General features: G+C 43.7%; 2 protein-coding genes across 19 annotated transcripts in view; one reads left to right on the top strand and one right to left on the bottom strand.

Moving 5' to 3' along the window:
• LOC138846461 (zinc finger protein 570) overlaps positions 1–31,366 on the bottom strand; it is a 35,912-nt gene extending 4,546 nt beyond the window's left edge. The window contains exons 1-6 of one of the 5 annotated variants that reach the window (XR_016224772.1): positions 31,198–31,366; positions 30,009–30,222; positions 27,004–27,130; positions 26,201–26,296; positions 8,275–8,409; positions 1,833–1,991 (exon numbers count right to left, since the gene is read on the bottom strand). Coding sequence is in view for 2 of the 5 variants with exons in the window: in XM_070062407.2 (XP_069918508.2) it covers positions 1,833–1,991; positions 8,099–8,409; positions 26,201–26,296; positions 27,004–27,130; positions 30,009–30,041 (726 nt within the window). In the remaining 3 variants the exon portion in view is untranslated. Of the gene's footprint in view, positions 1–1,832; positions 1,992–7,917; positions 8,410–26,200; positions 26,297–27,003; positions 27,131–30,008; positions 30,223–31,197 lie in introns of those variants that run through there. The other 4 variants (XR_016224774.1, XR_016224773.1, XM_070062407.2 and 1 more) reach the window with 4 other exon arrangements.
• Positions 31,367–38,007: 6,641 nt separating this feature from the next.
• On the top strand, positions 38,008–70,848 carry LOC100345491 (uncharacterized). 14 transcript variants are annotated; one of them, XM_070062286.2, is made up of 7 exons: positions 38,049–38,229; positions 38,602–38,655; positions 50,559–50,714; positions 55,603–55,660; positions 58,829–58,913; positions 59,588–59,683; positions 67,612–70,718. In XM_070062286.2, exons 4-7 carry the CDS (start codon positions 55,646–55,648, stop codon positions 69,423–69,425), a joined length of 2,010 nt encoding a protein of 669 aa, XP_069918387.2. In that variant the 5' UTR covers positions 38,049–38,229; positions 38,602–38,655; positions 50,559–50,714; positions 55,603–55,645; the 3' UTR covers positions 69,426–70,718. The 14 variants fall into 14 exon arrangements, with proteins under 14 accessions (XP_069918388.2, XP_069918383.2, XP_069918387.2 ...); XM_008257198.5 differs by having other exon boundaries at positions 58,787–58,913; XM_017342417.4 differs by having other exon boundaries at positions 58,712–58,913.
• The last annotated feature ends 665 nt before the right edge of the window (positions 70,849–71,513 follow it).

Here is a 71,513-nt window from a genome sequence, read left to right as displayed (position 1 = left end):
AAGAAAACAAATGAGGGGCCCATGCTTTGGCATAGTAAAACCACTACCTGCAGTGCGGGCATCCTATATTGGTGCCGGTTCGAGCCCTGGCTGCTCCACTTCCAATCCAGCTCTCTGCTATGGCCTGGGAACACCGTAGAAGATCGGCCAAGTCCCTGGACCCCTGCACCTGGCGTGGGAGACCAGGAGGAAGCTCCTGGTTCCTGGCTTCGGATCGGCACAGCTCTGGTTGTCGCGGCCAACTGGGCAGTGTACCAGGGAGTAGAAGACCTCCTCTCTCTCTCTCTGCCTCTCCTCTCTGCGTAACTCTGACTTTCAAATAAATAAATCACTCTTTAAAAAAAAGAAAACAAATGAAAGTGGATTCGGGCAGTGACAGCCACTGAATGGAGAGAGCATGAAGTGAAACACTCACAGCAGTGCCACGAAGGAGGGGTCATCCTAGCATGGCTTGCAAGTGGCGCTCTCTCCCATGTTAAACCCACGTGAAGGTAACAGCACACCTGTTCTTCAAAACAAGTGACCCCGAATCTATTCACAGTGTCCTGTTTAACCACCTCTCCACAAAAGGACAGGGAGAAAGCGCTCACCTCCTGGGTAAATGCTCACTGTGAGGAGGCCATCATGCTTTCCCAAACAAGACTGCACTTAAAGGACCACTGACCCCGTTCCATCCCTCCAGTAAGTCACTGCTATGGAAAAATAACAAATTGGTCACTAAGGACATTTGTGGGCACGAGGGAAGGAATTCAGATGAGGTCTTGTCTCCCTCCTAACGAGTGTTCATGTCCTTCCCCTCCATGCTATTACCGAAGTTCACACTTGGAACATGGCTGACCCAAGAGAAAATCAGACCACAGCAATGGTGGCTGAGGCTGCACGAAAGCAAAGAAGCCCTGATGTGGAGCACAGAGCAGAAACAATCCCAAGTCAGTCAAATCCCAAGTCAGTCAAAGCCATGAGCAACCAAAGAGGGAGGCACTGGCCCAGAACCGAAAACCCCAGGTCCTCTTTGCCAAGGTCCGTATACCTGCCCTGGCTCCCACCGCCAGGAAGACGGCCCTAACACCTGGATCTGGATGGCATCTATCCCAAGGCCCCACTTGGACCTACACAAGCACCACCCCCTGCCACCATCAGCCTGAGTCTCATGCAACCCAAAAACCTAACACAAGGCAACAACCATGAACGTTAAAATACTCTAATCACATTCATCATTCTAAGCTCCTGAAATATTTTTAACAATTATCTGGTAGACAGAGCACTCCCACCCAATGATTCACTCCCCAAGGCCCACAACAGCTGGGGGGGAGAGGGTGAAGGCTATGAGCTAGGAACTCAATCCAGGTCTCTCAGGTGGGTAACAGGGACCTAATTACTGGAGCTATCTATCATCTGGTGCTTCCCAGGGTCTGTGTATTAGCAGGAAGCTAGAATCAGGAACCGAATGCAAACACTCTAACATGGTGGTGTTTCAACTACCTGGCCAAACACCCACCCCTACATCCTGATTAGTGTTTCAAGATAGGATAATTAAAGGCTGGTGCTGGTTCCAGTTCCGGCTGCTCCACTTCCAGTCTGGTTCCCTGCTAATGAGCCTGCGAAAGCAAAGGAAGATGGTCTGAGTCCTTGGGTCCCTGCACCCACGTGGGAGATCCAGATGGAACTCCTGACTCCTGGCTTCGGCCTGGCCCAGTCCTGGTCATTAAGGCCATTTGGGGGTTGACCTAGAGGATGGAAGATCTATCTGTCCCTCTAACTTTTCCTTTCAACTAAATAAATCGTTAAACAATAATAAAGATACAATAAATAAAGTGCATTCAGATACATACCTGTCCTTCTTCCAACATTAATGGTTTTATTTCTGTATCTTTACACATGCTGTTATAGAAGTCATTCATGGCGCTATTTAGTTTTTGATAGTCGACTTCATGATCCAAAAAGGGACTACATCCTTTTATAATAACCCAGAAGCAATCTGGATCTTCAACCTGCAGAATTTTTAGAAGATTATAAAATAATGCATGATTTCTTTTAAAACCAAATAAACCTCAGAACCATGTAACTTTCTAATTTAAGTGATCTATCATTTTTGACAACTACCTTTCTCTTAAATGGTCATACCAAAGAGCCAAAGATAAAATTTAAAACATGTAATCAATAATATGCAATTCTCAATTATGTAGTACAACTCAAAAAGCAATCAGTTCTATTTGGTCTCCTGTAGCTTAAAAATATAAATATTAAACATATTCTTCTTATTAAAATACCTATTAAAACATCCATATATACAAAAGGTTCAGAACATTTTTAGTATTCTTTTTGTGTAAGAAAAATAAGTATGAATATATATACAGCCTGCTCATATTTTTTTAAATGACAGCAGATGAACCAAAACAAATACAGATTACCTCGTACAGGAGAAAAGAATGGAGTGGAAAGAATAAGGATGAAACTTAGACTTCTCTGAATGGGTCTTATCTACTATTGTTATTAGAAACCAAGATTTTTATTGTTAGGGGAAAGAATTATAAAATGGAAAATTAAATTTTTTAAAAGATTTTATTTGTTTGAGAGGTAGAGTTACAGAGAGAGGGAGAGACAGAGAAAAAGGTCTTTCATCCGCTAGTTCGCTTCCAAAATGCCCACAATGGCCAGAGCTGGGCAGATCCAAGACCAGGAGCCAGGAGCTCCTTCTGGGACTCCCATGCAGGTGCAGGGGCCCAAATACTTGGGCCATGTTTTACTGCTTTTCCAGGCCATACAATAGAGCTGGATAGAAGAGGAGTAGCTAAGACATGAACTGGCGCCCATAAGGGATGCCGGCACCACAGGCAAAGGCTTAGCCTATTATTCCACAGCACCAGCCCCCCAAAATTAAGTTTGATTGACAACATCACTAAGAACTCATGATTTGGGGCCGATGCTGTGGTGCAGTGGGTTAAAGCCCTGGCCTGAAGCGCCAGCATTCCATATGGGTGCCGGTTCGAGTCCCGGCTGCTCCACTTCCGATCCAGCTCTCTGCTGTGGCCTGTCAAAAAAAAAAAAATCGTGAGTTTTTTTTTTTTAATTTAATTTTATTTATTTGAAAGAGTTACAGAGAGAGGTAGCAGTAGAAGATGGCCCAAGTCCTTGGGCCCCTGCACCCACGTGGGAGACCTGGAGGAAGCTCCTGGCTTCGGATTGGCACAGCTCCGGCCGTTGCAGCCATCTGGGGAATGAACCAGCAGATGGAAGATCTCTCTTTCTGTCTCTACCTCTCTCTGTAACTCTTTCAAATAAATAAAATTAAATTTTAAAAAAGAACTCACGATTTTTTTCTTTTGACAGGCAGAGTTAGTGATAGAGAAAGGTCTTCCTTCTGTTGGCTCACCCCCCAAATGGCCGCTACAGCCAGCATGCTGCACCAATCTGAAGCCAGGAGCCAGGTGCTTCCTCCTGGTCTCCCATGCAGGTGCAGGGCCCAAGGACATAGGCCATCCTCCACTGCCTTCCCGGGCCACAGCAGAGAGCTAGACTGGAAGAGGAGCAACCGGGACAGAATCCAGCGCCCCAACTGGGACTAGAACCTGGGGTGCCGGCGCCACAGGCGGAGGATTAGCTAAGTGAACCATGGCACCGGCCAGAACTCATGATTTTTCAGAGGTTTTTCCTAACTCTGTCTACTGAAAAGGTATGGAAGCAGAAACACCCAGAGATATGGAGTCTAAGTTACCAGTGGCAGGAATAGAAGAGTTCACCTTAGTAATCGTATTATTTTTCTGAATGTTTGACTATTCTGATAATAAATAACTGGAAAATGAATAGCAGTCATTCTGGCAAGGGCAAAATAGTGTATAAGTTACACACACAGCACAATTATGAACCCTGAAAAAACACAAAATAAATGAAGAGCTAGCAAAAGCAACAGACACTGGAGAGCTGACCCTCGAAAGAAGGAACTTCACTGGGCACTTCCCAGAACACCTCCCAGTTGTACAGAGTGGCAACAACTCAACACAAAGTCACACTGTGGCTCGGGGAATCAGAGCTGTCGGTGCCAGTGAGGATTAGGGGGAGAAATTCTGAAATAGAGCCATAGAGGGAGCCCTGATGTCTGCACATCAACACCCCTCCCACCCTTGCCAAGTCCTGAACGGCAATGGGGGAGACAGCAAGGAGTACTGAGTAAGTGAGCAGTGCAGGGCTCAGAGGAGCACGCAGTTACAGCTGCTGCCCCTAGAAACAGCACTCCGGGCATGTGGCTCCATTCAGTCCTTCGCACTCAGAGACAACCAGATTCCAGCTTCCAGCAGCACAAGGCCACAACCCTGGGATGACTGCAATTATTCATTAAAGTGCTCACTTGAGTGGTGAGCATGTGGCCTAACAGTCATGACACTCACTGAATCCCCCCGCCAGAGTGCTAAAGATTCAATATTCAGTTCCAGCTCCTGACTCCAGCTTCCTGCTAATGCAGAGCCTGGGAGGCAGCAGTGATGGCCCAACTGGGTTCCTGCTACCCATGCAGGAGACCTGGAATGGGTTCCCTACTGCCAGCTTTGGCTTCAGTCCAGTCCTGGCCATGGCAGGCGTTTGGGAAGTATATCAGTAGATAAGAGCTATTTCTCTCCCCCGCCCCCTGTTACTCTTAAATAAAATGGATAAATAAATAAGCAAGCCTGCCTGCCTGCCTGCCAGCCTGAGAAAGCTCCACAATGCCAGAAGAACTGACTGTTCAGGCTATCATCTGAGGCAGGCCCCAACCTTCCGTTCTTAGAGACTTCACTCAAAAAAGCTTACAAATCTGTAAGTGTGTCCCTGCTCAGTAGCCACTCCTATGAGGCCAGGGCCGCCATGCCAGTTTCTGCAAGAAGACAGCGTGCTAACTTCCATAACTTCCAGCTAGCACACACAGCTGGGATCACCGCATTTACCCTGAATGACCTCTTCTCACTCTTCCCTTGAGCTGTGCCAACCCCAGCCCTCCCTTTAAAACACCCAGGCACCTCCGCACCACTGGTGATGGAGCTCAGCTCTCCTCAGGAGGTACTGAATAAAATCTGTTTTCACTGCTTTAACTAGTCTCTGGCCAAGTCAAAACTGTGCTTCTTAGTGAAATAATAAAGAAAGGACATGGATTGTAAGATTGGAATGGAAAAGATAAAACGGTTTAGGTAAGCTGCAAAAGGTGTGTGGAAGTCTTAAATGCTTATAAAATTTTCTTGTTAGCTACAAAAGTTATCAATCTGTTTTTTTTTTTTTTTGACGTAAGATTAAAATCTGATCCTCTGTAAAAGCAATGAGGTTGATGAAATACATAAGTGTTAATAGATATTTGGGAAAATAGTCTTTTTGTATCCTACTGAGATAATCTTTGTCTCATTAAGTTCTACTTGTTTAAAAACAGCTGAGTTTTAAAAGTTTTAAAGTTTTAAAAGTCTGTTTAAATATGGACTTGTTTTACATGTCAAGCATAGAAAGCCAAGACACTGTGGCAAAAAATGTTTTACATGAAGGATCTCCGTGAGGCCCCAGTGAAAAGAAGCAGCCATCAAAAGAGGATGTACTTTTCTCTAAAGGGAGGAGAGAACTTCCACTTTGCTTATGGCCTTGTCCAAATACTGAGAGTTGTGGACTCAAAAGGCTTCCTTAGTCTAGGCAGCTCATGTCAAGAGCCTCGGGGGGTCACTGACATCATAGATTTAAAAAAATTAACACTCTTAAGATTTCTTTATTTGAAAGTCAGAGTTAGAGAGAGAGGTCTTCCATCTGCTGGTTCACTCTCCAATTGGCCGCAATGGCTGGAGCTGTGCCAATCTGAAGCCAGGAGCCAGCGCCCATATGAGATGTCCGCACTTCAGGCCAGGGCGTTAACCCTTTGCACCACAGCTAGCCCCATTAATTTTTTTTTCCTCTTTTCTTTTTTTTTTCTTCCGACAGGCAGAGTGGACAGTGAGAGAGAGAGAGAGAGAGAGAGAGAAAGGTCTTCCTTTTTGCTGTTGGTTCAACCTCCAATGGCTGCTGTGGCTGGCGCACCGTGCTGATCCGATGGCAGGAGCCAGGTACTTATGTGCAGATTGTATGTCTATATAAAAATTATTAAAAACGGTTTTGATTGCTTATGGATAAAAAACACTCATATAATGCCGGCGCCGCGGCTCACTAGGCTAATCCTCCGCCTAGCGGCGCTGGCACACCGGGTTCTAGTCCCGGTTGGGGTGCCGGATTCTGTCCCGGTTGCCCCTCTTCCAGGACAGCTCTCTGCTGTGGCCAGGGAGTGCAGTGGAGGATGGCCCAGGTGCTTGGGCCCTGCACCCCATGGGAGACCAGGAAAAGCACCTGGCTCCTGGCTCCTGCCATCGGATCAGCGCGGTGCGCCGGCCGCAGCGCGCCGACCGCGGCGGCCGTTGGAGGGTGAACCAACGGCAAAGGAAGACCTTTCTCTCTGTCTCTCTCTCTCACTGTCCACTCTGCCTGTCAAAAAAAAAAAAAACACTCATATAATACTGCTAAATTAACACAAATTACCTTTCTGGTGCACCTGACTTAAATAAATATGATAAATAGGCTGTTCTCAATTTGTTGGTACAGAAAAACTAAAAAAAAATTTTTTTAAGTCATTGACATGTTTGCATTTGGGTCTGCTGGTCAAACAAGTTGCACTTGTGTTAGGTATTTGCAACCATAAAGGTATACTATTTATCTAAAAACAATATAGTTAGAGGTATAATACAGTGCTCATTGCTCCCTAAAGTCCAATTTAAAGTTGTTCTTTGGCAAATTAATAACAAAATTTATAGACAAATTAGGTAAATGATCTTCATGTTTTGATCGTACTTAAAGAACATAGCTCTCCTCATGGGCATTGCATTGTTTCAAAAAAAAAAAAAAAAAAACTGTCAAAACATGCCTGTGACTACAGACTTCTAGCTCAGCCACCAAAGATTAAGGACAGAACTCAACAACCCCTTAACTGACATCCTAGAGGATGCCTCTGTGGTCTGCTTTAGCAGGAGGAATGTAAAGATAGGTGTCAAGCCAACTAATAGCTACTTTACATAGTGTTCTGCCATCAAAGAGACCCAGTGAGGCCAGTCTACCCCAAATGGCATCAGGCTTCAATTTGGAAAGCCAGGAGATGGGGCAAACAGCCATCCTGAAAAAAAGCCAGCCTCTACCAAATTCTGTCAAGAGCTGGGTGAATGGAATTGCCTTGGGGCTGAAGGGATCCCAGGTTAGAACCACAGATCCTACTGGCTCCAAGCTCAAAGAGCCCTTTACTCTGCCAGCTTCCAAGATAACTACTGCCATTGAGGGCAAGGCCTCGGGTCAGGACAGGCAGGACTGCAATCTTCCTTTCAGAAGTGCCGCCTGTTCTGTACTACCCTCCTGTTCAAGCCAGCTCTTCTCCCAGGCCGCCTAGGTAATGGAGTCAACAGGGCGTCTTCCCTCATGAGGTTCACACCTTTCTTATGATGTCTCTTCCACTATCCCATGTAAAGACAGAGAGAGGTTGGGCCTCATACGTACCTGGCCAGGCCTACATGCCTCTCTCTGTGAGAAAACCTGCTCCTGGTTTAGAGAACACATTTCCTAGGTACTCTAATAATGATTCAATCTTTTTGTTTTAGATCCTGTTGTATCTAATTTGCTTGTTAGACCTGCAAATTCCAGACTTAGAAAGCCACAAAGTGGGGAAAAAGTCCTCTATTTTAAAAAAGACTTCTCGGGGCTGGCGCTATGGTGCAGCGGGTTAACACCCTGGCCTGAAGTGCTGGCATCCCAGATGGGCGCTGGTTCGAGTCCCAGCTGCTCCACTTCCGATCCAGCTCTCTGCTATGGCCTGGGAAAGCAATAGAAGATGGCCCAAGCCCTTGGGCCCCTGTACCCACGTGGGAGACCAGGAAGAAGCTCCTGGCTCCTGGCTTCGGATCGGCGTAGCTTTGGCCATTGTGGCAAATTGGGGAGTGAAACAACGGAAGGAATACCTTTATCTCTGTCTTTCCCTCTCACTGTCATTACACTTCAAAAGTTTCTTCTCGGCATAGACAGTCTTGGGCTTAATGGTCATCACAGTCTTTTTAAAGCTTTTCTTATGCGTGTTATATTTACGTACTTTCTCCTCTTTGGGGATTATTTGTTGTGTACGAAGCAGTGTGTTTTGAGGGAAACTTTCCCAAGATTTTTTATATTCCTGTTGTCTTGCATCAACAAGACCTTCTTCATAAGTGATTGTCTCTTCCTTTAAACCTGCCTTCTGGTTTCCTGATTGCCTCTCAAAGTGGTCCTTACATTTCAATTCTTCTCTCAAACTGGAGTACTCAAAGCCATAACTTGGAAGTTTATCCGTTATCTTCCTGGATGATTGTTCATCAGAAAGACTCTGCTTTGGGATTAATTCTTCAATCTCACACATAGACTCCCAGCCTGAAAAGTAATAATAAGACAAAAAAAAAGTCTCCTCATTGTATACAAGAAAAGTACATTTATGAAAGTACATTTGTAAAGTGAAGTCTGTGAATTTATAGGAAAAAAAGAGCCATAAAAACAACAGTGTTTTAGTTCTTAATGTGCCAAAATAGAAACTTGAAATAGGTCACACAGAAAATTGAAGAGGAATGATTAGAATTTGAGACAATCAGTAAAAGGAGATATCAGGACAAGAATAAATTAAGGATATGATTGGACTTGGTTATAATTTTGTGTGTATTATTAATACATATGCTGAAATTATCTCCATTCTTATAGCTACTTCATTAAAAATTATACACTGAACAAATATTTCCCTTGTACTAGTCACTATTCTATATGCTTTCAATATCATAAACAAAGATTCTTACCTTCATGGACTTTATTTTCTTAGAGAGAACTAAATGATAAGTAAATTTTATTGTATGTTGGAAGTTACTAAGTGCCACAGCAAAGAAAAAAAAAAGTAAGGCAAGTAATATTAGGAATGCTGGTGAAGTCCAAGGGAGGAATCATTAATAAGTTAACATTTAAATACAGATTTGAAGAAAGTCAAGAATGCAGTCAGAGTTCTGGGAAGAGAGCATCTGGGTAGAAGCTGCTTTAAAGGCCCCAAAGTAGAAGGCGTGTCTGGTATGTTTGAGGAATAGTAAGAACAGTGTGGCTGGGGAGGACTGAGTGACAGGCGATGAAGACAGGTGGTAAAGGGTAAGCAGAGGACGTTTGTGGGCCCTTTAAGGAATTTCACTTTTGTGCTCAGTGTGATGGAGAAATACTGAAGTGTTTTAAGTAGAGGAGTGAGATCTGGTTGAAAATACTGGAAGGTGACAGCAAGCAGAGACTTAAGGACACCTGTTATTATAGTAATCCAAGTGAGAGACAACAGTGGTTTAGACCAGGGAGATATCAGCAGAGGTATAGTGAGGTAGACAGATCCAAGGTGTATTTTACAGGTAGACCCAAGATAGACTGGATATGGAATGTGAAAGGAAGAGATGAAGCAATTGTGCCTTCAAGGTTTATGGTCTGAGCCATGGAAGAACAGAACAGCCATCAACAATGATAGGGAGAGGCCGGCGCTGTGGCGTAGAGGGTAGGGCCACCACCTGCAATGTCGGTATCCCATATGGGCAGCAGTTCGAGTTCCAGCTGCTCCACTTCTGATCCAGCTCTCTGCTATGGCCTGGGAAAGCAGTGGAGGATGGTCCAGGTCCTTGGGCCTCTGCACCCATGTGGGAGACCCAAAGGAAGCTCCTGGCTCCTGCCTTCAGATCGGCACAGCTCCGGCCATTGCGGTCAATTGGGGAGTGAACCAGCGGATGGAAGACGTCTCTTTCTCTCTCTCAGCCTCTCCTTTTCTCTCTATGTAACTCGGACTTTCAAATAAAATAAATAATTATTTTAAAAAATGATAGGGAATGCCATGGGTACAGCAGGTTTGGACAAGAAGGCATGGAAGATATAGTTCAATTTCGATCATATTAAATTTAAGGTGTCCTCTCAAAATGGAGTCATTAATTAGGCAGCTAGAAAAAAAGACACTGGAGTTTAAGAGACAGGTCAGGACTAGAGATTTAAAATTGAGAGCGGCCAGCACATAATTGCTATTTAAAGAAACTGTATTACAAAGGGAATGAGTGTAGATAAACAGAAGTTAAAGGAGCAAGGTTTGAATATTAGATCACTCCTATATTTGAGATACCTGGCAAAAAAGAAGAAACCAGTGAAAGAGATCTGGGAGCAAAGGGAAACAAAAAATAAGTCAGGGCTGAGAACATTAACACTACCAGGTATTAAAAGTTGTAATAAAATCCAACTAGTTTCATCATTATTATGAAAAAAGTAAAATATATTACTATGAAAACATAAGATATTGAAATATAATAGGCAAGAATGTCACCAAAATACAGCAGAGAGCTGGCCTGGAAGAGGGGCAACCGGGACAGAATCCGGCGCCCCGACCGGGACTAGAACCTGGTGTGCCGGCACTGAATAATTTAAAATCATAACAATATTTGTAGTTGTTTGGCAAAACTCTACAAATGAATTAGATAAATAAAAGGTACATACTAGAATGTATGAGCTATGGGGACACTACATTTTTATCTAATAAGAATGCATTATTTTTTAATTTTAGAGTCAATTTTGAAAAGCAGTAGAAAAAAAGCATAAAGATAGACAATGTCAGGAAGATATCCTTAATATTGACAGCAAGTACCACCAAGAGGCACAGTGCCCTAAAAATACTTGCAAGCTTTACAAATGAGCAAAACCTTTTAAATTCTAATGAGGGATTCCCCCCAGAAAAGTGTGTATAAGGATAAAGAGGTGCCACTTGCTTTTGAATATAAAGAATTAACAATTTATATTCCATTAAATTCTTCTATTATTTCCACTCAGTTATGATCACAGCTTCATCATGATTTTTTTAAAGATATATTTATTTGAAAGACAGATTCACAAAAAGAGGTAGACAAAGGTCTTGCATCCACTGGTTCACTCCCCAAAAGACCGTAACGGTCAGACCGTAACCTGATCTGAAGCCAGGAGCTGGAAGCCTCCTCTGGGTCCCCTATGTGGGCACAGAGGCAAAAAGGACCTAGACCATCCTCTACTGCTTTCCCAGGCCATAGCAGAGAGCTGGATAGGAAGAGGAGCAGCCAGGGCTTGAACTGGCACCCATATGGGATGCTGGCACTGCAGGCTGGGGCTTTAACCCATTGTGCCACAGCACCATCCCTTCATCATGACTTTTAAAAGAATTATGCATATATCAGAGATAAATGTTTTTACTTACACTATAAAAAAATGTAATTTTGCTGTTTAAAAAAAAAAAGAACTATGCAATAGGGAGTTTGGCAGCCTTTGTCTTTAGTTCCCAGGAGATAGCCTGCATACCCTGGAGTGTCTGTTTTTCATAGTGGGCTACTCAGGCCACACCTGGTAACTTATACTAATGGGGGCCCTAGTGATAGGCCCCTATATAGTTTTTGCTGATGAGATGACTGAGCCAAGCTAGAAAGATCAACCAACTAATTGAGGGGCTCAGTGTCTGAGTCACTGTGATAACAGATCAATGCATGGGAAAGGAAGGCGTGCTAGAGAATGAGCCATGTGGCTAAGAAGCCAATCATTGATATATAACGGAACCTCAATAAAACCTCTGGGCACTGAAGTTCGGGAGAATGACCCTGAACCACATTTCTTTAGGTATTTTTTTTAAAGATTTATTTTTATTTATTTGAAAGACAGAGTTACAGAGAGGTAGAGGTAGAGACAGAGAGAGTGAGGTCTTCCATCCACTGGTTCACTCCCCATATGGCTGCAATGGCCAGAACTGCGCCAATCCAAAGCCAGGAGTCAGGAGCTTCTTCCGGGTATCCCACGTGGGTTCAGGGGCCCAAGGACTTGGGCCATCTTCTACGGCTTTCCCAGGCCATGGCAGAGAGCTGGATCGGAAGAGGAGCAGCTGAGACTAGAACCGGCGCCCATATGGGATGCCAGTGCTTCAGGCTAGGGCTTTAACCTGCTGCACCACAGTGCCGGCCCCATTTCTTTAGGTATTAATAATTCTTTATGTATTCTGATGACCAGAGGCCCCTGAGAATAACAGAAGCTTTGTGGTTGTGACCCTCCCAGGCTTAGCCCTCAGTGTCTTTCTTTTCACATGATTTGTATCCTTTTGCTATACAAAAAAAATATATATATATATATATATATATATATTTATATCGTAATATAGTGCTTCTGTGAGATTTAGAAGGTAATTCTAGTGAATCACCAAATCTGAGGGTAGGAAGAAATGATGGGTACTCTGGGGACCCCCAAATTTGTGGCTGGTATCTGAAGAAAGTGATTTGTGGAACACTGCTCTCTCAAATTTCAGTTTAGCAAAGTCATTGCAAGAACTATTTTTTAAATCTTGAAGTATATTAAAAATAAAAATGTTTCCATAGATACTTGTTAGGCCATAGAGTAATTATATGTGAGTCCTCACAAACAAATTTTTAAAGTTTAGAAAGTTTGAAATCACATAATTATATAGTAAGTATCTTGTTTGATCATAGTGAAATGAAACTGAAAAATCTACAAATATAATTAAATTAAATAACATAGGACCAATGGATAAAATAAATCACAAGGTAGGTTGGCATTGTAGCATAATGGTTTAAGCCGCTGCCTGAAATATCAGTATCCCATAAGACAACCAGTTGAAGCCCCATTTGCTCTGCTTCCAAACCAGCTCCCTGCTGATGCATCTGGGAAAACATTGGAAGATGGCCTAAGTGCTTAGGCCCCCTGCCACCAATGTGGGAGACATACATGGAGTTGCAGACACCTGGCTTCCTTCTGGTCTAGTCCTGGCCCAACCCTGGTAGCCATTTGGTGAGTGGACCAACGGACAGAAGATCTCTTTCTCTCTCTCTCTGTAATTCTGCCTTTCAAATAAATAAATATTCTCTTAAGAAGGGAAATTAGAAAATATGTTAAAGTGAATGAAAATAAAAACACATCACATAAAACTTATGGGTGAGTTGTGGTTTTTTTTGGGGGGGTGTACTGTTTAGCCTACTGGCTATGATGTAGTTAAGATGCCCATGTTGGCTGGCACCGTGGCTCATTTGGTTAATCCTCCGCCTGAGGCGCTGGCATCCCATATGGGCGCTGGGTTCTAGTCCCAGTTGCTCCTCTTCTAGTCCAGCTCTCTATTGTGGCCCAAGAGGACAGTGGAGGATGGCCCAAGTGCTTGGGCCCCTGCACCCGCATGGGAGACCAGGAGGTAGCACCTGGCTCCTGGCTTCAGATCGGCACAGCGCCAGCCATTGCGGCCATTTGGGGAGTGAACCAGCAGAGGGAGGACCTTTCTCTGTCTCTCTCTCTCACTGTCTATAACTCTACCTGTCAAAAAAAAAAAAAAAATGCTCATGTCACCCACAATGAAGTGCCTGGGTTTGATTCTTGGTTCCAGCTCCTGACCCCAACTTCCTATTAATGAAGACCCTGGGTGGCAGCAGTGATGGATAAAGTCAATGGGTTCTTGCCACCCAAGTGGGAGACCTGGATTGAGTTCCCAGCTCCCGACATTAGCCTGGCTGAATCCTTGCTGTTGTGGGCATTTGGGTAGTGGAACAGTAGGTAGGAGCATGCATTCTTTCTCTTTAACTCTCAAATAATTTTTAAAAACACTTATGGGATGTAAAGAAAATTTATATTAAAAATCTCAAAGCAGAGGCCGGTGCTGTGGCGCAGCGGGTTAAAGCCCTGCCCTGCAGCGCTGGCATTCCACATGGTCACCAGTTCTACTCCTGGCTGCACCTCTTCTGATCCAGCTCTCTGCTATGGCCTGGAAAAACAGCAATGGCCCAAGTCCTCGGGCTCCTGCACCCAAATGGGAGACCCAGAGGAAGCTCCTGGCTCCTAGCTTCAGATCAGCCCAGCTTTGCCAGTTTGGCCATTTGGGGATTGAACAAGTGAATGGGAAGACCTTTCTGTCTCTTCTTCTCTCTGTCTGTAACTCAACTCTATCTCTCAAACAAATAAATAAAATCTTAAAAGAAAAAAAAATTAACAGGGGGCTGGCGCTGTGGCATAGCAGATTAAGCCACCACCTGCTGTGCTAGCATTCCCAAATAGGCACTGGTTCGAGTCCCAGTTACTCCACTTCCAATCCAGCTCTCTGCTATGGCCTGGGAAAGCAGAAGATGGCCCAAGTCCTTGGGCCCCTGCACCCGCATGGGAAACTTGAAAGAAGCTCCTGGGTCCTGGCTTCGGAAGGGCTCAGTTCCAGCCATTGCAGCCATTTGGGAAGAGAACCAGTGGATAGAGACCTCTCTTTCTCTCTCTCTCTCTCTTTCTGCCTCTGCCTCTGCCTCTTTGTAACTCTACCTTTCAAATAAATAAATAAATCTTTAAAAAAATTAACAGATGGGGAAAAATAAACAAGAAAACATTTTTAAAAAGTACAATTTATAAAGGAAATAAGAGGGTAGAAATAAACCCAACTCTGTAATTTAACTGGCCACCATTATTTAGTTAAAAGATAAATATTGCCGACACCGTGGCTCAATAGGCTAATCCTCCGCCTTGCGGCGCCGGCACACCAGGTTCTAGTCCTGGTCACCCCTCTTTCAGGCCAGCTCTGTGCTGTGGCCGGGGAGTGCAGTGGAGGATGGCCCAAGTGCTTGGGTCCTGCACCCCATGGGAGACCAGGAGAAGTACCTGGCTCCTGCCTTCGGATCAGCACGATGTGCCGGCTGCAGCACACTGGCCGCGGCGGCCATTGGAGGGTGAACCAACGGCAAAAGGAAGACCTTTCTCTCTGTCTCTCTCTCTCTCCCTGTCTACTCTGCCTTTCAAAAATTAAAAAAAAAAAAAAAAAAAAGATAAATATTATGGGGCAAGAATCTGGCCACAAAGTAATGTGTAGATTGTAATAGTGATTACAATGCCTGTACCCCATACCAGAGTGCCTGGGTTCACTGGTTCTAGCTCTTGACTCCAGCTTCCTGCTAATGCAGATCCTGGGGAGACAACAGTAATAGCTCCCAGTTTCAGCCTGGCCCAGTTCCTGGCTGTTGCAGGCTTTTGGGGGAGTGAACCAGAGAACAGGAGTGCTAGTTCTCCCCTGTCCCACACTCAATAAAAATAAAGACTGGACTAACAACTGTTTGCCTATATGGTGCTTTTTTTTTTTTTAAGATTTATTTTTTTATTTGAAAGGCAGAGTTACAGAGAGGTAGAGGCAGAGAGAGAGAAAGAGAGGGAAAGAGAGAGAGGGAGAACCTTCCATTCGTTGGTTCACTCCCCAGATGGCCACGATGGCCACAATGGCAGGAGCTGCACCAATCTGAAGCCAAGAGCCAGGAGCTTCTTCTGGGTCTCTCATGCAGGTGCAGGGGCCCAAGCACTTAGACCATCTTGTACTGCTTTTCCAGGCCATAGCAGAGAGCTGGATCGGAAGTGGAGCAGCCAGGAACCAGCGCCCATATGGGATGCCAGCACTGCAGGCAATGGCTTTACTTACTACGCCATAGTGCCAGCCTGCCTATATAGTGTTTATAAGAGAAATACACAAAGGTTAAGACTAAATGGGGGGCTGGTGCTGTGGCACAGTGGGTAATGCCCCCAGCCACCTGCATCCAATAGGCACTGGTTCAAGTCCTAGCAGCTCTACTTCCAATCCAGTTCCCTGCTAATGCGCCTGGGAAAACAGTGGAAGATGACCCAAGTGCTTGGGCCCCTGCACCCATTTGGGAGATCCAGCTTCAGATCTGCCCAGCTCTGGCCATTGTGACCATTTAGGGAGTGAAACAGTAGATGGAATATCTATCTCTCTCCCTCTCTCTCTAGCTCTCTTTTTTTCTAACTCTTCCTTTCAAATAAATAGATAAATCTTTAAAAGAAGACTAAATGGGTAGAAAAAACTATACCAAGTAAATATTAACAAAAGGCTGATTTAGCTTTAAGAAATATTAAGCAATATCAAATAATCACTGGATAAGGATAACAATGTAAGAATTCACCAGAAAGATAAAACAATTCTAAAAACATGTCAAAATAAAATATCTTCAAATTATAAAGAGGTAGCTGTCAAAATTACAAGAAGAGGCCAGCGCCACGGCTCACTAGGCTAATCCTCCGCCTAGCAGCACCGGCACACCGGGTTCTAGTCCCGGTTGGAGCGCCGGATTCTGTCCCAGTTGCCCCTCTTCCAGGCCAGCTCTCTGCTGTGGCCCGGGAGTGCAGTGGAGGATGGCCCAAGTGCTTGGGCCCTGCACCCCATGGGAGACCAGGAAAAGCACCTGGCTCCTGCCATCGGATCAGCGCGGTGCGCCGGCCGCAGTGCGCCGGCCGCGGTGGCCGTTGGAGGGTGAACCAATGGCAAAAGGAAGACCTTTCTCTCTGTCTCTCTCTCTCACTGTCCCCTCTGCCTGTCCAAAAAAAAAAAAAAAATTACAAGAAGAAAATGTACATATTTACCATCAGGGTAATTTTTCCTATGTCTCTCAGTAACTGATTGTTCAGAGATTTTTTAAAAAAAAATGAGTGGGCCGGCGCCGCGGCTCACTAGGCTAATCCTCCGCCTAGCGGCGCCGGCACACCAGGTTCTAGTCCCGGTTGGGGCGCCGGATTCTGTCCCGGTTGCCCCTCTTCCAGGCCAGCTCTCTGCTGTGGCCCGGGAGTGCAGTGGAGGATGGCCCAAGTGCTTGGGCCCTGCACCCCATGGGAGACCAGGAAAAGCACCTGGCTCCTGGCTCCTGCCATCGGATCAGCGCGGTGCGCCGGCCGCAGCACGCCAGCCGCGGCGGCCATTGGAGGGTGAACCAACGGCAAAGGAAGACCTTTCTCTCTGTCTCTCTCTCTCTCACTATCCACTCTGCCTATCAAAAAAATAAAAAAATAAAAAAAAATTAAAAAATCAATGAGTAAAAATTTGACTAGTACATCTACAGCTTAATCCAATGAGCATATATCAGATATTGTACTTAACAACCATAAAACAAATTATTTTCTTTTTTTCCTTTTTGCATTGCGCTGATCCAAAGCCAGGAGCCAGGTGCTTTTCCTGGTCTCCCATGTGGGTGCAGGGCCCAAAGACTTGGGCCATTCTCTACTGCACTCCCGGGCCATAGCAGAGAGCTGGCCTGGAAGAGGGGCAACCGGGACAGAATCCGGTGCCCCGACCGGAACTAGAACCCGGTGTGCCGACGCCGCTAGGCGGAAGATTAGCCTATTGAGCCACAGCGCCGGCCCAAAAACATATTATTTTCAAGGACACTTAGAATATTTACCAAAATTAGCCCCAAGATATACATAAATAAAGTCTAAAAGGTTTCAAAGAATGTACATTAAACAGACCAAATTCTCTATCCACAATCCAACTAAACTGATACCAAACAAAAAATCTTAAATTTAGAATTTCCAAATAATTCACAGATCAAGAATAAATCAATGCAAATTAGAAAATGCTTAGATATGCACAAAAACAAAAAATGTCATATAACAAAATACCTGGGATATATTACTAATATACCCCTAAATCTCTATTATAGAAATGAGAAGTCTCAAAAGCAAGGAACTGTTTAACTTTGACAGTTAAAAAAAGAAAGATTACGATAAAGAAATGTAAGTAGAATAAAACAATAAAGTAGATGAATACATGAAAATTTAAAAAAGATAAATTATAGATTAATGAAGTGTAAATGTCTGAAAACACACACACACAAATCAGATAACCTCTTGGAAAGACTTTTTCAAGGATGAAAAGGTCACAATGACCTATACTACCAACTTTGTTACTTATTCACTGGAGAGGCAGAAAGATGCAAAACAGATCAAGAGAGACAGACAGCTCCTACCCACTGGTTCATTCCCCAAATGTCCACAGCAGCCAGGACTGGGCCAGATCCAAGTTGGGAAATGGGAACTCAGTTTGAGTCTACTACATGGGTGGCAGGAACCCAACTACCCAATTACTCGAGTCACCACCTGCTGCCTCCTTGGAGTACAGCATTAGCAGGAAGCTGGAACTGGAAACAGAGCCAGGACTTGAACTTAGGCACTCCAATACAGAGTATGGGCATCTTAATGGGTGTCCTAACTGCTAGACAAAACACACTCATCCCCTCCCAACTTCAGATGAAAGAAAATGATGGACAATTTCATCCAATAAATTTGAATATTTACATCAAAACTATAACTCTTTAGGGGGAATCAAGTCATAGTTGACTATGGGAGAAATAGGAAACCTAAACTCTTTCAGACAGGACTTGATCTCAGGCCCTCCAGGGTGGGATGTAGACTTCTTAACGCCACATCCTAACCTCCAGTCAAAATTCCTGTTCCTTACCAACTTTATGTCAGGGAAAATGATGAAAATCTTCATCTAATAAATATGAATACTTACATGAAGACTGTAAAATAGTTTTTAAAATTTTATTTTTTCTCACTTTATTTGAAAGGCAAAGAGAGACAGATTTTCCATCTGCTGGCTCATTCCCCATTTTGATTCACTCCATGCTGAAGCCAGGAGCCTAGAATTCAATCTAGGTCTCCCATGTGAGTGACAGGGTGACTAGAGTGCAAATTAGCAGGAAACTGGAATTGGAAGTAGAGCCAGGTTGCAAACCAGGTACTCCAGTATGGGATGCAGGCATCCCGAGCAGCATCCTACCACTATGCCAAAGCTGCCCTGAAAACTATAAATTCTTAGGAAAAAAAAATGCCACAGGGCTGGTTCCATGGCACAGTAAGTTAATCCTCCGCCTGCGGTGCCGGAATCCCATATGGGCACCGGTTCTAGTCCTGGCTGCTCCTCTTCCAATCCAGCTCTCTGCTGTGGCCTGGGAAAGCAGTAGAAAATGGCCCAAATCCTTGGGCCCCTGCATCCGCATGGGAGACTTGGAAGAGGCTCCAGGCTTCGGATCAGCGCAGCTCTGGCCGTTGCGGCCATTTGGGGAGTGCACCAACGGAAGGAAGACCTTTCTCTCTGCCTCTTCCTCTCACTGTCTGTAACTCTACCTCTCAAATAAATAAATAAAAATCTTAAAAAACAAACAAACAAACAAACAAACAAAAAAAGAGGCTGGCGCCGTGGCTCACTAGGCTAATCCTCCGCCTTGCGGCGCCGGCACACCGGGTTCTAGTCCCGGTCAGGGCGCTGGATTCTGTCCCAGTTGCCCCTCTTCCAGGCCAGCTCTCTGCTGTGGCCAGGGAGTGCAGTGGAGGATGGCCCAAGTCCTTGGGCCCTGCACCCCATGGGAGACCAGGAGAAGCACCTGGCTCCTGCCATCGGATCAGCGTGGTGATTGGAGGGTGAACCAACGGCAAAAGGAAGACCTTTCTCTCTGTTTCTCTCTCTCACTGTCCACTCTGCCTGTCAAAAAATAAAAAAATAAAAAAATAAAATAAAAAGAAATGTCATAGTTGATTAGAGGAGAAATAGAAAACCTAGGATCTTACATCCTAACAAATTGGAACTATTAGTTTAAATTCTTTTCACACACACAAAAAAATCTCAGACTAAGATGAACAAAGTTCTACCAAAAGTTCAAAAAGCAAGTAATTTTGATTTAAAACAAATTCTTCTAGAACAAAAAAGAAGAACACTAACAACAGAATTTACAATAGCACAACTTTGATTCCAAAATCTGACAAGAGTAGCTGAAGGACATTGAAGCTAACCTCAATAATAAAAACACAAAGACTTTGAAAAATTTTAAAATAACAACTACAATAAATGGAAAAGATATAAAGATGGATGATCTCAGAAATGTAACACTGCGGGGCTGGCACTGTGTTAACAGGCTAAGCCATCACCTGCAATGCTGGCATCCCATCTGAATGCGGGTTCAAATCCCAGCTGCTCTAATTCCCATCCAGCTCCTTTCCAATGCACCTGGGAAATCAGCAGAAGATGGGGTACTCGGGGGCCCTGCAACCCTGTGGGAAACTGGAAAAAGCTCCTGGCTTCTGGTTCCTGGCCTCTGTCTGGCCCATCCCTTGTTGTTGCAGCCATTTGGGGAGGAAACCAATTCATGGGAGATCTCTCTCTCTATCTCTCTTTCTCTATAACCCTTCCAAATAAATAAAATAAATCATAAAAAAGTGGGCCACAAAGTAATATGCAGAGCCAAATAGTACCATTTATTAAAAAAATTACTTCAATATTGAAAATATAACATGTAATTCACCACATTAACAGATGAAATACCATTTAATCATCTACAAATGCTGGAAAATGGTTACTAAAATTCAAAATTGGGGCCAGCATTGTGGCATAGCAGGTTAAGCCTCCACCTGCGACACCAGCATTCTCTATGGGAGCCAGTTTGAGATCTACCTTCTCTATTTCTGATCCATCTCCCTGGGTGTGGATGGGAAAGCAGCAGAAGATGCCCCAAGTGTTTGGCCCCTGCACCCATGTGGGACACCTGGAAGAAGCTCTGGGCACCTAGCTTGGGCCATTTTGGGGAGTGAACCAGTAAATGGAAGATCTCTCTCTTCCTCTCTCTGCAACTCTGCCTTTCAAATAAAAAAAAAAAAATCTAAAAAAAAAGTTCAAAAGACTTCCACAAGCAAAGCTAGCAAACAGGAATAAAGGATATTTAACAAAAAGTTTTAGAATCAAGAACATTAATAAAAAAATATTAAAAGTACTCTCACAGAGATCAAAATTGAACACAAATGCTTGCTATCACTATTTTAATTAATACCACACTAGAGATACAATAAAGGGCAATAGAAAAAAGAAATTAAAGAACTTAAAATAAAGAAAATGCCATACTCACATATACATCTTCCCATACAGAAAATTAAAAGAAATGTAAAAACTACTTGCATGAACAGGGGAGACAGACAAAATTGCTAGATATAAGGTCAATGTATAAAATTAATTTCATGGGGCTGGCACTGTGGCACAGTAGGTTAAGCTTCTGCCTGCAGTGCTGGCATCCCACATGGGCGCTGGTTCGAGTTCTGGCTGCTCCACTTCTTTTTTTGGTGTTTTTTTTAAAGATTTATTTATTTATTTGAAAATCAGAGTTACACGGAGAGAGAAGGAGAGGCAGAGAGAGAGACAGAGAGAGAGAGAGGTCTTCTATCCGCTGGTTCACTCCCCAGATGGCCACCAACACCTGGAGCGATGCTGATCCAAAAGCAGGAGCTAGGAGCTTCCTCCAAGTCTCCCACGTAGGTGCAGGGCCCCAAGGACTTGGGCCATCTTGTACTGCTTTCCTAGGCCATAGCACAGAGCTGGATCGGAAGTGGAGCAGTCAGGATTCAAACCAGCACACATATGGGATGCTGGCGTTGCAGGTGGCAGCTTTACCCGCTATACCACAGTGCGCGCCCCTCACTGTTCCACTTTTGATTCAGCTCTCTGCTAATGGCCTGGGAAAGCAGTGGGTGATGGCCCAAGTCCTTGAGCCCCTGCACCCACGTGGGAGACCCAGAAGAAGCTTCTGGCTCTTGGTTTTCAATTAGCCCAGCTCTGGCTGTTGTGGCCATTTGGGGAGGGAACCATCGGATGGAAGACCTTTCTCTTTCTTTCTTTCTCTCTCTCTCTCTCTCTCTCTCTCTGTAACTCTGCCTCTCACATAAATAAAATCTTTTTAAAAAATTAGTTTTGGGGCCAGAGTTGTGGTGCAGCAGGTTAACACACTGGCCTGAAGTGCCAGCATCCCATATGGGCACCAGATTGAGACCCAGCTGCTCCTCTTCCGATACAGTTCTCTGCTATAGCCTAGGAAAGCAGTAGAGGATGACCCGAGTCCTTGGGCCCTGCACCAGTGTGGGAGACCCAAAAGAAGCTCCTGTCTCCTGGCTTCAGATCAGCGCAGCTCTGGCCATTGCGGCCAATTAGGGAGTGAACCATCAGATGGAAGACCTCTCTCTCTCTCTCTCTGCCTCTCCTTTCTGTGTAACTTTGACTTTCAAATAAATAAATAAATATTTTTAAAAAATTAGTTTCATTTCCACATATGAGCACACAAATATAAAAAACAGATAACATTTAACATAGCAACAAATTAATACATCTTGGAATTAATCTAACAGAAGATGTACATGGCCTTTATGGAGAAAATTAAAAAATATTGAAAGAAATGAAAAAGTCTAAATAAATGGAGAGCTATCCCATGTTTACTAATGGAAAAATTTTGAAAACTAATTATATTATACATAAAACTTGAATCAAAAGTCAACATCTCTTTGTTATTTATTAATAGAAATTGACAAGTTGGCCCTACACTTTATTCAGACAGCCAAAAGGCAAAAGGGAAATTCTGAAGAACATAAACAAAGTGTAGGAATTTTCCTTAACAGATATTCAGTTTTAAAGCATTTTTATTAGACAACGTAGCTGGCGCCGCGGCTCACTAGGCTAATCCTCCGCCTGCAGCGTTGGCACCCCGGGTTCTAGCCCCGATTGGGGCGGCAGATTCTGTCCCGGTTGCTCCTCTTCCAGTCCAGCTCTCTGTTGTGGCCCAGGTCCTTGGGCCCTGCACCCACATGGGAGACCAGGAGGAGGCACCTGGCTCCTGGCTTTGGATCGGGATCGGATTGGGGGTGAACCAACGGAAGGAAGACCTTTCTCTCTGTCTCCCTCTCTCTCTCTCTCACTTTCTAACTCTGCCTGTCAAAAAAATAAATAAATAAAAAAAGACAATGTGGTTCTGATGTAAGGAAATGAGATCAATAGAACAGAATAAAGCTCAAAAGCAGACCTATAGAGACTAAAAATTAAGATATTAGGGGGTAACATTCAGAACAACAGGTAAAGAGAGATAATTTATTCAAGAAATACGTTTGACATTTTGTTTTTTACCTAAGGCACAAATTAAATTCTTATACCAAATAATTTTCAAAAATCCATTCCAATTGGACCTAAATAGAGAAGGGAAATATTTAGAAAAGGCTTTTGATCTCAGAACAAAGAGTCTCAAAATATAAAAAATATAAATTAAAAAAATATATATATAAAAGACAACTTCCCCCTAAATGAGAAAGACTCAACCAGGCATGTCTCAAAAGAAAAACTACAAGTGGTCACTATAAATGTGAAAAGAATCTCTAGAGTAATCAAGGAAAATAATATACTAAAGTATATGCATATAATATTTCCCACCCACCAAGATGGCAAAAAAATTTGGTAATTTTTCAATTCCAGGTGTGGAGCAATGGGAACTCTCACATACAGCTGTTAGAAATATGAATTAGTATAAGCACTTTGGAAGCTTAAATAGCCCTATCCAGTAAATTCCTTGGTAATTTTTCTAACTGAGCACCAGCATATATGAATCAGCAGTCATGTATAATAAGGTTCACAGTGAAGACGCTGAGGTGTAGCAGGTTATGTCACACTTGGGATGCCTGCATCCCATGTCAGAGTGCCTGGGATCAAGTCTTAACTCCAGCTTCCAATTCAGCTTACTACTAATGTACCTGGGAGGCAGCAGCTGATGGCCCAAGTACTTGGGTCCCTGCTATGTGGGAGACCTGGATGGAGGCCTAAGCTCCCGGCTCCAGTCTGGCCCACCCCTGGCTAGTGTTGACATTTGGGGAGTCAACCAGCAGAGGGAGGATCTCTCTCTCTCCCTCTCTACTGCACTTTCAAATAAACAAATCTTAAAAAAAAAAAAAAAAAAAAGAGAGCGAGAGAGAGAGATGAAAAGAAAAGCCACAGATTAGGAGAAAATATATAAAATATCAAGATTTATAGCAGTAATATTTATAACAGCAAAAACCTTAATTCAAATGATCATCAAAGGATAAATTGTAGTTTATACAATGGAAGATATTATATTTCACCAGTGAACCAGGACTATAGAAATCAGCATGGATGAAATCTCACAAATATAATTTTGAGTTGGGAAGAAAGTCACAGGACTACATATGCAATATATTTCCATACGTAAAAAGTTGAGGATACATGTACAGAAAAAGAACAGCTAAGAAGTGATAAGCAAAACTTCAGGGTAACAGATACCCCAATGAAGGGAGAGGATGAGCCATGGTAGGGGCATCAGATGTCATTAGGCAGGGGCCCTCAAGCATCTGAAATGACATGGACAATTTTCTGTATCTACATGAAGTTTTGTTCTATTATTACTTAAACTACATATATACGCTAATATATATTGATGGATATGATTTATTTAATAATAAATAATATATAAAACTTCATAATATATCCTTTGACACTAAAGTTTCACATCAAATTTTTTCCTGTGAAATCTGAACAAAGACAAAAAAGATTGGGCAGAGGTGGCGGGGGTAAGCTGGGGAGTTGTGTTAACAGAAATACATACAATTATCGGGTATCAGGCCTTCATTTACCTTTTTTTTAAAGATTTTATTTTTGGGGCTGGCGCTACAGCATAGTGAATAAAGCCGCTGCCTGCAGTGCTGGTATCCCATATGGGCATTGGTTCGAGTCCTGGCTGCTCTGCTTCTGATCCAGCTTCTTGCTGATGCGCCTTGTAAGACAGCGGAGGATGGCCCAAGTCCTTGATTCCCTGCACCCATGTGGGAGACCTGGGTGAAGCTCCTGGCTCCTGGCTTTGCCCTGGCCCAGCTTCGACCACTGTGGCCACTTGGGGAGTGAACCAGCAGATGGAAGATTCTCTGTCTGCCTCTGCCTCTACCTCTCTGTAACTCTGTCTTTCAAATAAATAATAATAATAATAATCTTATTTTTTATTTATTTGAAAAGAGGAGAGAGAGATCTTCCATCCTCTGGTTCACTCCCCAAATTGCTGCAATGACCAGGGCTGGGCCAGTCCGAATTCAGGAACCAGGAACTTTTCCTGGGAGTCCCACGAGTATGCAGGGGCCCAAGGACTTAGGCCACCTTCTACTGCTTTCCCAGGCACATTAGCAAGGAGCTGGACTGGAAGTGGAGCAGCTGGGTCTCAAACCAGGGCCCATATGGGATGCCGGCATCACAGGTGGAAACTTAACTTGCTACACCACAATGCTGGACCCCTTCCATTTACCTTAATGCCTCCTGTATCTATGTAAAAATCCTTCCCACATCAAAAAGCCACACTCTTACTCTCTTTTCCCTCAGATTTTTTGTAGCTGCTGTTTAAAGACCATCATCCTCCAAGAAATCCTGCCTCTTAGCTTTTCCTTTGAGCTTCTTTTACATCAGCTTTCTCTTCAGATATACCATAGTACAGCTATGTCATATCCCTACTATTAGCCTATCAACTGTTTGATTAACTGTAAACTGTATGTAAAATACCCCAGCACCTTGCAAGTACGTTTTTTTTTTTTTTTCCTCCTGATAGGCAGAGTGGATAGTGAGAGAGAGACAGAGAGAAAGGTCTTCCTTTGCCGTTGGTTCACTCTCCAATGGCCGCCGCAGCCGGTTCGCTGCAGCCGGTGCGCTGCAGCCGGTTCATCGCGCTGATCCGAAGCCAGGAGCCAGGTGTTTCTCCTGGTCTCCCATGCGGTGCAGGGCCCAAGCACCTGGGCCATCCTCCACTGCACTCCCTGGCCACAGCAGAGAGCTGGCCTGGAAGAGGGGCAACCGGGACAGAATCCGGCGCCCCAACCGGGACTAGAACCCAGTGTGCCGGCGCCGCAAGGCGGAGGATTAGCCTAGTGAGCCACGGCGCCAGCCTAAGTACGTTGTTTAAATTGCAAATTTAGTAATGCTGTTTAAAGGAACGAATAAACTTGACCTTTCAGAGAAATAATGTGGCTTTTGGAAGCTTACTGTTTCTATAATTGCTGCTGTTGCTTTTACTACTACTAGCAGCTAACAGCGAGAGAGTTCTTAGCATGAGATGAGATGAAATTATTTAAAACACTCAAAGCATAACCTCACTTTACAGTGACAACACAGAACCACAGGGAAGTTAAGTAACTTTTCTGAAAGTCACTGCATGTAAATATCAGGCAAGGTTTGAGCCTAGTTCTTCATTTACAGCCTTCTATAGAGCTCCAAAGTTCATCAGATTAGGAAAAGATTTTTTAAAATGGGAAGAGGCTTATGAAACTGAGAGGAAACACAACTCAGAGAATAGATAAATGAGCTATTAGAATGGAGAGGACAAAGTATGAAAACTGAGACAATTAAAAATAGCAAATAGGAAAAAAATCCTAAAAGGTCAAGTTATTATTAAAACCTAGAACATTTGAGCAGAAATTCCACTAATGAAGAGTGAAAGGGCAATACCTTTGAGTCAAGCTGAGCTGTCACCTGCAAAGGTTTTGGCCTGCCTAGTTCCTCTTCACTCACCTGAGCACAAGCCTTTCGTCAGCTCTCTCTTCACCATCCAGGGCTCTTTTCCTTGTTCCAACAATAATATCACACTTGGCTTAGAAAAGCAAAGTCCTGCACATATGAAAAGAAACACAACTGGATCATGCTATGGCTATCGTAAAACACACAACCGACCTACTGATCATGGCAGGGAGTAGGGGTGGGGAGCTTACACTAAGCCAAAGGAAAATTTATCAGGGACATGTATTAGAAGGATGGGAAAGCTAATGTGTTAGGCATAATTCAATAACAGAACTGTCCATTACCAACTCCAAAGTTACTAACTCAACTACTTGGCACAGAGAGCACACATTCAGCCAGGCATTGCAGATACTATCAAAAAATTCACACTAGTGGCCGGCGCCTCGGCTCACTAGGCTAATCCTCCGCCTAGCGGCGCCGGCACACGGGGTTCTAGTCCCGGTCGGGGCGCCGGATTCTGTCCCGGTTGTCCCTCTTCCAGGCCAGCCCTCTGCTGTGGCCAGGGAGTGCAGTGGAGGATGGCCCAGGTGCTTGGGCCCTGCACCCCATGGGAGACCAGGAAAAGCACCTGGATCCTGGCTCCTGCCATCGGATCAGCGCGGTGCGCCGGCCACAGCGCACCGGCCGCGGCGGCCATTGGAGGGTGAACCAACGGCAAAGGAAGACCTTTCTCTGTGTCTCTCTCTCTCACTGTCCACTCTGCCTGTCAAAAAAAAAAAAAAAAAAAATTCACACTAGTGTAGCAAGGAGTCCCTTATGAGGAGAAATTCAATTTTGCAAGGGGAAGCTATCCTTACCCAGAGATACCAAGACGCTGTAGTTCTCCAGCATCACATTACTGTATAGGTGCCTTTGAGAAGAATCTAGACAGTCCCACTCCTCTTGGGAAAAGTCTACAGCCACATCTCCAAAGGTCACCAACTCCTGAAATAAAATAAATGAAATAACCTCTGCTCTTACCATCCCACCTCATTTAGTCTACCCCACTACACTGGCTTCTCCCTAATATCTGCAAATACGTCAACCATTTTCTCACTCAGGGCCTTTGTACTCCTCAGATCATTCCATATGAAAACAGCAATGTTCCTACTCTGTTTCATGATTCCACTAATCCTGTTTTATTTTTCTCCACAGCTTTTTAATTATTTTGCTTATTTATTGTCTGTCTCCCCCCACTCCCAGTAAAAATGTAGGTGTGATGAGGGCAGAATACATTTTTGCTTTGGTCCTGCTATATCCCCAATTAAATAGTAATTGGCATGATCAGAAATGCAAATACTTGTTGAATAAACTGAATTAATGAATGAATGGTTTGAAAATTTCAAGAAGCTATAAGAGGATCAAAAATGCACTGTAGGGGCCGGTGCTATGGCACAGCGGGTAGATCTGCCACCTACAGTGCCAGCATCCCACATGGGCGCCGGTTCTAGTCCCAGCTGCTCCTCTTCCCATCCAGCTCTCTGCTATGGCCTGGGAAAGCAGTAGAAGATGGCCCAAGTCCTTGGGCCCCTGCACCTGTGTGGGAGACACAGAAGGAGCTCCTGGCTCCTGGCTTCAGATGGGCGCAGTTCCGGCCGTTACGGCCAATTGGGGAGTGAACCAACGGATGGAAGACCTCTCTCTCTCACTCTCTCTCTCTCTCTCTGCCTAACTCTGACTTTCAAATAAATAAACTGTACCCACTTTAAAATGAGCAAGCAGAACACATTAACCAAAAATTTAAAAAGGTATATAACAGGGTTATCAGTCCCACTGACACATGTTACAAATAAAAGCACTCCTTAATAATTGTAACTGCCCTCCCACCCTCTACCAATGACACCAGAAATTGCTTGCTATACCTCTGAAAATTGTGCTAGACTAGGCAGAGCAAATATTCAATTGCATTAAACTTCAAAAACTTTAACAGAGAGCTACAGTGGCTTCTAGGTGCAAAGATTCCTTCCTCTGAAGCCCGGTCATTGGGTGTCGGGGGGAGGGTTGGGGGGAAGTCTTATTTCCCAAAATGTTTGTACCACAGCACCTGGAAGTGAGAGGTGAGGCAGGTAACCTCTTTGCTCCTCCTATCTGTTTCCAGACCATTTCCTCCCCCAACCTCACTAAAAACAACTAATTTTAAATCTTACGAAATCAGAGGAAATTTCTCCTTAGTTTAGTTATCTACAGTTAATCAAAGACAGGAATTCTGTCATGGCTTGAACACTTCAGCACCAGGCTACTGCCACTGTCTCCAGTGCTATTCCTATCATAATCTGATCACTTCCATATCCATATAAGAAACACCCCAACAACCTGGCCTCTTAATTCTCCGACACCCACTCTCCTCCAATAATCTTGTCCTCCACTCCTCCACGGTTAGGACGCAGACCTGGTCACTACCAGTAAGTTCCAAATTCTCCATAATCCCAGTTATTTCCACCTTTTTTATTTCAATTTTCTCTCTGATACTCTCAATCAGGAAAATTTTTTTGACCTTACAAGAACATAACGATTCACTGGTTTCACTGTTCCTCGTGCCCACATACCTTCACTTCCTAGCACAACCATTTGTTGTAAGTACCCCCCGCGTATGCCTTCAACTTCCCCACCCCCTCTCTCACGTAACTATAACCACCTCATTAAACTAAAGCCCTCTTTTAGTTTATTTTGTGACTATACCCTAAGAAGCTGAACTTTGCTAGAGAAAATCATACCCACCATGCTAATTAGTTTAAGTTAATGATCCTTACCCTCACGTGGGCCAAAATGCCACCAACATTTCCCTAGCCCATTCTTTCCCACTCTGCTCAAACCTTCCATACCTCCTTCCAGTCTATCACTCTCATCTGATGATCTTACTTTCATTCAAAGAGAATCTCCTCAAACTCTCACCACAACATTTATACTCTTATCTGCATCTGAGCCTACACTCCTGTACGCAAACTTGCCTCATTACCAGGGAATTTGGGAAGCGGTCCAGGCTGTATACAATCAGTAACTGTTGGCAGGGCCGACGCTGTGGCGCAGCAGGTTAACGCCCTGGCCTGAAGTGCCAGATTCCCATATGGGCACCGGTTCGAGACCTGGCCACTCCACTTCCAATCCAGCTCTCTTTGGGCCCCTGCACCCACATGGGAGACCAGGAAGAAGCTCCAGGCTTCTGCCTTCGGATCAGCGCAGCTCTAGCCATTGCAGACAACTGGGGAGCGAACCAGTGGATGGAAGACCTCTCTCTGCCTCTCCTCTCTCTGTGTAACTCTTTCAAACAAATAAATAAATCTTTAAAAAAAAAAAAAAAGTAACTGTTGGCACGTAAATGGTATTTGAAGCCATGAGACAAAGTAGTGAGTATAAGAAAAGAGGCTCAGGGACTAAGCTTTGGGACACCCAAATTAATAGGTACTTAAGTAGCATGTGGTGAATGAATGACGTTTGGGACAGAACTAGAATGAAGACGTTGACCTGTTTCTGTATCTGAAGGAACAGTTTTTCAGGCTGAGGGAACAGCAAGTACAAGGAGCTGCAATAAGAACATTCTCAACTAGTTACAAGGAAGCTGCTGTGGCTGGAACGGGGGGCTTGAGTTGGAAGATCAGGAGAGAGAAATTAGATCAGGTCAGAGGGATAGGAATGGACCAGATGACACAGGGCCCTGCTGGCCAAGACTCCCACACTGACCTATCTGAGACAGGAATTCCACTGGAGGGTTTTCAGAAGTGGCAAGACTGGTTACCCAGAAACGTTTCAGCAAAAGGAAAGTTAATGTGTTCTTGGTTTGAAAAACTGGAAGGTATTTCAGGAAAGAGAGCAAACACCAACTCACCTGGTACATGGCTTTAAGCAGCCCCACAGCCATTCTTTCTTCCTAATGGCTCTTCTCTTGAGAAATGGCAGTGTCCTCAGATGACTGAGACGGGGAAGAAAATACAAGCAGCGCGGCTTGTGTTGCAGCATCCAGAATCACCAGTCTGGGCTCTTTGGGCTTCTCTTCCCTCCTGCTGTCAACTTTCCTCCAATAAAGAGAGCATAAAGGAGACCTAGGAATTTTTTTTGCATAGAATTTCAATCTGTGCCTAAATTATTTCCTAATTTTTATTTTAATAATAGATTTTCTAGGTTTTACAAAACAAGACTCCAAGAAACTTCATCACTTACATAAAGTCACAAAACCAATAAATAATCACATCAATATAATGGGTGGGCACGTGGCACAGCGGTTGAGACAACTGATACGCTGGTTGGAATGGCCCATTCCACAAGGGAATGACTGCGTTCCAGCTGCAACTCTTCCTGATTCCAGTTTCCCGCTAATGCACACCCCTGGAATTCAGCAGGTAATGGCTCAAGTACTTGGGTCCCTGACACGCATGGGAGACCCAGATGGAGTTCTTAGCTCCTGGCTTCAACCTGGCCCAGCGCTGGCTGTTTCAGGCATTGGGGTGAGTGAACCTGTGGATGGAATCTCTCCCCCCTCTTCAAATAAAACTGAAACAGTAAATAAAAATGTGAAAACATCAAATACAAGGCTGCCTGAATCCACAGGGCTACTCTCCAATCAATCAGTGATTCTGACACTTGGTGGCATAATGACATCACTTGGGTGGCTTTAGCAGATACTGGGTGTCACCAGTTATCACTCAGTACCCTCACATATCCAGTCTTAGAAACTACAGTGCCAGCTGCTTGCCCCAGACGCCATGGGCATGGGCAGTTTCACACGGACACCTTCCCCCAGACCCCAAATCTCGGACACTACGGTATCAGAACCGACGGTGTCATTCACACACCCCAGTCACAAAGAGGCCGCGGGTACCGGCACAACCGAGGGCAAGGAATGCCCACCCTCCCGCACTCACAGCCTGACGCTCTAGGGCACCCATCATCGACCCACGCCCGCAGTCGCACAGGTAAGACAGGCAAGTGTGGTGACTGTCTCACACGGAGAGTCACGGCAAGGGGCCTGGGGTCGGCGTCAGGGTGACCCACAGGCCACTCCTCAGCCCGCTCCCTACCTGCAGAACTGAACTGCGGAAAGAGCCGTTTCCGCTTGGAAATCTCCGGAAATCTCCACTAGGGCCTTACGCCCCGTCTAAGAGTTACGGGGAACCCAAATACTGCCGGCCCGGAAAGAAGCGCCTCAGCAGCCTAGGCCTCCGGAGGACACAAAGGGACCGACGGCCCAGTTCCCGCGGGGGCCACTGGGAAATGTAGTCCGCAGCGGAGTCCGCGTACCTCGGCTCAGCGCCGCTCAGGGTTGCTAGTACCACCCCCTCGGCACCGCATCCTCGCACTCCCTCAGGCCCCGGTCTTCCAGAAAAGAGTCCGAAAGTCCGTTTTCCTTTCAGCTCCTTGCTTGGGCCGGGCACAGGTACTGCGCCGGGTGTCACAGGGGACGGTGCACAGGCACAGGGCTCGACCTATTTCCGTTACCAACACACAGCCACAACCTAACTGCAGGGGGAGAGGTTTGGGCGCGCACACTGCACTACTACACAAGAGTGGGTGACTTCCTAGAATCCTACTGGAATGCCGGAAAAAAAAAGTGGAGTGCCGGGAGATAGAGTGCGCAAGCGCGTTATGCTTCCTTCCGCCCGGTCCTGCTCCCCGCCGCCCGCGCTATTGCTTTGGAGGTGGTTACTTGAACGCAGCTCCACCCCTACATTTCCACTTGGCATTTCCTAGCCACCCTGCTGTGGCTCCGCCCCTGTGACAGGTGTCTGCCTGGACCCCAAGTTTGAAACATCCTTTGCATTCGAGGTGGAGGCCCCCATGGCTGCTCTCTGGGACTAATGCTGGCGTCTGCAGCTTTCCCGGGTTTGCCTGCCATATTCCTTGGTGCGTGCCTGACATGGCTGGCACCTTTACTTTTCTGAGATTTCTTCTGAAGCTCCACGCTTATTAGCTTCATTTTTGTACCACTCCATGCAGGCCCCCCAGTCCTGCAGCACGACTCTTTTCTGGCCTCAGAGGCTTACCTTTGAAAACTTGGTAGAAGCCACCGAGACCATAACTCTTGCATTCTGCACACCTGCAAAACCCGCTTCACCTCGACGACACCAAGGTTTGCCACCAACAGGAGCCACTCCTGGACCCTGTCGAGCCAGGACTGCAGTGGCCTCTGAGAACTCTGCCAACTGGCCAGAATCCTGTCTCTGGGATTTCCGGAAGCAGTTCTGGCCAGTAATGGGAGGGGCATTTAAGATCCCCGAAATGCCCGCAGAGTCTTTCTCTGATCGTCTTGCTCATAAACACTTGGTTTCCTTTTCCTTGCACTAACCCGTTTAGAAAATGGTTTCTCTAACTCAATTTCTTATCCTAAACAAGTTTTTCTTCCTTCCTTCCCTGGACAGGCTGAAATTTTTCATGCTCTGCTCCCACTTGCTCCTGATTCCCACTGCAAAACTTACTAGCAGTAACAATAACAAGTAACACGCAGGCTGCGGCCAGAACACTTGGCTGCCTTGAGATGTCCTCCACCAAACACGGGGTCCACCATCTTAAGTTCAACCTCCATGAAGTCACACTCCAGATTCTCTGCCCCCATGTAGCATGGGTGATCTTTTTTGTTTAAAGATTTATTTATTTATTTGAAAGTCAGAGTTACACAGAGAGAAAAGGAGAGGCAGAGAGAGAGAGAGAGAGAGATCTTCCATCCGCTGGTTCACTCCCCAACTGGCTGCAACGGCTGGAGCTGTGACCATCCGGGGCCAGGAGTTTCTTCCAGGTCTCCCATGAGGGTGCAGGGGCCCAAGGACTTAGGCCATCTTCCACTGCTTTCAGCTGAGACTCAAACCGGCACCCGTATGGGATGCCGTCCCTGCAGGTGGCGGCTTTACTCCTCAAGCAACAGCGCCAGCCCCAGCATGGGTGATCTTTAGTCCAGTTTCTAGTAGAATATTTAGTTCCATCTGAAAAACTCATCAGCATGGCCTTTACTGTCCACATTTCTACCAGCATTCCAGTCTTCTAAGCCTCATCAGAATCACCAATGACACTGTTTGTAGCATTCTAGACTTTCTCTAGTCTGCTTCTTCAAATTCTTCCAACCTCCACATATTCAGGTATATCCCACTTCTTGATACCAGTTTTCTGTATTAGCTTTCATTAATTTTACTGAAACACCTTAGTTGAGCTTCTTGGGAAGGAAGAGGTTTGTTTCAACTCAACACTTTGGAGGTTCACAGTTCAAAATCAGGTAGCTCCATTAGTGGGCCATCTGGTGGAGGCTAGCAATGATGCAGCATGTGCAGAGGGAAGCTCACATGGTAAGCCAAGAAGCAGAGAGGAGCTAGGCCAAACTCCACTTAAAAAGCCAACCCTTTCAAGAGAATTACCTTCCAAGGGCAAGCCCCCAGTGATACTAAATGTCTCCCACTAACCCCACCTCTCGTCTGCCATCATCAGATGAAGTGTCCACCCTAATCCATCAACCATTAGCATTAATCCATTAACTGTTAATGCAAGATTTTGGGGCTTAAATATCTGCATGAATTTTGGGGAGCCAAGTACTGTTTAATCCATAACACTTTCTATGCTCTATAGCACAATTGACCGCCATGGTTGACGATGACTAATTGCTGATTTCAAAAAAAGATAAATGTTTGAGATGATGAATATGCCAGTTACCTGTCATTATACACTGCATACATGTATTGAAATACCATACAGTAACCCATAAATATGTATAACTATTATACATCTGGGCTGGGCACCAATTTTTAAAAATTATAGAATGCCACTAACGCAGTATTCAGGGGGCATATGTAACACTAAATACCTACATTAGAAAGAAGGAAGGTCTCAAATCAATGACTTCATCTTCTACTTTAAAGAAACTAGAAAGAGGGGCTGGCACTGTGGCATAGTAGGTTAAGCCTCCACCTGGAGCACTGGCATCCCATATGGGCACTGGTTCAAGTCCTGACTGCTCCATTTCCAATCCAGCTCCTTGGTAATGGCCTGGGAAAGCAGTTGAGGATGACCCAACTGCTTGGGACCCTGTGCCTACATGGGAGACCCAGAAGTTCCTGGCTCCCAACTTCAGTCTGGCCCAGCGCAGGCTGTTGTGGCCATTTGGGGAGTGAACCAGTGGATGAAAGATCTCTCTCTCTTTCTTTCTGCAATTCTACCTTTCAAATAAATAAAATAAGTCTTTTTAAAAAAATAAAAAACCAGATGAAAAATTTTTGTGAAGATGGAAATATTTACATCTTGACTGTATAAATATAAATCTACAGGTTGTTATATATTTATGATTTTATAAGAGTTGTATTGAAGGAAGTTGGATAAAAAGTTTCATGTGATCTCTCTCAGTAATTTCTTAAACTACATGTGAATCTAGAATTCCTTCAAAAAGGAAGAAAATAAATACTAAGATGGTAGACCAAAGCTAAACTATACTAAATGTTAACTTACTAAATACGGAAAATGAGTAATACTGTTAAAAAAAAAAACTGTTAATAAATATGGTGCAGACTTGTCTGTGGCACCATCTACACATGGACACCATCTTAGGTTCTGGCCCCCATGGCCACCTTGCATAGTAAGCTTCGATCAATCGATCAATCAGTCGTAAGCCCCATGGCCCAACTACAGGTGTCAGCTCCACCTCCACCCTAATGGGATTCGCTTCTCCTACTTCCCTGCCCAGCTCCCTCCCACCCCTGCAAATGTATAACAGGATCTGCTTCCAGCACACGTACTGTCTCTCCTGATCCCTCTCTCTCTTACTCTCTCCACCTTTCCCCAGGTCCATCGGGCTTCCCCCACCCGACAATAAACCTTTCTCTTAATTCCGGTGTTTGGTGTGTGTTGTAGAAGCCTTACAAAAACCAATGCTGTCTAATAAAAGTCACGCTTTAAAAATAAAATACAAAATATAAGCATTAGACGGAAGCGTGGGCATTCAGTGCAGTGGCTAAGGCAAAGCTGCTTGATGCCTGCATTCCCTGTCAGAGTGCCTGGGTTCATGTCCCAGTTTTAGCTTCCTGCTCACGTGCACTCTGGTAGGCAGCAGGTGGTGACTTGTGTGCTTGTGTTCCTCTCATCCACAGGAGAAACCTGGATGGAGCTCCAGGCCCCCGGATTCAGCCTGGCTCAGCCCCCGCTATTGCCGGCATTGGCGGAATGAGCCAGCACATGGCAGATCGCTGTCAGTCTATCTGTTTCTCTTTGCCTTTCAAATAAAGAGGAAAGTATGTTGGTTTTGTATTGCTGTTATCAGTGGTTCCAGAAATCAAAATAATACCTTTCTCTTTTAAATCTCCTGGTGTATCATTCGCACTTCCTTGGATGCCCTTACCACACTCTATTTAGGCAGTATTTGTGTATATTTTTTTCTCATACTGGGTTATAATAAACTTTAGAATAGGAAATGTACTTTGTCCTTGAAAACCTTTAAAATTTCTCACACAGGTCCTGGCCTTACTGAATTTCTGATGTTTGAGCCAGGAAATTCACTTTTATAAATTAGACTGGGAAATAATTATACATATGCTGAAAGACATGTGTACAAAGAAGTTCTTTAAGGCATGAATTATAATGACAAAAAAGATAAAAAAGGAAAGCTTGAAACATCATTCAAATTAGGTTATATATTTAACATGTTGATTTTTTACTTACCACTAATGGAAATATGTTCAAAATTTGTTATTATGCATGAAATGTTGTAGAAAAATATGCATAAGTGATTCTTTCTAAAATATGCACTAAAATGAAAATAAGCATGGCAAAATGTTAATAATAATTATTCCAGGTTATTAGATTATTTGGATATATTTATTTATAGTTTCTGATCATCTTTTTTGTGATTTTTTTGGGGGAACAGACATGTTTTGATATTACTTTTATAAAGACTAAACAATTAATTTTCACTTTTTTAAAAAAAGATTTATTTGTGTTTATTTGAAAGGTAGAGAGAGACACGGACACACAGAGAGACAGCTCTTCTATTCTCTGGTTCACTCCCAAATGACTGAAATGGCCTTAGCTGGACAAGGCTGAAGCCAGGAGCCAGGAACTCCATTTGGGTCCCCTATTTGGGTGGCAGGGGCCCAAGCACTTGGACCATCTTCCACTGCTTTCCCCGGGGCCATTAACAGGGAGGTGGATAGGAAGTGGAGCAGGTGGGACTCAAACTGACACCCATATGGGATGCCGGTGCCGCAGGTGGAAACAACCAACTATGCCACAGTGCTGGCCCCCAGATACTAATTTTCTAAAATGAATGTTCCCACATTTCACTCTAGCTCGTTAATTTATATGTCATTAGGAATCCTTAGGAGTAGACTACAAAATAAGATGGTGTAGAATAATTTCCAGAATGAATGTGGTGAACTTTTGATGGAGGGGAGGAATCAATAATGGAAGACATATTCCCTAGGTCCCCATCACACATCAGGTATAGAAAGAATAAGCAGAGTAAGTGTGTAGCCTAGTGGTTAAGATGCCCACGTCACACACTGAAATATTTGGGTTCGATTTCCAGCTTTAGCTCCTGATTCTAGCTTTCTGTCAATGCAGACCCTGGGAGGCAGCGGTGATGGTTTAAGTAGCTGAGTTCCTGCCACCCACGTGGGAGGCCTGGATTAAGTTCTTGACTCCAGCCCTGGCTCAGCCCTACCTGTCACGGACATTTTGGGAATCTACCAGTGAATGAGTGTGCTCTCTTTTCCTCTGAAAAACAAATACAAAAACAAAACATAAAACAAGAAACAGATTCTTAGGTGTTACTACATACTAAAAATTTCAAAAGTCCCGGAAGTGTTCCTACTCCTAAAACAAGTGGAAGTTTATGGTACTAATAAAAGGGGAGAAGGGGTGGACACTAACACGGTGCAATGCCTTTTTGTATCCTCCTGTGATTCCTCTCTTGCAAGAAAGGTATGAGTAGAGCTGAGAGAGGAAGTAGGAATTATGATACAGCCCTGCCTTGTAATTACAGACTAAGCTGGGTAGTCGGCTCCACATCCAACCACCTACATGTAAGAGAAAGATTAATAACAATTGCGTACCTTTTTATGAAACAGAGAAGTCGGGGTCTCCATTTTGTGGAGCTAGATTCCTCCCCAAATTCACAGTAGCATCCTGTTACTGAAGCCAGTGTAGGTTCTAAGGTGTATTTGATGTACATAGAAGTCCCAGTGGACGATCTGGGTTTCAGGGAAATGGGACATTGCTGATACTTGAAGCTCGCTTCCTCTCAAAGAGTCTACGTCGGCAGCTGACTGACTAAACTTCTGCTCAAGTGGGTCTAAAAATCATGGTCTCAAACTGTCACAGTAGCAGAAACTGAGCGTTACCAGAATTTAATTAGTTTGAGGCCACAAAGCTGGTTAATGGCCCTATGTGTTTAGAATCCAGGTAGTCCGGCCACATTTCCCTGCCTGTCAGTCACGCTCCCAATCCCAGGTCATCTAGTTCATTAATGCTGTCTCAGACACATTCAAGAAGTCCACCAACACACTGTCACTGACAAAACTGCAGGACCAGAACAGGAGAATGCACGATTCGCGAGCACGGTCACACACACACACCTGCAAATTCACAGGACCGCAAAAGCCACGGGACCGTAGAGTCTCCCAGTCCCATAAACCCCAAATCCTAAATCCATGGTCGAATTTCCACACACACACAGTCCCAGGACATCACTGCTTCCTCTTCTGACTCCTGCTAGGAGCTTGAGGCTCAGGCAGACTTGTGATCTTTCCTTTCCACCCCGATGTAGCCCAGCCCAGAGTGGAGCCGCGACCAGGCGAAACTAAAGAGACTGAGCGACGCCTCCTTCGCCAACCTGACGCTCCCCAAAGCTGTAAGGAGGAAACGCCTTTTTGCAGAAAAATCGTCTTATGCCGTGAAGGCCTCTGGGAAATGTAGTTCGGGACCGCGAAGTCGCGGCCCCATTCCGATTCTTCGCAGTACCTGGTTGCACTCCCTGAGGAGATCAAGGGAGGCTGCTCTCGCCAGACCCCCGGCTGGTGCTCCTGCGCAGGGCTGCGCACCTTTCAATGCCGCCGTTGGTTTTCTCACTAATGGCAAACGGGCAGGTTAGTCCCACCCGGGTGAGCCGCGGGGGCGTCTGGGAAGCGTTGCCCTGCGTCTAGCGGACCGAAGCATTTTGTGGCTCTCAGTCGCCGCCAGCTGTGACCTCAGGGGCGCCCCTATCCTAACCCGCGCCGAGAGTGCGGCCTGGGGCGTGGACTCGGGGCCTGAGTCCGCGCGCGGGCTCGGGGGTGAGTCCTCGGGGACTCTGCGCAGGGAGGGAGCGGGGCCTGCGGGGCCGGGGCCGGCCGTTCCCTGAGGCCGTGGGTGTGGCGTGAAGTGCCTGGAATTTGCTGGGCATTTGACTGGCTGAGTGTGGCCTTGGGATCGTGTCTGCAAACGCTTTTTGGGATGTGCTTTTCCGTTTTATGTTTCAGTATGAACATGGGCGCCACCGTCCGTGACAGGAACGAGAAACTCCGTGAATGAAGGTAGGGTTGGGTTGTGTGTGTAAATGTGTGACACTGCATCGCTGTAGGCCCAACACTGCAATACCTACTTTTAATTGTATATGCTTATGTTAACAATGTCGTTTTGTGTGCGTATTCAATTTTCTCTCCTTGCTCCCCAATCCCTTGCCCAAAATCGCAAAACACGGAAAAGTTCAGAGAACAAAAATCGTTCATACGTCTACCAGCCATGGAGGCACTGTCACAATTTACTCATCTTTTTTTGCGAATCTATATACATGTATTCGTATGTTCTTATATAGGTGCGTAATGACGTAAAGTTGTAAATGCACTATACATACAGTTCTGCGATCTTTTTTAAATTTTTATAAAGATTTATTTATTTATTTGAAAGAGTTACACAGAGAGAGGAGAGGCAGAGAGAGAGAGACAGGTCTTCCATCCGTTGGTTCACTCCCCAATTGGCCGCCATGGCCGAAGCTGCCTGGATCGGAAGTTAGGAGCCAGGAGCTTCTTCCCGGTCTCCCACATGGGTGCAGGGGCCCAAGGACTAGGGCCATCTTGTACTGCTTTCCCAGGCCATAGCAGAGAGCTGGATCGGAAGTGGAGCAGCCAGGTCTCGAACTGGCGCCCATATGGGATGCCTCCGCTTCAGGCCAGGGCATTAACCCGCTGCACCACAATGCTGGCTCCCAGGCATTCTCTCTTTTTAACATTGTGTGATTAATAAGTTTTCATTTGAAAAATTACACATCTGTGTCAAGGTTTAAAAGTTTTTTTGTAGTGTACATTTTAATGCATTTGCTCCTATTGATGGTAATTTGGGTCTGCCAGATTTCTTGCATTTATAAATGGTGTTTAGCAGCAACTATTTGGTACATGCTACAATGTACTCTTTTCTTAAAAAAAGATTTATTTACTTGTGAGGCAGAGCTACAGAGAGGAAGAGGGAGAGACAGAGAGAGGGGGATCTTCCACCCACTGGTTCACACCCCGAGTGCCTGCAACAGCTGGAGCTGGGCCTATACGAAGCCAGGAGCCAGGAGCTTCCTCTGGGTCTCCCAGGCGGGTGCAGGGGCCCAAGCTCTTGGGCCATCTTCTGCTTTCCCGGGCCATAGCAGAGAGCTGGATTGGAAGTGGAACAGCTGGGACTAGAACTGGTGCCCGTATGGGATACCAGTCCAGCAGGCAGATACTTAACACACTACGTCACAGCTGAAAGGAGAAATCAGCAAAAGAGCCTGGAAAGGACTAGTTAAAAAGATTGAGGACAACTAGATGAGGGTGGTATCCAGGAATCCAAGGGAAGAAGGTGTTTTAATGAGAACTGTCAGATGCTATTGATAGGCCAAGTAAACGAGGCCTGAGAATTTAGTCATTGGTGTTCCGGAAAGCAGTTTCATTGGAGTATGAGGCCAAAGAGAAAACTGAAGAACAAAAATTGGAAATATCAAGTCCAGATAATTTTTCCCAAGATTTATTTATTTGAGAGAAAGAGGGGGCGGTGCCCTGGCACAGTAGGTTAATCCTCCGCCTGGAACGCCAGCATCACATAAGGATCCCCTGGGAGACCCAGAAGAAGCTCCTGGCTCCTGGCTTTGGAGCAGTGCAGCTCCAGCTGTTGCAGCCATCGGGGAGTGAACCAATGGATGTAAGACCTTTCTGTCTCTCCCTCTCACCGTCTGTAACTCTCTCAAATAAATAAAATAAAATAAAAATTAAAAAAAGAGGAACATACACACACATTCTCTCTCTCTCTCTCTCTCTCTCTCTCCCCCTCCCTCCCTCCCCCATCTACTGATTCACTCCCCAGATGACCACAACAGCTAGGTCTGGAGCAGGCCAAAGCCAGGAACCAGGAGCTCCATCTGGTCTTCCACATGGGTGGCAGAGGCCCAAGTACTTGAGCCATGAGTTGCTGCCTTTCCCTGCACATTAGCAGGAAGCTGGATTGAAAGCTGGGCAGCTGGAACTTGAACCAGTTCTGTAATACAGGGTTGGAAGCAGTAGCTTAATGCACTGTACCACAGTTTAGATAATTGCTGAAGATTTTTTTCTTAAATGGAAGAAGTGAAAGGAGTGATAGCTGGAGTTAAGAGCTATATGTTTACTCTTTATATGTTAATTAAAATGATCTGATAGACAAATTTGATGATACAGGAAAGAAAAGAGAGTAATACCATAAACGTGTCTTTAAGTAGCCAGAGCAAACAGGATCTAATGATAGAGTTTGCCTTAGTTTGGAGCATGACCATAATAGCAACAGGAGAGAAAGAAGTACCTGGCTCAGATACAGGTAGATGGAATGATGTGTTAGTGAGAGCTTATAACACTTCTCTTCTGATTGCTTCAATTTTATACTGAAGTAGGAAGCAAGAGACTTGGCTGAGAGTGAGGTTGGTAGAGGAAGGTTGAGGGTTTGAGGAATGAGAAAAAGAAAATCGCTTAAGAGAGTGTAACAGAACACAGAGAAATATGATTTTCAAGGAAACAGTGAAGAACCACTTAACGTTAGTATTCATGAATTTAAAGTGAGCCTATTCCACATAGTTGTGTGATTTCTTTTCTGCAGTGTTCATCTGTATAATTGTACCCACAGGGGAGAAGTTGGACTTAGTGCATGTATTGGTTTCATAAAGCAAATTAGAAAAATGTCAAACAGAGGCAAAAGTCGTCTGAGTTAGTAAGATTTGATTATGTTGTTTGCCCATGGATTTAAGAATTGGTTATGTTGTTTAACTATGGATTTTAGGACAGATAACTAGAGAAGAGAGGATAGCAAGGGGTCAGGGACAGTGAAAAATTGGTAGATTCAAAGAACGGAAGTTCCTGATGGGGTTGAAGGACTACTGAATTGTGATATTAGAGGGAGTAAGGTGGAGAGATAGAAGGGTATTTTTCTCTTTGGTTGTCAAATATTTTAAAAATAGAACAGGTCTTGCTATTATGTTTTTAGGAAACATGGATAATTATTAGCTAGACCCATTGTTTCATTGGAGTTATAAAGTAGTTGTATTTGAATTCTGTCATTTCTTCTTCATTAATGAGCTGAAATATTTGTCTAAAGAAAAAAAAATTCCCATAAGTGTTTTGTTACCCAACCAGGGTACAATTTGTACAAGAAAGACAGAATAAATAGATCACTGTCCTTTAGAAGTTTTTGGACTTTTGAATCGTTCTCAACATCTCCTGATGAGTTATTATTAACCTTATATATTTACATATATATAATTTTAACATAGTTGATGTGTTTTTGGCCGGCGCCATGGCTCACTAGGCTAATCCTCCGCCTTGCGGCGCCGGCACACCAGGTTCTAGTCCCGGTCGGGGCACCAGATTCTGTTCCGGTTGCCCCTCTTCCAGTCCAGCTCTCTGCTATGGCCCCGGAGTGCAGTGGAAGATGGCCCAGGTCCTTGGGCCCTGCACCCGAATGGGAGACCAGGAGGAGCACCTGGCTCCTGGCTTCGGATCAGTGTGATGTGCCGGCTGCAGCGTGCTGGCCGCGGCAGCCATTGGAGGGTGAACCAACGGCAAAAGGAAGACCTTTCTCTCTGTCTCTCTCTCTCTCTCTCTCACTGTCCACTCTGCCTGTCAAAAAAACAAACAAACAAACAAACAAAAACACATAGTTGATGTGTTTTAAACCATTGCAGTTACTTTTCTTTTGAAGCCCAAATGTTCCCATCTTTGGACACCTTTTTTTTTTTTTTTTTTTTAAAGGTAGAGTTAGAGAGAGAGAGAGAGAGAGAGAGAAAAGGTCTTCCACCTGCTGGTTCACTCCCCAGGTGGCTTTAATGGCCAGAGTTGTGCCAATCCAAAGCCAGGAGCCAAGAGGTTCTTTCAGGTCTGCCACACGGGTGCAGGGGCCCTAGCACTTGGGCTATCTTCTATTGCTTTCCCAGGCAGTAGCAGAGAGCTGGATGGGAAGTGGAGCAGCCATGTCTTGAACTGGTGCCCATTTGCGATGATAGTGCTGCAGGCAGTGGCTTAACCCACTACGCCACAGTGCTGGCCCCTTGGCCACCTTTTTAAAATGGTTTCTGAATCCTTTTATCACATCCCTAGTAGTTTTTAATGGCATCCTATATTTCTGGTCTGACAAGAACTCCCAGTATCATTTTTTTTTTTTTTTTTTTTTTTTGGACAGGCAGAGTGGACAGTGAGAGAGACAGAGAGAAAGGTCTTCCTTTGTCATTGGTTTACTCTCCAATGGCTGCCGCAGCCAGCGCGCTGCAGCTGGCGCACCGCGCTGATCCGATGGCAGGAGCCAGGTGCTTTTCCTGGTCTCCCATGGGGTGCAGGGCCCAAGCACCTGGGCCATCCTCCACTGCACTCCCTGGCCACAGCAGAGAGCTGGCCTGGAAGAGGGGCAACCGGGACAGAATCCGGCGCCCCGACTAGGACTAGAACCTGGTGTGCGGCGCCGCAAGGCGGAGGATTAGCCTAGTGAGCCACGGCGCCGGCCCCAAGTACCATTTTGTACATGCCCTCGGCATGAGATCTGTCCTTTCAGTATGATACCCTGATTCCTTTAAGTGGGAAATGATATTTTGAAACCATAATTACGGTGCTTGCTCTTATTGTGATCACTGTTTTATTGTTTCTATAGGGTGTGTGTGTGTGTGTGTGTGTGTATAAAGAACTAGAAAATATTTTATTAACAGCTTGACTAAGATTTAATTCATATACAATGCATTTAATCCACTTAAAGTATACAGTTCTGGGCCAGTGCTGTGGCACAGTGGGTTAAAACCCCGCGTGCGCCGGTGCCGCGGCTCACTAGGCTAATCCTCCGCCTAGCGGCGCCGGCACACCAGGTTCTAGTCCCGGTCGGGGCGCCAGATTCTGTCCTGGTTGCCCCTCTTCCAGGCCAGCTCTCTGCTGTGGCCAGGGAGTGCAGTGGAGGATGGCCCAGGTGCTTGGGCCCTGCACCCCATGGGAGACCAGGATAAGCACCTGGCTCCTGCCATTGGATCAGCGCAGCGGGTGCGCGGGGCTGGCCGCGGTGGCCATTGGAGGGTGAACCAATGGTAAAAGGAAGACCTTTCTCTCTGTCTCTCTCTCTCACTGTCCACTCTGCCTGTCAAAAAAAAACAAAAACAAAAACAAAAAACAAACAAAAAAAAACAAAAAACCAAACCAAAACAAAACAAAAACAAAAAAAACACAACAAACAAACAAACCCAGCGTGCAGTGCCAGCATCCTATATGGGTGCAGGTTCAAGTCCTGGCTGCTCCTCTTCCAATCCAGCTCTCTGCTATGGCCTGGGAAAGCAATGAAAGATGGCTTAAGTGCTTGGGCACTTAAATAATATGTAGGCTTTTGTGTGTGTGTGATTTTTTTAAAAGATTTATTTATTTGAAAGGCAGAGTTGGGGTGGGGGGAGAGGTCTTCCATCCACTGGTTCACTTCCCAAATGGCTGTGATGGCTGGAGAAGCCAGGAGCCTAGAGTTTCTTTCATATCTCCCACATGGGTGGAGGGGCCCAAGGATTGGGGCCATCTTCTGCTACTTTCCCACGCACATTAGAAGAGAGCTGGATTGGAAGTGGAGCAGCTGGGGCTTGAACCAGTGCCCATATAGGATGCCAGCCCTGCAGGCATTGGCTTTACCTGCTACACCACAGTGCTGACCTCAATATGCAGACTCTTAACTCACTTCTTTCACTTTGCATGTTTTCTTTTCTTTCTTTTTTTTTATTTTTATTTATTTATTTATTTTTTTGACAGGCAGAGTGGACAGTGAAAGAGAGAGACAGAGAGAAAGGTCTTCCCTTTTTCCATTGGTTCACCCTCCAATGGCCGCCGCGCATCGCGCTGATCTGAAGGCAGGAGCCAGGTGCTTCTCCTGGTCTCCCATGGGGTGCAGGGCCCAAGCACTTGGGCCATCCTCCACTGCACTCCCTGGCCACAGCAGAGAGCTGGCCTGGAAGAGGGGCAACCGGGACAGAATCCGGCGCCCTGACCAGGACTAGAAGCCGGTGTGCCGGCGCCGCAAGGCGAAGGATTAGCCTAGTGAGCCACGGCACTGGCCACATGTTTCAAGGTTAATTCATATTATAGTAGGAAATGCATTCTTAACAAAGTAGTAATCACGAGTTCATACTGCTATGTCCAAAGTTAAAAATGTGGAATTACAGGATTTTAATCTTTGTTTTTATTTTTGAATCTTTTATTTGCTCATCTATCCATCCATCTATATATCTACACATAAATAAAATAGTTTCAAAGTAACATTCTTGGGGCTGCCACTGCGGTTCACTTGGTTAATCTCCGCCTGCGGTGCCGGCATCCCATATGGGTGCTGGGTTCTAGTCCCAGTTGCTCCTCTTCCAGTCCGGCTCTCTTCTGTGGCCCGGAAAGGCAGTGGAGGATGGCCCAAGTGCTTGGGCCCTGCACCCCATGGGAGACCAGCATAAGTACCTGGCTCCTGGCTTTGGATCGGCATAGTTCCTACTGTAGCAGCCATTTGAGGGGTGAACCAACGGAAGAAAGACCTTTCTCTCTGTCTCTCTTTCACTGTCTAACTCTGTCAAATAAAAATAAAAAAATAAATAAAATTAAAAAAAATAACATTCTCAGTACTTACAATCTTTCTACTATTAATATTTTAACGTTTCTTCATAAATGTATTTGTTGCTAGGGTATAATCCTTCTAGGAAAGTAAGGTTAAAAAAATCATTGTGTTTTGAAGTAGCTAGAAGGAATTCTCTCAGTATGGTTAAACCAGAAAGTTGATATATGCTTAGGTTCATTTGTGTTATTTTGCTTTTGATTTTTAGGCAGAGCTTTTAATAATTAATTGAATTTTATTTTATAATTATGTGAAACATTTACCTGGTTGGAAAATCAAATACACAAAACAAAGTATACCAAATTATATGCAGAAGATGTATATAAAACATAGAGAAATCTTGTTTTCATCCCATGTCTGCAGATTGTTCTAAAATTGTTAGTTTTTTCACGTTTCTTTCCTTTTTTAATATATGCAAATATATATAACATAGTAATTTACTATCCATGTTTACTTAAACAATAATGAGGGCAGGCATTGTTGTGCAGTAGGTGGGCTGCTTGGGACACCCACATCCCATATCAGAGTGACTGGTTTGAGTCATGGCTTCTTTGTACCATCCATGTTCTTCTTCTTCTTTTTTTTTTTTTTAATTTGACAGATAGAGTTATAGACAGTGAGAGAGAGAAAGAGAAAGAGAGAAAGGTCTTCCTTCTGTTGGTTCACTCCCCAAATGGCCACTACGGCTGGCGCTTCACCGGTCCGAAGCTAGGAGCCAGGTGCTTCCTCCTGGTCTCCCACATGGGTGCAGGGCCCAAGCACTTGGGCCATCCTCCACTGCCTTCCCGGGCCACAGAAGAGAACTGGACTGGAAGAGGAGCAACCAGGACTGGAACCCGGCACCCAGATGGGGTGCCGGCGCTGCAGGCGAAGGATTAACCAAGTGAGCCATGGCGCCGGCCCCTATCCATGTTCTTTGATTTTTTCATTTCATTCTTTCCAGGTCTTTCGTTTTAACTAGATTCGAGCATTAGCTTGAGAACCTTTCAAACCTTGTGATTGGAATTTTATTAATTTCATAGATAACGTTGAGAAAACTTCCATCTTTAATTTGATAACTTTTCCAATTTTTAAGTATGGCATTAACTTAGGATTCCTTTTATTAACTTTAATAAGTTGAGCAGATTTTCTTGATTAGGGTCTTGTACAGTTTTTATTGGAATTATTCTGTGTGCTTTAGAGTTTTTTCACTTTTGTGAATTTTGAATACATTAGGTAAAATGTCACACAGATCACCTGTCTGGTTTAAGTCATCCTTCCCCTGGTTAAGCATTTGATTACATCTCAAAGTTCCTATAAGATTGATTTTAACAGATTTGCCACATTTTTTTTGTTTGTTTCTAAGAACAGATCTCTAGAGTTCATTTTTCTGTTTTCTCTGGTGTTATCCTCATTCCTTACTTTTAACCTTTGTGTTTATGATAAAGTGCATTTCTTGTAGATATATATATATAATTAAATATGCTTTTTTAAATCCATTCTGAGCACAGTAGTTTAATTGGTATGTTTAGACCATTTACTCTTATTTATAGATAAATTAATATCTACCATACCATTCTCCTAACAAATATTTGTTTCATTTGATCTTTTTTTTGCCTTTATCTGATTTCTCTGGTTTTCATTGAACATTTTATGGTTTTTTATTATCTCCTCTTTTGCTGTATCATTTACGTTTCTTTAATTTTAGGGTTGCCTGAAAGTTTTCAACATATTTTTAAAATGTGTTTATTTTACTTGAGAATGAGTTACAGTGAGACAGAGAGATCCTTCATCCCCAAATCCCTGCAATAGCTACAGCTGGCTCAGGCTGAAGCCAAGAGCCATGAAATCAATCCAGGCCTCCCACATGGGTGGCAAGGACTCAACTGCTTGAGCCATCATCAGCTGCCAGTCCTTAACAGAAAGCTGGAATAGAGAATGGAGCTGGGAACCAAAGTCAGGCAGTCCAGTATGGGATGTGGGCATCCTGAGCAGAGGTTTAACCACTGCCCCAAACACCCTTCTCCTGAATATAGTATTTTTAGCCTAAGTTGACTTTCAAAAAATGCTATACTGCTTCACAGGGAATATAGGGACCTTACAGCAGAGTGTTCTTAATTTTTCCCTCCTATCCCCTAGGACATTTCTTGCATTCATTTTACTTTACTCATGTGTGGTAATCACCCAATACATTGTTATCATCATTGCTTTAATTTTTTATAAAAATATTTATTTGAAAGGTAGAGTGGGAGCCAGCTGTGGGTAAGGCCAATGCCTGCAGTGCTGGCGTCCCATATGGGTGCCGGCTGGAGTCCCAGCTGCTTCACTTCTGATCCAGCTCTCTGCTATGGCCTGGGAAAGCAGTAGAAGATGGCCCAACTCCTTGGGCCCCTGCACCCATATGGGAGACCTGAAAGAAACTCCTGGCTCCTGGCTTCAGATTGGCGCAGCTCTGGCTGTTGTGGCCAACTGGGGAGTGAATCAGCAGATGGAAGACCTCTCTTTCTTTCTCTCTCTCACTCTCGCTCTCTCTGCCTCTCTGTCACTCTGCCTTTCAAATAAATAAATAAAATCTTAAAAGAAAGGCAGAGTGACAGAGAAAGATAGAAATATCTTCCATCCACTAGTTTGCTCCCCAAATGCTTGCAACAGCTAGAACTCGGCTAGGCCAAGGCCGGAAGCCTGAACTCTGTCCAGGTCTCCCCTGTGGGTAGCAGGAACCTAAGTACTTGGGCCATTGTCTGTTGTCTTCCAGGAGTATTGGCAGGCAGCTGAATTAGAAGTACAGAGAAGCCATGACTCAAACCAGTCACTCTGATATGGGATGAGGGCGTCCTAAGCAGCCTACCTACTACAATAGAATGCCTGCCCTCATTATTGTTGAAGTAAACATTCATCTTTTAGATCAGTTAAGAATAAAAGAACCAAAAGACTTTACTTTCATTAGTCCTGCTCTGATGCTTCTACTTTATTTCCTTTCCAAGTTTCTACGTGCATCATTTTTTTTTTCTCCTTAAAGAACCTTTTGACATTTCTTGCAAGGTAGTTCTGCTGGCGATAAATTTCCTTCAGTTTCAGTATGATGTCCTTTTTTTTTTTTTAAAGGATTTATTTGAAAGTGAGTTACAAAGAGAGAGAAGGAGAGGCAGAGAGAGAGGAAGAGAGGTCTTCCGTCCACTGGTTCACTCCCCAGTTGGCCACAACAGCCACAGCTGCGCTGATCTGAAGCCAGGCACCAGGAGCTTCTTCCAGGTCTCCCATATGGGTGCAGGGGCCCAAGGAGTTGGGCCATCTTCTACTGCTCTCCCAGGCCATAGCAGAGAGTTGGATCAGAAGTAGAGCAGCTGGGACTCAAACCAGTGCCCCTATGGGATGCTGGTGCTGCAGGCAGCTGCTTTACCTGCTACACCACAGCGCTGGCCCCGACAGTATCACTTTAAAAATTTTTTTTATTAATATAAAGAGAACAGATTTCATGCATTCCATAGATAGTGTTAATGGTATCTCTTATACATTCCTGGCAAGAATACAAAATGGTATAGCCACTTTGGAAAACAGTTTGGGTTTTTTTAAAAAGCCAAATATGCACTAACCGTATTACTTAGCAATCCCAATTCTAAGTATTTATTCAAGTAAAGTGAAGACTTACATTCATACATCAATCTTTCCGAGAATGTTTATAGCTGCTTTTTAAAAGGACAACCAAATGTCTTTCAAAAAGTGAAGGAATTAACTCTGGTATATCTACAAAATTGAATTCTACGCAGTAGTAAAAAGATATGAACTATTGATTCATACAACATAGATAAAGCTTAAATAGTAATTTAAAAATTTTATTATATGAGGGAAGCTAGACCTAAAGCCTACATTTTTTTATTTTTTAAAAAAGATTTTATTTATTTATTTGAGAGATAGAGTTACAGACAGTGAGAGGGAGAGACAGAGAGAGAGGTCTTCCATCTGTTGTTCATTCCCCAAATGGCTGCAACAGCTGGAGCTGACCTGATCCAAAGCTGGGAGCCAGGAGCTTCCTCCAGGTCTCCCACGTGGGTACAGGGGCCCAAGAGTCTGGGCCATCTTCTTCTGCTTTCCCAGGCCATAGCAGAGAGCTGCATCAGAAGTGGAACAACCAGATCTTGGACCGGTGCCCGTATGGGATGCTGGTTGTCGCAGGTGGAGGATTAACCTACTGAGCCACAGTGCCGGCCCCTAAAGCCTACATATTATATGATTCCATTCACACAACACCCTGGAAAAGGAAAAACTCAGAGGAAAGAAAACATACCAGTAGTTTCCAGGGATTGTGTGTGGGGAATGCATTAAGTATAAAGGAGAAACACCTAGAGGTTTAGGAGTGATGGAGATGCAGTTGTTTGACATTGCATTTGTCAAAACCATAAAATATTCCAAAACAAACAGTGAATTTTACTGTATGCAAGCTTTTAATAATTCACGCCAGGTAGAGGTGGAACCAGGATGGAATGTAGAACATGACAGGTTGTACATACAGTTATATGATAACATCACTGAAGGTGGTAGGGAGAAAAGGGGATGACCTAAGTATTTTGTAAAACAGTGTTTTGTTTTGTTTTTCTTTTTCAAATAGAAGGTTTTTATTGTGTCTTTAAAATATTTAAAAGGCCTTAGGGATCATCTGCCATCTAGTTTCTTAGGGATCATCTGTCCAAAGGTGGACAACTTTTTAATCTTTTCTACCAGCTTTACCAGCTCGCTGAACCATTCCTTTATTAGAGCCATAGATACTATCCAAAATATCCTGATGTATTTGTTTTTAACGGTTGTAGGTTGCTGAATCAAAGCAGCTGAAGTTCAATGTCATTTCTTTCAATAATTAATCTTTCTGGGCTTGGGGTACTGAATAAGCAAGGCCTGGATTCACCTGAACCCTGAGGATATGTTTTTCACCCAATGAACTTCAGATTTCAGCAGAAACTCATTCTCTTAAACAATGATGTTGATGGAGAGATGAGTATATCTAGATCTCTTCTTGTAACAGAAGTCCAGTATAATACCTTTGATCACATTCTACATATGACTACAGCAGTGTGAACCATATCCAGTTCCTTTCTATGTACCCACCATTTGTCATTTGTCAACGTGGAGCTGCTTTTTCTTTTCAGGGAGGCTGAGTTCTATGTTGACATGATTGAAGTCCCTCCATGGGGTTCTTCTGGGCCCCTTCACGGTAACTGCTTGTCCCTTCAGAATTGATGTTAACATTTTCTGGAGTTTTGACAATCTGCTTGCTAAGAATAGGATTCATTCATAAACAAATATTGATTTGTGTTTTTACATGAGATAGTGTGCCCCTGGTTTTATTTAATTAATTTTTGTTTTATTTGTGAGACAGAGACTGATAGCTTCCACCCGCTGGATCACTTCCCAAACGCCTGCAACATCTATGGCTGGGCCAGGCTGAAGCTAGGGGCCTGTAACTCAATCTAGATGTCTCACATGAGCGGCCAGGACCTGAATACTTGAACCATCATCACCTGCTCTCCCACAGGTACACATTAGCAGCAAGCTGGAATCAAAAGAGGAGATAGGACTTGAACCCAGTCCTCCTGATAGGAGATCCCAAGTGGCCCTAGTCCCCTCACAAAATGCCCACCCCTGTGCCCTAGTTTTAGAAGAGTAGTGAACTTGTTCAGAGTTGAGGTAAAGTGGAGGAAGGGAGATGGATGAGAAGAAAATTAAAGGATATTGCAGTATAGCATTGGTGGGATCAAGAACCAACCTGAGAAAATTCATGTATCTCCCCTGGAATATGCAAACATGTCACCTCACTTTATTACTTCTCCCTGTTGAAACATTCAAATTTTAACACCAAATCTGTCTTGTACTTAGAATTATTATTAGTTTTGGCTGAATCTAATTGTGGCTTAAACAACCAAAGCTTTTATTGTTTCACTTAACAAGAGGACTAAAAGTAGATTCTAGACTATTTCAGTGCTTCCATGTCATCAAAATGTGGTGCTTTCTGTCTTTCGAACCATCATCTTTTTTTTTTTTTTTAAGATTTATTTATTTATGTGAAAGGTAGAGTTACAAAGAGAGAGAATGAGATCTTCCGTCTGCTGGTTCCTCCCCAGGTGGCCACAATGAAAGGAGCTGGGCTGATCTGAAGCCAGGAGCAGGAGCTTCATCTGGGTCTCCCACATGGGTGCAGGGGCCCAAGGACTTGGGGCATCTTCTGATGCTTTCCCAGACACTTAGCAGGGAGCTGGATCACTGGTTCGGAAGTGGAGCAGCCGGGACTCAGACCCATGCCCATATGGGATGCTGGGATTGCAGGCAGTGGTTTTACCTGCTATGTGACAGTGCCAGGCTCCTTGATCCATCCTCTTTAACTAATCACTATTTATTCATATAATTGTCACCTCAGGTTACAAAGTCAGTTGCTAAATATCCAGGCATTGTAGCCATATCTAAGTCAAGAAGAAGAAATTGAGCTTTATTCTAATGCCTATCATTTATTTTTAAACCAGAGAACAGAAATTTTTTATAACCTTTCCCCATAGTAGACATCTTATTGACTCCTATTGACCAGTATTCTGTCACAAAATAACTCTTAGCTGCAAAGAATACTGAGAAAGAAGCTGGAAAAGAGAATGAGATTCTCTTTATTGACAATCACAATTCACCCCACTTTGATACAACAGAGGTATATTGCCACTTGGATACAATAGAGGTTTCATTTTCAGTGAATAAGGTGGAAACAGTGGCTGTTTTAGTGTCTAATTAATAGTGTCTGCCATATCTGGTCTCTCAAACATGCTGGTTCTGCATCCTTAGCAAGATGTAAAATTTTTCTAGCAATTTCACAGTACTGCAGCAGCTGCTTAGAAACCATCGTGTCTGGCGCCACGGCTCAATAGGGTAATCCTCCGCCTGCGGCGCCAGCACACTGGGTTCTAGTCCCGGTCAGGGCACCGGATTCTGTCCCGGTTGCCCCTCTTCCAGGCCAGCTCTCTGCTGTGGCCAGGGAGTGCAGTGGAGGATGGCCCAGGTGCTTGGGCCCTGCACCCCATGGGAGACCAGGAGAAGCACCTGGCTCCTGGCTTCAGATCAGCGCGGTGCCCCGGCCGCAGCGGCCATTGTGGGCTGAACCAACAGAAAAGGAAGACCTTTCTCTCTGTCTCTCTCTCTCTCACTGTCCACTCTGCCTGTCAAAAACAAACAAACAAACAAACAAAAAACATCGTATGCCGCTGTCCTCTTAAAGGTTGCTGATGGCTCTGAGAAAGCAGAACTCTGGGAGGGGAGACAGTGTTTATTAGTGGCAGAGGGAGGATTAGAAGGCAAATCTCTTTGCTCCTAGCAAATCTCTACTTTTTCTCACTATAATTCATGTAGCCTAAAGTTTATTGTTTTTAAAAGATTTATTTATTTGAAAGTCAGAGTTACACAGAGAGAGAAGGAGAGGCAGAGAGAGAGAGAGAGAGAGAGGTGTCTTCCATCCGTTGGTTCACTCCCCAGGTGGCCACACACAGCTGGAGCTGTGCTGATCCAAATCCAGGAGCCAGGAGTTTCTTCTGGGTCTCCCAAGAGGTGCAGGGGCCCAAGGACCTGGGCCATCTTCTACTGCTTTCCCAGGCCATAACAGAGAGCTGGATTGGAAGTGGAGCAGCCGGGATTCAAACCAGCATCCATATGGGGTGCCGGCACTGCAGGCGGCATCTTTACCCACTATGCCACAGCACAGGCCCCTAAAGTTTTCTTTAAAAGACTCTTTAGGAGGAAACTTTAATGAATGACAAAATCAATGAAATGAATAGCAGCAATAACAAAAGGAGCTGGACATAAAATAAGAGGAAAACTTTCCCGAATCAAATTAAATCTGCGAAATAGGTTGCATGAGGGGAGACATCTGTGTTTGTCCTTCTACATTGTAGTATTACTTGAACCTATTGCAAGTATATATTTTTTAATTGAATTTGTATTTTTTGGCAAAACTATTTGAATTTTTAAAAAACTACTTAATTATTTGAAAGGCAGAGTTACCGAGAGGCAGAGGCAGAAAGAGAGAGAGAGAGAGAAAGTCTTCCATGCGCTGGTTCACTCCCTCGGTGGCCACAATGGCCAGAGTTAAACCAAACGAAAGCCAGAAGCCAGGAGTTTCTTCTGGGTCTCCTACGTGGGTTCAGGGGCCCAAGCACTTGGGCCGTCTTCTAATGCTTTCCTAGGCCATAACAGAGAGCTAGACGGGAAGTGGAGCAGCTGGGATTCGAACCGGCACCCATATGGGATACTGGCACTGCAGGCAGCAGCTTTACCTGCTATACCACAGTGTTGGCCCCTCCAATTTTCTAATAATGTGCTTATCCTACCATGATTTAGTACTTTTCAGTTTTAGGGTTTTTTTCTATTAAAAATAAAGAGTTCACTCTTTTACCATCACTGTCTCTGATACATATTACTAAGCACATACCAACTTTTCATTCCTTCCTCAAAATCTAATTATCAGACTTTTTGTTAAATTCCCGTTTAATTCCTACTTAATTATTCCTTTTTTAAATGTCTTAGTACACTATCTTACGTATTTTGTCAGTTTCCTAACTTTCTTGGGTATATGTTTTCATGAAGCAGTACACGTGTGTTCTCTGATACAGAGCTATTAATAGTCATGGGGCATCTCCCACGTACATGCTCCTGTCCTATCTGCCCTGTGGCTAAGTTCTGCATGATCACATCAGTCCTCTTCGCACTTACGAGGCCTTCTATGATGTGAATATTTGGTTGTCATCTTTTCACCATTTTAACAAAATACCCAAAGCAGGCTAATTTATAAAAAAAAAAAAAAAAAAAAGAGGTTTATCTTGGCCCATAGTTCTGAAGGCCAGGATTTGTTTGTTCAGCAGGCCCTGTTTGTTCAGCCTCTGATGATGGATTCTTTCTGGCAGTATCCCTAGATAGCACAGGGCATCACATGGCAAGAGACAGGAACACACATATCTGACTATATCTTTACTGTGTCTCTTTTTTTTAATATTTATTTTATTTATTTGAAAGGCAGAATTACAGAGAGGAGGGGAGAGACAGAGTGAGAGATCTTCCATTTGCTGGCTCAGTCCTCAAATGGTCTCAACAACCAGGGCTAAGCCAGGCCTAAGCCAGGAGCCAGGAGCTTCTTCTGGGTTTCCCGTGTGGGTGCAGGGGCCCAAGCACCTGGGACATACTCTGCTGCTTTCCCAGGTGTTTTAACACAGAGCTGGATCAGAAGTGGAACAGCTGAGACTTGAACTGGTGCCCATATGGCATGCTGGCGCTGCAGGCAGCAGCTTAACCCACTACACCACAGCACCAGCCCCTGACTATAGCTTTTTAAAAACAATTGTATGTATGTATGTGTTTACTTATGAAGGCAGAGAGAGAAGGGCAGAGAGAGAGAGAGAGGGACACACACACACACACACACACACACACACACTTCCATCTGTTCACTGCTCAAATGGTCACAAAAAGCCGGGGCTGGGCCAGGTTGAAGCTAGGAGATGAGAACTCCATCTGGGTCTCCCACATGAATAATGAGAACTCGGGTTCTTGATCCATCATCCACTGCTTCCCAGGTGTGTTAGCAGGGAGGTGGATTGGAAGTAGAGTAGCTAGGATTCAAACTAGTAGCTCTGATAGGGGATGTGGGCCTCCCAAGCAGCAATTTAACCTGCTGTACCACAATGCCTACCCCTTGACTATGTCCATTTCTGTATTCTTATAAAGCCACTAGGATTCAGTCTCGGGGACTCCTTTCCAATGCCTATTCCATGTTTTTTTTTTTTTTTTTTTTTTTTTTTTTTTTGACAGGCAGAGTGGACAGTGAGAGAGACAGAGAGAAAGGTCTTCCTTTGCCGTTGGTTTACCCTCCAATGGCCGCCGCGGCTGGCGCGCTGCGGCCGGCGCACTGCGCTGATCCGATGGCAGGAGCCAGGAGCCAGGTGCTTATCCTGGTCTCCCATGGGGTGCAGGGCCCAAGCACCTGGGCCATCCTCCACTGCACTCCCTGGCCACAGCAGAGGGCTGGCCTGGAAGAGGGGCAACCGGGACAGAATCCGGCGCCCCGACCGGGACTAGAACCCGGTGTGCCGGCGCCGCTAGGCGGAGGATTAGCCTAGTGAGCCGCGGCGCCGGCCGTATTCCAAATTAATCACTTCCCATGGGTCCCACCTCTAAACATTGTACTTGGACTTAGTGCCATTAACATGAAACTTTGGAGACGACTCTTGAGTTCAAGAGGATAAAAGTTCAAACTATAGTGGTATTGGTATTTTTGGCCTTTCAGATGGATCCAAGTAACATTTTGCCACAAAGTGACCTTTAATCTACTTGTTGGTCCAGATTTCTGAAACCTGAAACCACAAGACAAACCCTTTCTAATGACTCACTCTCTTCCCCAGCTCTACCTCCCCAGGCTCTGTACTTTCCTGGAAAGAAGAGGAAATGACTGAATCCCAGGTAAATATGAAATAGTCTTTGTTGCTTATCTTATTCTATTATGCAACTTCAGGGCACTGCTGTGATCCATACAGTAATTAGACAGGCAGAGGAAGTAGAATTGGAAGATTAAAAAGTAGGAAGGAGTTAAAATGTAGTTTATGAAATACATCCATTTGGAGAAACTAAAATTGGACTTCAAATTTGAATTTCATTTTTTATGTAAAACAGAGTAGAAATTTATAGTTTTCATTGTATTTCAGTTTAAGAATAAACATTTTCTATCAGGAATAAGCTTATCATTGGCATCTAAAACAATTGAAATATTACAATGTGAGCCGGCGCCGTGGCTCAATAGGCTAATCCTCCACCTTGCGGCGCCGGCACACCGGGTTCTAGTCCCGGTTGGGGCGCCGGATTCTGTCCCGGTTGCCCCTCTTCCAGGCCAGCTCTCTGCTATGGCCAGGGAGTGCAGTGGAGGATGGCCCAGGTGCTTGGGCCCTGCACCCCATGGGAGACCAGGAAAAGCACCTGGATCCTGGCTCCTGCCAGGATCAGCGCGGTGCGCCGGCTGCAGCGGCGGCCATTGGAGGGTGAACCAGCGGCAAAGGAAGACCTTTCTCTCTCTGTCTCTCTCTCTCACTGTCCACTCTGCCTGTCAAAAAAAAAAAAAAAAAAAAAAAAAATATTACAATGTAACATCTTATAATTGTAAACCTGGATTTTTTTGTTGATTTCTTTTCATTAAGGATAAAACAAAGACTATCCGTCGAAAAAGCCTAACATTGGAAAGAATGCAAATTAACATCAATAGAAAATTATCCCTTTTTTTTAAAAAAATAATTATTTGAAAGGCAGTTACAGAGAGGTAGAGAGGTAGAGAGAGAGAGAGAGAGAGAGAGAGGTAGAGGTCTTCCATCCACTGGTTCATGCCCCAAATGGCTGCAAGGCCAGGGATGGGCCAAGCCTGGGTCAAGCCAAAGCCCTGAGCCCGCAGCTTCTTCTGGCTCACCCACGTGGGTGTGGCAGGGGCCCAAGCACTTGGGCCATCTTCTGCTGCTTTCCCAAGCACATTAACAGGGAGCTGTATAGGAAGTGGAGCAGCTAGGACATGAACTGGCACTCATATGGGATGCCAGCATTGCAGGTGGTGACTCTACCTGCTACACCACAACACTAGTCCTTGACACTTTGCTGTTGTCTTCTGGATATGCTTGTTTCAAATACCATGATCTTCAGTGAGAAAGAATTCTGAGTTCCCATCAGTACAACAGCTCTATCTTAATTCTTTTTTTTTTTTTTTGGACAGGCAGAGTGGACAGTGAGAGAGAGAGAGAGAGAGAGAGAGAAAGGTCTTCCTTTGCCGTTGGTTCACCCTCCAATGGCCGCCGCGGCCGGTGCCCTGTGGCCGGTGCACCGCGCTGATCCGATGGCAGGAGCCAGGTACTTATCCTGGTCTCCCATGGGGTGCAGGGCCCAAGCACCTGGGCCATTCTCTACTGCACTCCCTAGCCACAGCAGAGAGCTGACCTGGAAGAGGGGCAACCGGGACAGAATCCGGCGCCCCGACTGGGACTAGAACCCGGTGTGCCGGCGCCACAAGGCGGAGGATTAGCCTAGTGAGCCGCGGCGCCAACGAATTCTTTTTCTTAATGAGTGTTTATCCTCTTAGGACAGGGATGGGGAAACTTTTTTTTATAAGCAGAGAGAGGGGCTGGCACTGTGGCGCAGCAGGTTAACACCCTGACCTGAAGCGCCAGCATCCCATATGGGCACCAGTTCGAGACCTGGCTGCTCCACTTCCAATCCAGCTCTCTGCTATGGCCTGGGAAAGCAGTAGAAGATGGCCCAAGTCCTTGGGCCCCTTCACCCACGTGGGAGACCTGAAAGAAGCTCCTGGCTCCTGGCTTTGGATCAGCGCAGCTCCGGCCGTTGCGGCCAATTGGGGAGTGAACCATCGGATGGAAGACCTCTCTCTCTGCCTCTCCTCTCTCTGTGTAACTCTGACTTTCAAATAAATAAATAAATCTTTAAAAAAAAGAAGCAGAGATTTGGATCTTTATAACATAATTCATGGACCATATAAAATTATCATCTTAAAAATTAGCCTGCTACCGATTTATTGAATTTTGAGTCCTGCCTTTGGTTACCTTGGTAGGGCCAGACCAAATGATTTTGCGGGCTTTATATGGTCTGTGAGCCAGATGTTTTCCACCTGTTTTAGGACCTAAAAATAAATTTTTAAAAATATTAGCTCTGAGTTATCTCTTAGAATCCTTCTATCTCATCTAATCTTCAGTAGAAATTGCCTAAAAGGTAGGAGTTATGAATTGCTCCCCCCCTTTTTTTTCTGTTTTGTTGAACTTTTTTTTTCTCGTGTTCATATTCTTTGGGCCATTTCAGTTTTGAACTAGAAAAGGTGCATTAGATTTATGTATTCAGTTTACACGGCTCCTTTCAGAAACTCATCCTATAGCTTTCTTCATGTTATTTTTTCATAGTTGCAGTTATAATAATATTTCTTATCATTGAAAAATAAATCTTTTTATCAGGGCATCTTTTCTATCTGTGGCCCTCGTTTTTAAGTATACATAAGCTCCTCAAGCAGTCTGATCCCATTTTTCATGGCTGCAGGCACATATTATAAAGGTTAATCAGCAAATCTTTATTTTCAACAGATTGCTCTTGATCTCATGACTATGTGTCCAGCTGCTAAATCAGTGAATATCTCCAACTGGGTGACCTACTATACCTCATTTCACCTTTTATTCTCTTCTTGTTTTGGCCTCCATCCAAATCCTTCTTCAAATTTTTCCTGCCTTTGAAATCTAATGAGGCTCCAAATCAATTAACTTGAATATAATTTTATTTTTCCATTTCTTTTACACTCAGTATAAATTGATACCCAAGATCTTTTCTTTATTTCATGATAGTTATTCAAGATATGTGCTTTCTGAATCAGTGAATGAACATAAACTGACAGGGTGTTGCTAATATGGGGGGGGGGGTTTCTTTCAGAAAATAATAAAGCCAGGTAAAGTTATTTTTAATATCTCCCTCAAATTCTATCAGAACAAGGTTCAACACGTTGTGTCCACATCACCCAAAATGAATGGCTTCAGATTGAGTAGGAGTGTGTTGTTACAGGGAACAGTGACATTCAAAGATGTGGCTATTGACTTCACCCAGGAGGAATGGAAGCAGCTGGATCCCACTCAGAGGAATCTCTACCGGAACGTGATGCTAGAGAACTATAACAACTTAATCACAGTGGGTAAGAGTGGTTTACTGTGTAACTCGAATTCTGTGTATAAAGTATCTCCTCCCTCACCCAGTGTTCTCAAAGCAATGGCACTTTTAACCGTTAGAGTGAGCTTGGCTTTGAGAACCCTGTGTTTGTGTCTGTCCGTGCTGCAGCTTTCAGAGTGAAAGGCCATCCTTAACTGGGTTTCAGGAAGCAGCATTCCCAGAAGCCACGTCTTCTTGTCCTTCGGAAAGCCCAGCTTCCCTGGGCTGGCTCGTTTCTTGGCTGCTTCTTTGTTTTTTTGTTTTTTGTTTTTTTTTTTTTTTACAGGCAGAGTGGACAGTGAGAGAGAGAGACAGAGAGAGAAAGGTCTTCCTTTGCCATTGGTTCACCCTCCAATGGCCGCCGCTGCAGCCGGCGCACCGCGCTGATCCGATGGCAGGAGCCAGGATCCAGGTGCTTTTCCTGGTCTCCCATGGGGTGCAGGGCCCAAGCACTTGGGCCATCCTCCACTGCACTCCCTGGCCACAGCAAAGAGCTGGCCTGGAAGAGGGGCAACCGGGACAGAATCCGGCGCCCCGACCGGGACTAGAACCCGGTGTGCCGGCGCCGCAAGGTGGAGGATTAGTCTATTGAGCCACGGCGCCGGCTGCTTCTTTGTTTTTAGTATCTATGCCCACACGGATGCCATTTCCTTTTGACAGGCTACCCATTCACCAAACCTGATGTGATTTTCAAGTTGGAACAAGAAGAAGAACCATGGGTGGCAGAGGAAGAGGCACTAAGGAGACACTGTCCAGGTTAGTGAGGCGGGGTCAGTACCATAACAGTGGTTAATCAATGAAATGTTCTAAAAGCACATTTAAAAAAAATTCTATAGACTATTTGATTGAACTCTTAATAAACCTAAGGTGTCATTTCTAAATACCATTCCTAACTTCCTCAGGACTTAGAGTTCTGGCCTTCTTACTTGTATGTTAGGTACCAACCTTTCCGAATTAACTTTCAACCTTACTTTGATTATTATTCTGGTACTAGCATCTTCAGTATCTTTGCTGATTTTTACATATATAAAATAATCCTTTTCTTTTGCATACAGAAGTTAACAGGTTTGCAGTTGTACAAATAAACCTGTTGACATTATAGTCCTTTCATTCTCTTCTTCCTTCCATTCTAAACCACTTAGCATCATATCTATACCCATATTATACTTTCCACTGCATTTTTAGCTTTTCTTCACATACTTTAGTAATGATTACCACCCTTTTACTTAAAGTTTTAAAGTCGGTGCTGATTTTGTTAGCATCTGTCTTCTGCTATATTTATTATGTATGTGTGCATAGACATATGTATATGCCTGTGATATGTGTATATTACATATGATTATACATATACATATATGAGGGTACTTAAAATTCATGAAAATGGAATTACAAGATTTTTTAAAAAGACTTATTTATTATTTATTTTAAAGGCAGAGTTACAGTGAGAGGGAGGGAGAGATAGACAGAAAGAATCTTCCATCTGCTGGTTCACTCCCCAAATGGCTGCAACAGTTGGGGCTGTGTCATACTGAAGCTAGGAGCCTGGAGCTTCTTCTGGGTCTCCCAGAAAGGTGCAGAGGCTCAAACACTTGGGCCATCTTCCACCGCCTTCTCAGACACATTAGGAAGGAGCTGGATTGGAAGTAGAGCAGCTGGTCTCGAACTGGCACCCGTGATGGCATCACTGGCAGCAGCTTAACCTGGTATGCCATGATACTGGCCCCAAGATGTTTATTTGTATGAATAAAAATTTTGAAATCCATGCTTAATTTTTTATATATGCATTTTCCATTTTGGAAGGTGTCTTGTATACATGGTTTGTCCTATATTGGTATTACTTTCTTAGGAAGATGATTTGCATGTGTTTCTAGTGAGTACTAAGAGGCACTATCAATTGAGAGCCTTCTTTGAAGATTCTGGCATTTTGTGGGAGCTTCAGTTGAGTTTTTCTTATTACTGGCCCAAAGCTTATACTTCCATTAGCAGGGCTTTTGTTTGCCAGGACACTCACTTCAGACCCATCCTCCAGCTTATTTCTAACTGTCTCTCCTAACTCTAGTTTTAGCTAGTAGTGTTTTTTTTGTTCATTTTCTTCTGTGAGATTTATGCTACCTCTCGCAGTCTGGTGATGCACCAGGATGTCCATTTTATCCATAATATTGTTTTACAATGTAAAGAAACTGTCCCAAAATTCTAATTGTAAAAATATTTTTGTTTTTAGAAGTCTGCTTATATAGGCCGGTGCCGCAGCTCACTAGGCTAATCCTCCGCCTGCGGCGCCGGCACACCGGGTTCTAGTCCCGGTCGGGGCACCGCATCCTGTCCCGGTTGCCCCTCTTCCAGGCCAGCTCTCTGCTGTGGCCAGGGAGTGCAGTGGAGGATGGCCCACGTACTTGGGCCCTGCACCCCATGGGAGACCAGGAAAAGCACCTGGCTCCTGGCTCCTGCCATCGGATCAGCGCGGTGCGCCGGCCGCGGTGGCCATTGGAGGGTGAACCAACGGCAAAGGAAGACCTTTCTCTCTGTCTCTCTCTCTCACTGTCCACTCTGCCTGTCAAAAAAAAAAAAGTCTGCTTATATAGTATTGTTCATTTTAGTGGTAGTTTTATTTTTCCCTTCTAATTATTTGCTTGGCTTTACTAAGTTTTTTTTTTTTTTATCCCTTTCTGTTTTCTTGTTTCTTCCTCATGCATTTATATTTTGAGCTCTTGATTCATAGGTACTTTTTTCATTAAAATTTTTTTAACTTAAGGTAACACATTTAGTCAAGATTATCATCTATGTTAAAAATTTTAGTTTGTATTTTTGTGTATCATGTTTCTTTTTCTTTTGTGATAGTTTTCTATAGATTTGATTGCAGCTCATTCTATTTTTGATCAATAATAGTTTTTCTTTGCCTACTACTACAAGAAAGATAATGTTGGAGAAGGAAAATGAGTGCTCTGATCTAGTACTGGGGTCAGCAAATTATGCCATAGAGGCCTGCCACTGGTTTTGTAAAGTTTTATTGGAACACAGCTACACTCAATCATTTCTGTCTTTTATATATAACTGCTTTTACATTATAATACCAAAGTTAAATGGTTTTGACAAAGACCATATGGCTCACAAATCCTAAAATATTTACTATCTGATATTTTTAAGAAAAGTTTTTCAACCCTGAATTTATAGAAAGGCATCCCTACTTCATGCTGAAGTCCTGTATTCTTCATGTGTTTAAGTAAGTTTAGGCTTTATTTCCTGCAGCTACAAGTCTGAATCTTACATTCCCTCTAAGATAAATCAACTCTGAATCTTACACCTGTACCCTAACAGACTTCTTAAAAACATAGTATGTCAGAATGTGTTCTTGTTATCTTGGCTTCTTTGATGTATCTCATCATGAATTTACACTCTCAAATCTCAATATTGTACTTACACACTGATTGGTTTGTTACTTCTGACCTTCAAGATGTGGTATTTATTTTGACACTCAACTGCTTTTGTTGGTCCAGTATCAGCATGAACTGTCTTCTTGGAATCCTTCTTCCCCATTTCATTCTCCACTATATGTGTCAATACCAACCCATTTATTATAATTGGAGTTACACCTGCCTTCTTGGATCATACTCCTTACTTGTAGAGAGGAAAATGTACTAGCAACTTTTTGTATTCCACCATCTTGAAATAGAGAGCCTTTCCTATCATATTTGCATTTTGGTCTTGCCCTTGGAATTCCCTTTCTCTTCTGCTTGGATAATACCATGATGATCTTACCTTCTCCCTCAACATCTTTTGCTTAATTCTGCTTCCCGCTTCCCCTGTAACTGAGGTGACCTAAGAGCTTCACATTCTGCTTTCTTTTCTACATTTATAACCTGCAAACAAATTTCTACCTTTACGGGACAACTTCACGGGACGTTTTCCCTCACTTCATTCTCCGTCTGGCAGATAGGGAGAAAACATCTCCGTTTGCCATGGGAGGTAAGCAGCACCAGAGGACGGTCTTTCCCTTCAGTATGTAGACTTTATTTTTCCTACACTACATTTGAGCTAGTTTCTTTTCTTTTCTTTTCTTTTCTTTTTTTTTTTTTTTTTTTTTTTTTGACCGGCAGAGTTAGACAGTGAGAGAGAGAGAGAGAGAGAGAAAGAGGTCTTCCTTCTGTTGATTTCACCCCCTAAATGGTCGCTACAGCTGGCACATTTCGCCGATCCAAAGCCAGGAGGCCAGGTGCTTCCTCCTGGTCTCCCATGGGGTGCAGGGCCCAAGCACTTGGGCCATCCTCCACTGCACTCCCGGGCCACAGCAGAGAGCTGGCCTGGAAGAGGGGCAACCGGGACAGAATCATGCGCTCCAACTGGGACTAGAACCCGGGGTGCCAGCGCCACAGGTGGAGGATTAGCCAAGTGAGCTGCGGCGACAGCTGAGCTAGTTTCTTTTCATTGTACTTCTGCGAGTGGTGTCCCTGAATGCAGAGCTTCTCCGTCTTCCTTTCTTTAGAAGCAGAGAATGGTATCCTATCCTCGCTAGGGTAGAGGAGTGATAGGCACCTCAGTGTACAATGCAGCCATCTGTTTGCCATGTAGGTCCAATCAGTCCTCTTGTTGTTAGCCCCTCAATTCATGCCCATCTTTCATGGCATATGCTTTCTCTTATTCTTGAACCTTTCTTTAGTTATATTGTAGGAATTGATTTTACCCTTTGACCTCTTCCTCGGAGGCACCTGGGTTTCATCTTTCTAAATTCTTCTGTCAGGATACTCCTTTTTCTATTTGCTAAAATTATCTTTGTGTGTCATCCATTGTTCTCTCTTGTGGTCTTTGTTGATAACATTCTGTTTATCTCATTTTAGTGTGGCTTTGGGTAGAATCAAGGATATACCCATATATTTACTATACCATATTTAACCTCAATTTTCAGTTTTCCTTTTCTGCTCATTGTATTTCTCCCTATTCAGTCAGCTTAGGTGGGGTCCTCCAGTTTTATGTGCCAATCCTTTCATCAAATAACTACCTTCCCATAGTTTGTTCTCATCATATTGATTAATACAGTGCCTAATACAACCAACAGTAAAAAAAGGAAGACCTTTCTCTCTGTCTCTCTCTCTCACTGTCCACTCTGCCTGTCAAAAAAAATTATGTATTGGGGTCTGTGCTATGGCATAGTGGTGCCAGCATCCCATATGGGTGCCAATTCAGGTCCTGGCTGTTCCACTTCCGACTGAGGTCACTGCTAATGCACCTGGTAAAGCAGCAGAAGATGGCCCATGTACTTGGGCCCCTGTATCAACATGGGATACCCCAGAAGAAGCTGCTGGCTCCTGCCCAGCTAAACCATTGCAGCCATTTGGGAAGTGAACCAGCAGGTGGAAGATCTGTCTCTCCTTCTCTTTCTCTCTCTGTAACTCTGCCTTTCAAACAAATAAATCTTTAAAAAATATATTTATGTATTTTGCCTGAAGGGCAGAGAAAGAGATCTTCCGTCTGCTGGTTCACTTCTCAAATGCTTGCAGCAGCTGGGGCTGGGCCAGAGTGAAGCCAGGAGCTCAAACTGTCTCCCACATGGGTAGCAAAGACTCAATCACTTGGGGCATCACCTATTGCCTCCCAGGGTGTGCATCATATAGAAGCTGGAATTAGAAGCAGAGCCAGGACTCGAACCCAGGCACTTGGATGTGGGCATCCTAAGCAGCGCCTTAACTACTATGCTTAACAGCCATCCCTGAAACCACTTTAAATGGATAGATTAACTTGTAATTAATGTTACCTTTATGCTAGTGAGTACTCATTTCCAAGCATTTGTTATGCCTTTTGCCTTGGTTTCCTAGGGTTGATGCAACAAAGTACTACAAACTGGGTGATGAATAATAACAGAAATTTAGTGTCAAAGCAGGGTGGGGGGATGAAGGAAGGAAGGCAGGAAGGCAGGGAGGGAGGGAGGGAGGCAAGGAGGGAGGGAGGCAAGGTGGGAGGGAGGCAAGGAGGGAGGGAGGGAGGAAAAATCAGGAGGGATGAGGGAACAAACGGGAAGGAACTAATTAATTCTCATAGTCTGGAGTCTGGAAGTCTAAAATCAGGGTGTCACTAGGGCCATGCTTCCTCTGAAACCTTCCTCTGAAGCATCACTCCTTGCCTGCCTTGGCATCTGGTACTTCCAGGACTGCTTTGGTTTGCGGCAGTCTAACTCCAATCTGTGTTTCCACCTTCACATGGCATTCTGCATCTCTCTCTTCACTTGAAATAAGAATGTCGGTCATATTTGATTACCCTATTTCAGTATGACCATACTTTAACTAATTACATCTGGTGTGACCAAATAATGTCTCATTCTGAGGTTCTGGGAGTTAGGACTTCACCATGTCTTTTTTGGGGGGCAGACAATTCAACCTATAAGATCTTTCCATTTGTTCAAGTCTGTTTTCTTTTTATGGCTTTTGGAAATTTATTATTAATTTTTCATAGATTTTTTCCATATTTTGCCATTGTAAATGTAATTTTTTAAAACGAGGATTTCTAAGTAGTTATTTGTTTGTATGGTTATTGAACTTGAATGTTAATTTGTATGTAGTGAACCTAGTGAATTATTTTATTTTTTAAAAAGATTTATTTATGGGGCCGGCACTGTGGCACACTAGGTTAGTCCTCTGCCTGCGGTGCCGGCATCCCATATGGTCACCAGTTCTAGTCCCGGTTGTTCCTCTTCCAGTCCAGCTCTCTGCTATGGCCTGGGATAGCAGTGGAGGATGGCCCAAGTCCTTGGGCACCTGCACCTGCATGGGAGACCAGGAGGAAGTACCTGGCTCCTGGCTCGGATCGGCGCAGCTCCAGCCATTGCAGCCATTTGGAGAGTGAACCAAAGGAAGGAGGACCTTTCTCTCTGTTTCTCTCTCACACTGTCTGTAACTCTGTCAAATAAATAAAAAAAAAAATCTTCAAAGAAAAAGATTTATTTATTTATTTGAAAGTCAGAGAGAGAAGGAGAGGCAGAGAAAGAGAGAGAGAGGTCTTCCATCCACTGGTTCATTCCCCAGTTGGCCACAATGGCCAGAGTTGCACCAATCCAAACCAGGAGCCAGGAGCTTCTTCCAAGTCTCCCATGCAGGACTTGGGCCATCTTGTACTGCTTTCCCAGGCCACAACAGAATGCTGGATTGGAAGTGAAGCAGCCAGGACTGGAACTAACACCCATATGGGGTGCCGCCACTGCAGGTGGCTGCTTTACCCGCTACACCACAGCGCTGGTCCTAGTGAATTACTTTTTATAATTTTTCAGGTGACTTGATTTTTCAGGTAAACAGTTTCATTGTTGTCAAATAGTATTAATTTGCTTTTGCTTTCCAAATTTTTATACCACTGATTTCTTTCTATTTATTACAATAATGGTGGTGATAGTACACTTTTCTTATTCCTGACTTTAACGTGACAACTTCTGGATTTTCCTTATTAAGTATTGTGCCGATGTTTGGATTGTACTGTACTTTTTTGTCAAGTACCTATTTCTAGTTTTAAAAAATTTTCATTTTTTTGACCTATTAACAGATTTACTTATAATGGTAGATGTTTTAATACTTAAAATTATTTATGGTCTTGCCGGCGCCGCGGCTCACTAGGCTAATCCTCCGCCTAGCGGCGCCAGCACACCGGGTTCTAGTCCCGGTCGGGGCGCCGGATTCTGTCCCGGTTGCCCCTCTTCCAGGCCAGCTCTCTGCTGTGGCCAGGGAGTGTAGTGGAGAATGGCCTAGGTGCTTGGGCCCTGCACCCCATGGGAGACCAGGAAAAGCACCTGGCTCCTGGCTCCTGCCATCGGATCAGCGTGGTGCACCGGCCGCAGTGCGCCGGCCGCGGTGGCCATTGGAGGGTGAACCAACGGCAAAGGAAGACCTTTCTCTCTGTCTCTCTCTCTCACTGTCCACTCTGCCTGTCAAAAAAAAAAAAATATATTTATGGTCTTGAAAACTACTCATTAGGTATTTTATATTTAATGTGCTTTTGGGAAACTTTTTTTCTTCTGGATCACTTTAACATTTTACATACAATTTTTACATTAGCTTTCATAAATGAAGTTGGCATATAATTTGCTTTTTTTGGTGTATCATTTTTGTCATGTCTTTTCATTAATATTATGTTTCACAAAATATTAGAAATGTTACTTTGAAACATTTGGCACAGCATTAGAGTTGTCAATTAAATCATCATTAGAATTCCTGTGTGAATCTCTATGGGTCTTTCTGTTTTTAGGTAGTTGTTTTTCCTACTTTTCTACTCATTTCATGGAAATTGGCCTAAAAGTATCCTAGATCTTCTAGAGTCAGTTTTGGTAATTTACATTTTCCAGAAAGTATTCACATCAAAACTTATAAAATTATTTCAATTGAGTACTGCAAGTGATCTTCTGATATTTAGCTTCCTGTTTTTGTTTTTTACTGTATCACTTTTTTCTTACTTTATTTGTACACTCTGCACCTCCCTTTTATTTACCTTTTAGGATGGTTTCTTTGAGACCCTATTTAAAAACAAAGCTATCTGTATATTTCCTTTTCAGGGATTTTCTTCTCAAGAAATAGGGGATAAACGCTTGAGATTTGCTTAATATTGAGAAATGAAGCATTAAACCAAAATTCCCATAATAGCATATGTTAAAATTTTTTTGCTATTACAGTGTTGTAAAATATTCATGAGTGTTGTCTATTTGCAATCTATTTTAGGAGACATATGGGGAATTGATGAGCATCAGAAAAACCAGGACAGACTTTTGAGACAAGTTTTAAAGAAAACACTGACTGAAGAAAAAGTCAATGAATGTTCTAAGAAATTTGCAAATGCATTTCCTCGGAACTCAGATTTTATTTCTTCCAGACATAAGCTCTATGAATATGACTTATTTGGAAAGTGTTTAGAACATAATTTTTACTGTCACGATAATGTGAAATGCCTTATAAAAAAGGAACATTGTGAATATAATGAAGCTGTGAAATCATATGGTTATGGTTCATCCCATCTTGGAGTAACCCCCTTTAAGTGTAATCATTGTGGGAAAGGCTTCAGTCAAACATTGGACCTCATCAGACACCTGAGAATTCATACCGGAGAGAAGCTTTATGAATGTAATGAATGTAGGAAAACCTTCAGCCACAAGGAAAAACTCATTAAACATCATAAAACCCACAGCAGGGAGCTTTCTTATGAATGTAATGAATGTGGAAAAACTTTCATTAAAATGTCAAACCTCATTAGACATCAAAGAATTCATACCGGAGAGAAACCCTATGCATGTAAGGAATGTGGGAAATCCTTCAGCCAGAAGTCAAATCTCATCGATCATGAAAAAATTCATACTGGAGAGAAGCCTTATGAATGTAATGAGTGTGGAAAAGCCTTCAGCCAGAAACAGAGCCTCATTGCACATCAGAAAGTTCACACTGGGGAGAAACCGTATGCATGTAATGAATGTGGCAAAGCCTTCCCCCGAATTGCATCCCTTGCTCTTCATATGAGAAGTCATACAGGAGAAAAACCTTATAAATGTGATAAATGTGGGAAAGCCTTCTCTCAGTTTTCCATGCTTATTATACATGTAAGAATTCATACAGGCGAGAAACCTTACGAATGTAATGAGTGTGGGAAAGCCTTCTCTCAAAGCTCAGCCCTTACTGTACATATGAGAAGTCACACGGGTGAGAAACCCTATGAATGTAAGGAATGTAAAAAAGCCTTCAGCCACAAGAAGAACTTCATTACACACCAGAAAATTCATACTAGAGAGAAACCTTATGAATGTAATGAATGTGGGAAAGCTTTCATTCAGATGTCAAATCTTGTTAGACACCACAGGATTCATACTGGAGAAAAACCCTATATATGTAAGGAATGTGGCAAAGCATTTAGCCAGAAATCAAATCTCATTGCTCATGAAAAAATTCATTCTGGAGAGAAACCTTATGAATGTAATGAATGCGGTAAAGCCTTCAGCCAAAAGCAGAACTTTATTACACATCAGAAAGTTCATACTGGAGAGAAACCTTATGATTGCAATAAATGTGGTAAAGCCTTCTCCCAGATTGCATCCCTTACACTTCATTTGAGAAGTCACACAGGGGAAAAGCCTTATGAATGTGATAAATGCGGGAAAGCCTTTTCCCAGTGCTCACTGCTAAATTTACACATGAGAAGTCATACAGGTGAGAAGCCTTATGTGTGTAATGAATGTGGGAAAGCCTTCTCTCAACGAACTTCCCTCATTGTGCATATGAGAGGCCACACAGGTGAGAAACCTTATGAGTGTAATAAATGTGGAAAAGCCTTCTCTCAGAGCTCATCCCTCACTATACATATACGAGGACATACAGGTGAGAAACCCTTTGACTGTAGCAAATGTGGAAAAGCCTTCTCTCAGATTTCATCCCTTACTCTTCATATGAGGAAACATACAGGTGAGAAGCCCTATCACTGTAATGAGTGCGGCAAAGCTTTTAGCCAAAAGTCACACCTTGTTAGACATCAGAGAATTCATACTCATTAGAAGCCCTACAAATATCATAAAAATGAGAAAGCTTTCAGAAGGAATGAACATCTCATTGCACATTACATGATAGGTTCTAGAGCAGAAAACTATGAATATGGGAAAGCCTTTTGAAGAAATCACAAATTTAGGAAACACTAGAAAAGTCTTGCCAAAGTAACAATGTGTTTAATGAGAAAGCTGATCAAAAACATTCAGCAGAGATCTTATTTGTTTATAATGCATAATCAGCATTCTCATTAAAACTTGAAACAAGATGTCTGCTATCAACATATTTGAGTTCCTAGCCAATGTATTAAGAAAAAAGATTGAAGAAATTATAAAATGACATGTATATGAGAAATAGTTAATTAGAAAAAAAGTGTTGATAAAATACCTAAGAATAAACACAATTAATTTTTATATGTATAAAGTTATAAAATGTTAATGGCACAAAAGAACACCTTAAAATGGAAAAAGATGACATCACATCTGAAAAGACTTGACATTATAAAAATATGACTTCTCTCCCAACTGAGTTTAATGTACTTCCACCACTTATATTTTAAGGAATTTTAGAAACTGATTCAAAATTTTATATGGGAAGGTAAAGGACCATAAATAGTTGAAACCTGTTTGACAAAACAAAACAAATAGAGAAGACATACTCAACTACAGGTCATCACATATTATTTAAAGCTGTTGTCATTTAAACTGGGTAATTGAGTGAATAAATAAATGAATCAGTGGCAACAACTGAGGATTGCTACAAAAATTCAAGAAGATACGGGCATTCTATGGAAGATGGTGCTATTGACATCAGTGGGGAAAAGATTACTCATTCAGTAAATGGAAGAGTCATATGAGCAAAAATGTTAGGTCTCTACCTTATACCATATATAAAGATAAAATCTAAAAGATTGAAGACCAGAATATAAAAATAAATTCTAAAATTATAATAGACTATATTTATTACTTTTAAGTAATAGAATTTCTTAAAATGCATATAAATATGGAATAATCAATTCTATTTTGGTGTATTGGCCTCAGAAGCACCCACAAATGTGCACAGAAAGTTATCTTTAATTATGTTTATTGCATCATGGTTTGTATGCTCTAAATTGGATGTAACACAAATTTCGATAAATAGAGGGGTAGATCAGTACAATGTGATTTTTCTGTGAAAGAATACAGTATTTAGATAGATTAAAAGGTAACAAAATTACATGGATCAGTTATAATGCTAAGGTAAAAGCAAAATGCACAATGAAATATACAACATTTGTATAATTTAATAAAATGGCACAAAGAGCAGTACTGTGTATTGATTTTGGGTCCGTATATGACATTGGTTGCCTTTTGGAATGTGGAAAGTTTTGGCAGGAGTTGTTACATTTATCTATAATATTTCTTCAATAAAAGAAGAAACAAATATGGTCACAAATCTGATTGTCAAAATTAACTATGGGTTTTAAACTCTTGCTCTTTGTTTCCTAATTTCTCTAAAGAAGACTTAGTTGAGTCAGAGAAACATGGGCTATAGAAACAATTTATTTATTTTTTTGACAGGCAGAGTTAGTGAGAGCAAGAGACAGAGAGAAAGGTCTTCCTTCCGTTGGTTCACCCCCTAAATGGCTGCTACAGCCGGCGTGCTGCGCCAATCCGAAGCCAGGAACCAGGTGCTTCCTCCTGGTCTCCCATGGGGTGCAGGGCCCAAGCACTTGGGCCATCCTCCACTGCACTCCCTGGCCACAGCAGAGAGCTGGACTGGAAGAGGAGCAACCGGGACTAGAACTCGGAGTACTGGCGCCGCAGACAGAGGATTAGCTTAGTGAGCCACGGTGCCGGCCAGAAATAATTTTAAAATGGGTTCTTATTCTTGATCAGACACTAACTTTACTATCTTAATGTGAAATGCAAAGAAACAAAGGGAGAGATTGAAAGAGATCTCCTATCTGTTGGTTCACTCTTCAAATGCCTGCAACAGTCATGGCTGGGCCAAAGCCAAAGCCAGGATCAAGGAGCTCACTTTGCATCTGCCACAGGGGTGGCACTACTTAAGCCATTGCCTGCTGCCTCTTCCATCTGCTAGCTCACTGTCCAAATGCC

Source organism: Oryctolagus cuniculus, chromosome 18, assembly GCF_051225735.1.
Source record: "Oryctolagus cuniculus isolate XC-2025 breed Fujian yellow rabbit chromosome 18, ASM5122573v1, whole genome shotgun sequence".
Classification (NCBI taxonomy): Eukaryota; Metazoa; Chordata; class Mammalia; order Lagomorpha; family Leporidae; genus Oryctolagus; species Oryctolagus cuniculus.
The sequence above is the reverse complement of the archived record's forward strand: the minus strand, read 5'-3'. Positions and strand labels throughout refer to the sequence as shown.

Bases quoted from the DNA above. Each gene is read 5' to 3' on its own strand.
- LOC100345491 (XM_070062280.2), top strand. The intron at 58,914-59,587 runs GTAAGAGTGGTT...TCCTTTTGACAG, and splicing joins TAACAACTTAATCACAGTGG to GCTACCCATTCACCAAACCT. The intron at 59,684-67,611 runs GTTAGTGAGGCG...AATCTATTTTAG, and splicing joins ACTAAGGAGACACTGTCCAG to GAGACATATGGGGAATTGAT.